At 36.7% G+C, this 65713-nt stretch overlaps 7 protein-coding genes across 12 annotated transcripts; 2 read left to right on the plus strand and 5 right to left on the minus strand.

Moving 5' to 3' along the window:
• The first annotated feature begins 4409 nt into the window (after positions 1-4409).
• Positions 4410-16187, plus strand: DIS2 (Arp2/3 complex, 34 kD subunit p34-Arc). Of its 2 annotated transcripts, XM_059579860.2 has the most exons (11): positions 4410-4583; positions 5550-5623; positions 5800-5866; positions 6099-6306; positions 9598-9767; positions 11011-11088; positions 11366-11498; positions 11578-11669; positions 12092-12148; positions 15610-15681; positions 15813-16187. In XM_059579860.2, the coding sequence occupies exons 4-11, from the start codon at positions 6105-6107 to the stop codon at positions 15846-15848; spliced, it is 840 nt and encodes a 279-aa protein (XP_059435843.1). In that variant the 5' UTR covers positions 4410-4583; positions 5550-5623; positions 5800-5866; positions 6099-6104; the 3' UTR covers positions 15849-16187. The 2 variants fall into 2 exon arrangements, with proteins under 2 accessions (XP_059435843.1, XP_059435842.2); XM_059579859.2 differs by lacking the exon at positions 5550-5623.
• A 600-nt stretch (positions 16188-16787) lies between these two features.
• LOC132168802 (Serine/Threonine-kinase, putative (DUF1639)) lies at positions 16788-21534 on the minus strand. 3 transcript variants are annotated; one of them, XM_059579857.2, is made up of 5 exons: positions 21206-21534; positions 19459-20094; positions 18111-18537; positions 17866-17943; positions 16788-17261 (listed from the first exon to the last, which is right to left on the minus strand). In XM_059579857.2, exons 1-5 carry the CDS (start codon positions 21214-21216, stop codon positions 17208-17210), a joined length of 1206 nt encoding a protein of 401 aa, XP_059435840.2. In that variant the 5' UTR covers positions 21217-21534; the 3' UTR covers positions 16788-17207. The 3 variants fall into 3 exon arrangements, with proteins under 3 accessions (XP_059435840.2, XP_059435841.2, XP_059435839.2); XM_059579858.2 differs by lacking the exon at positions 21206-21534 and adding an exon at positions 20902-21199 and having other exon boundaries at positions 17866-17930; XM_059579856.2 differs by lacking the exon at positions 21206-21534 and adding an exon at positions 20902-21198.
• Positions 21535-24048: 2514 nt separating this feature from the next.
• Positions 24049-28649, minus strand: TAF11 (TBP-associated factor 11). The gene is made up of 5 exons (XM_059584358.2): positions 28275-28649; positions 27451-27538; positions 27135-27234; positions 26677-26840; positions 24049-24362 (listed from the first exon to the last, which is right to left on the minus strand). Exons 1-4 carry the CDS (start codon positions 28586-28588, stop codon positions 26713-26715), a joined length of 630 nt encoding a protein of 209 aa, XP_059440341.1. The 5' UTR covers positions 28589-28649; the 3' UTR covers positions 24049-24362; positions 26677-26712.
• Positions 28650-34910: 6261 nt separating this feature from the next.
• Positions 34911-39363, plus strand: BAM3 (Leucine-rich receptor-like protein kinase family protein). Its single transcript, XM_059583498.2, has 2 exons — positions 34911-37765; positions 38601-39363. The coding sequence occupies exons 1-2, from the start codon at positions 35140-35142 to the stop codon at positions 38936-38938; spliced, it is 2964 nt and encodes a 987-aa protein (XP_059439481.1). The 5' UTR covers positions 34911-35139; the 3' UTR covers positions 38939-39363.
• Positions 39364-39867: 504 nt separating this feature from the next.
• Positions 39868-46570, minus strand: IMB1 (Transcription factor GTE6). 2 transcript variants are annotated; one of them, XM_059583739.2, is made up of 9 exons: positions 46434-46570; positions 45853-45978; positions 44230-44424; positions 43119-43196; positions 41710-41934; positions 41462-41560; positions 41044-41102; positions 40494-40644; positions 39868-40373 (listed from the first exon to the last, which is right to left on the minus strand). In XM_059583739.2, the coding sequence occupies exons 2-9, from the start codon at positions 45976-45978 to the stop codon at positions 40173-40175; spliced, it is 1134 nt and encodes a 377-aa protein (XP_059439722.2). In that variant the 5' UTR covers positions 46434-46570; the 3' UTR covers positions 39868-40172. The 2 variants fall into 2 exon arrangements, with proteins under 2 accessions (XP_059439722.2, XP_088369909.1); XM_088513783.1 differs by lacking the exons at positions 45853-45978; positions 46434-46570 and having other exon boundaries at positions 43119-44123; positions 44230-44320.
• Positions 46571-49530: 2960 nt separating this feature from the next.
• On the minus strand, positions 49531-51037 carry PCAP1 (plasma-membrane associated cation-binding protein 1). Of its 2 annotated transcripts, none has more exons than XM_059582627.2 (5): positions 50934-51037; positions 50596-50749; positions 50378-50467; positions 50210-50294; positions 49531-50088 (listed from the first exon to the last, which is right to left on the minus strand). In XM_059582627.2, the coding sequence occupies exons 2-5, from the start codon at positions 50701-50703 to the stop codon at positions 49784-49786; spliced, it is 588 nt and encodes a 195-aa protein (XP_059438610.2). In that variant the 5' UTR covers positions 50704-50749; positions 50934-51037; the 3' UTR covers positions 49531-49783. The 2 variants fall into 2 exon arrangements, with proteins under 2 accessions (XP_059438610.2, XP_059438611.2); XM_059582628.2 differs by lacking the exon at positions 50934-51037 and adding an exon at positions 50880-50913.
• A 2380-nt stretch (positions 51038-53417) lies between these two features.
• On the minus strand, positions 53418-59409 carry MCM6 (minichromosome maintenance (MCM2/3/5) family protein). Its single transcript, XM_059581578.2, has 18 exons — positions 59267-59409; positions 58999-59148; positions 58767-58892; positions 58483-58645; positions 58168-58361; positions 57880-58075; positions 57701-57778; positions 57084-57313; positions 56881-56995; positions 55904-55978; positions 55683-55823; positions 55292-55495; positions 55031-55192; positions 54890-54945; positions 54627-54790; positions 54402-54527; positions 53931-54061; positions 53418-53829 (listed from the first exon to the last, which is right to left on the minus strand). Exons 1-18 carry the CDS (start codon positions 59341-59343, stop codon positions 53689-53691), a joined length of 2529 nt encoding a protein of 842 aa, XP_059437561.2. The 5' UTR covers positions 59344-59409; the 3' UTR covers positions 53418-53688.
• Between the last annotated feature and the right edge of the window lie 6304 nt (positions 59410-65713).

Below are 65713 nucleotides of genomic sequence, written 5' to 3' on the forward strand. Positions count from 1 at the left end.
CTGTGCTAAAAGGGAACTAAGAGCTTCTGCACATAACAAAAACAAATAAGGTGAGATGGGATCCCCTTGACGGATACCCCTTGAGGGGGTAATCTTGCCTGTAGGGGATCCGTTCACAAGGACCTCATAGGTAACTAAGCTCACACACATCATAATCATGTTGATCCATCGCCTATCAAAGCCCATCCGACACATAACAGCCTCCAAAAAATCCCATTCCACCCTGTCATAGGCTTTGCTCATATCGAGCTTTACAGCCATATAACCCACTTTACCCCATATCCTCAAGTGCATCGTATGTAACGTCTCATAAGCGGCCAAAATGTTGTCCGTTATGAGTCGGCCCGGTATGAATGCACTTTGAGTATTGGAAATGATTTCAGGGAGCACCACTTTGAGTCTATTTGCAAGGGTTTTGGATATCAGCTTATAAAGTACATTGCATAGACTAATTGGCCGGAATTCGGTCACACAAGATGGGTTAGCATTTTTCGGAATTAAAGCAATATACGTCAAATTGAGTTCTTTATTCAGGCAACCATTATTTAAAAAATGGATTACATTTTGGCTAACCTCTCCTCCAATAGATGCCCAATTTTTTTGGAAAAAACTAGCTGAAAAACCATCCGGGCCAGGTGCTTTTAGGGGGTCCATTTGCATGAGTGCTCTCCCCACCTCTTCAGCCTTGAACTCCTGTAGAAGTGAGTCGTTCATGGCTGGTGTGACGCATGGTTCCATGGACGTTAGGACTAGCTCCAATTGTCTAGGTCCACTAGTGGTGAATAGCTCTTGAAAGTATCGGACAAAAGCATCACCAATGCTTGTTTGGGTGTCCCATCTACTTCCTTGAGTATCTGAAATCTCCAACAGCCTGCTTGATTGTTTCTTTTGACTTGCACAGGCGTGAAAGTACCTAGAGTTCTTGTCCCCAAATTTCAGCCAAGCTTCCTTTGCTTTTTGTCGCCAATAGAGGTCATCTTCAGATTGTGTCGCCGCCAATTTAGCTTTAAGTCTGAAAATTTTATGGCTGGCCGTGGCTTCTGAACTTGATTGGGCAGTAAGCAATTCTGCAGAGAGTTGCTTTATTTTCTGTTCCACATGCCTCCCATTCTTCCTCTGCCACTCCAACATACCCTGCTTGCTGGCATTTAATTTTCCTTTCACTGAATTCCAATTCCCTGGATGAGGAGTCTTGACCCGCCAAATTTTTTTGATGACTTCTTTGCACTCATTATTTTCTGCCCATTTTGCTTCATACCGGAATCTCCGCCTTCTTCTACAAAATTCTGTACCCCCATATATGTCGATAAAAAGTGGAAGATGATCTGAAAAAACAGCAACTTGAGTGGAAACTTCCACTTTAGGGAACCGGACCATCCATGCATGGTTAGCCACCACCCTATCGAGCTTCTCCATCGTGAAGCTTTCCGCATCTCGCCCATTATTCCATGTGCACAGTGGACCCTGTCTCTCAACCTTATGTAGAGCACAAAAATCCAGAGTGTCCCTAAACTTTTCCATAAGGTAATTGGGCCGTCGTTTCCCTCCTACCTTTTCGGAATGATCAAGGATTTCATTGAAATCCCCTGCGCACACCCAGGGTCCGGGTGCTAGGGACTTTAGGTGTCTCATTAGGCTCCAACCTTCACTCTTCTTATGCCACTCCGGGTGCCCGTAAAATCCAATGAACGTCCATGGTCCAATTATGGGTGTTGACACGATGGCATTAATATGCCTCTGACTATAGTTTTGGATTTCAACACCTAATCCTTCCTTCCAAAGCAACGCCAAACCTCCACTTCTTCCTACACTATCCACCGCTAGCAAATTTTCAAAACCAGCTCTTTGTTTGATCACCGCCATTTTATTATTACGGAGTTTGGTTTCCATGAGGAAAACCATATCGAGACACTTCTCTTTTACCTTCCGGCAAAGCTCCCGAACTGTCTCCGGGTTCCCAAGCCCGCGACAATTTTAACACAATATTTTCATTCTGGTCGGCGGGGCTGTGATCCAGACCCCGCCACTCCCGAACCATTAGAATGAACCTCCTTCTCATCGTATAACCCAAGAGCAGTAGCACTTTTGTTTTTCATTCGTCTATTTGAGCTCGAGAGAGCTTCATTATTGGCTCCCTCTTTAACCCCAAGTAATGTTCTCTTCCCATGCAAAGGTGATGTGTGAACCTCATTTGAGTTTAGGATACCAATCCTAGCACGTCTCTTCCAGGTTGGTTCCACGTGTGAATTTTTTCCACCTCCTGCCTGAATCAGCCCTCCACTCTTCTCCAATCCCATTCTGCCAGTTGCTTGACCAGGTGGCATATTTCCTGCCTTAGGAAAATTCCCTTCTTTGCATGTACCAGCTGTTCCATCATTAATGCTCACGTTGGAGAAAATTTGTTCGAATTTTCCTTTTAAAAATGCCACCTTCTCCGATTCCAGACTTGATTCTTTCCTTCCTTGATTAGCCTTCATCGCGGCATGCAAATTTCTGTTACCATCAACTTCCAACGAATCTGTGATTCCTGGCTCCTTCATTGCCGTTATGATTCGATCAGCATTTAACGTTCCTGAAATCTCACCCGTCATAATTCTTGGCTCATTATTGTGCACCTCCGTCGCCATCGGTGGAGCACCACCTTCCGTCCTGTTTCGCGGCCCCCCCGGAGGAGTTAAGTCTGCCGTCTGTGAGAGCGGCGTCTCGCCTCCACTGTTCTCGGAGGATCTACTGCCCCTTGTTCCACTTCCCCTCTCGCCCACCAAAGCCTTTTGACCCCGGCCCCTCTCGCCTTCCCTCCATTCTGGCTGATGAGAGTGTGAAAACTCTCTCCTCCAGCGTGGAGACGGGACACGCAGCCAAGGGCCATACCGCATCTCCTTCTCGTTGGCCCTATGTCCCCTTTTTACTTGACACCCCTCCCGACCATGCCAGATTTTACCACAATCATAGCAATGTTTGGGAAGTTTCTCGTATTGAAACGCAATCAAAGTCTGTTTGCCAAGAAGCTTGATGACTCTTCCTCTCGCCAGAGGCTTAGTGATATCAATTCGTATACGAACTCGTAGGAACTCTCCCCAACCCACTCCATTCTCGTCTGTGTCTACTTCCTCCACTGTTCCCACTGTTGCCCCTATTTGGAGACCGACCTCCTTTCCCATACAAACCAACGGAAGATTGCGCATTCTCACCCAGAAAACAGTGTGTTCAAAACCAATCTCAGATGGAGGCGATAAGCCGTCAAAATCTTCAATTGAGAAAAGGATTCCCTGAAAAATCCATGGCCTACCCTCCAATACTCTTATCTTGTCCCATTCATTCTCAAACTCAAGTAAAAAGAGATATTCTCCAAGAACTTTAAACGATAGATGACCCGAAGGACGCCACCCTTTGATCAAAGTTCTTTTGATCACCTCTTTGCCCACGTAACGCTCCGATAGCAGTTTGCCCACCAAACATAATTAGCCTCTGGAAACGGCCTCCTCCACCTTCTGCGGTTGGATCTCTAATTCCGTTGCTTCCCCTTCATCAAGGGATAATTTTCCCCATAGTTTTGCCAGGTCTTCCGCCATTACTTGAATAACTCCAACTCTCCAATACTATCTCACAATGCAGTACGCACCAATAGTACTACTCCACAATCTGAGAGACGTGGAAAATTTCACTTCTACTCTAGGTTGACCCAGAGAGAAAAAAAAAAAACCAAACGGGACCTAAGTTAACACTTTTAACTGAAGGAATAGAAGTTTTGGACACAAAATTGTAGTTCATAGGGGTCAGGTGGTACAGTTGATATTTCATGGGGGGAAGTGAAAATACATTGTAGTTAATAGGGGAAAAGGTAATTACCCTTTTATATTACAATTTACAAGTGTATTTAATTTAAAAATTAGATTAAACTCATCTAAAAATGCTCTTATATATATATAATTCAAAAGGGTAGTTCAAAAAAAAATAGGATTAGCCCTAGGAGCCCTCTGCCCCAAGCATCATAAAGTGGATCAGCCACCCCAATGACTATTGCGTGATTTTGCTCACCCCAATAGCCTTGGAGTGGTTTTGGCCACCCCGTTTTGCAAGTTGAGGTGGCCGAATCACTCCAAAGGCCACTTCTCAAATCGGTAAGGGTGGCTTTTCCAAAATTTTTTAATTATTTTAATTATAATTTATTTTTTAATTTCTAATTAGGTATTTAAGCGAATGCACCATCTTCGTTTTTCACCACTATCAAATTACCACGTGTGAAACTTGAGAGTTGAGAGACTACATGGGGCAAAAAAAAAAAAATTTAACCTGGAGAAAATTACTAAACACATTTCTTTGTGGGAGGGAACCAAAAAACGGAATAATTTTTGTGCGACAACTATAAATAATGAAATAAATGAAGGCAGAAGTGGCGAAAAGAAAAAATCTCTCTCCTCCCATTACCTCCCCAACACGACATTGTAGATCCCAAAGCTGAGGCAATAGTCAGCTCCCTCCGACTACGCATAGAGGGAGAGAGAAAGAAGAGTGGAATCGATGATACTGTTGCAATCTCACTCAAGATTTCTCCTTCAGACCTTGTTGAATCGGGTTCAGAAGTGCGTTCGCTCTCTCTCTCTCTCTCTCTCTCTCTCTCTCTCATCCACCTTATGTTTTCTCTCTGATGTTTTCGCATTTGCTACTATTGTATTGTTATCAACTATACGCATCTTTATCGTGGTAAATTTACAATTGAAGTTCATTTCTGTATTCTGAATCTCTCTGCCTGTAATTCTTGAATTTATTCTTTAGGAAGTTTTGTCTATACAATCACTTTTGTGGATATTGTCAGCTCACTCTGGTGTTTGTTACTAGGGTTCTTAGTTTGTTCATCAGTCCAAGTTCACCAACTTTTTCTTAAAATTTTTTATCTGGAATATATGTGTGTGTACACACACATATTTCGTTTAGTGCTTTCATGAAATTTTGTTTCTTCCTCTAAAATGTAATCCTGATCGACGGAGAGAAGTGGGAAACATGGAAACTTGTGCACCCAACAATTTTAAGAGCTTCGGAAAATATTTGGCGGATCACACAGTATTTTCCTTTTCTCAATACATGTATAATTATACATGGGATTGGAAGTGTTGTTGGAACTTTTACTGCTGTAATTGTTAACTTGTTCCTGCAAATTTGTCACTATAGTGCTTTGTATTCAGACCTTGTATCTTGTCATACCATGTGGAGGGGTGTGTCAGGCAATGCAACCTTATCTTTCCATTTTTTTCCTAATTGAGCGGCTTATTTATATATTTGAATGAGTCTATTTCATGTTTCTTATTACTCAAGTTTCTTTTATGATGAAAAGGAGTAGTTGTCAGAGGTTCAATAGAAAAATAATAGTCATTTGCTTAAAATCATTACATTCTAACCAATAGGGATATAGTCACCAATAATTAAAATCACAAAAAGCTTTGCAACCTCAGCTACTAGCATGCTCGTTAGCTTTCAGGAGAACAAGAAATTAATGCCTTAGCCCTCCTATTTTATTTTCTGACAAATCTACCCCACTACAACGTGGACAGATTCTTATGGGGCATACTTGGATTTTGTTTATACGATAATGCTAGTTCATACTCCCCAAATGGACTGCTAATAGGTAATCTTCTTCATTTTTATGATGATGCTGATGCTATTCCAGTGCTCAATCATCTTTTAGCTTCTTATCACTAGGTTACTGACCAAAAAAATACAACAGAACGTAAACTCGATTTTGTTACTGTAATGACCATGCACAGTATGCTGACATGTGACCTTTTTTTTTTTATTCTGCAGCCTTGAAAAGGGAGTTGAATTGGATTATCACTGGGTTGAGTTTGACGATGTTCGTTACCATATTCAGGTGATTTGATTGATGAGCTTTTTAGTTCAACATATATGTGGAAAGAAGAGAATCGTAATGAGTAAACTTGTAACTAAGGATCTTTTTTTTTTTTTTTTTTTTTTTTTCGATAAGAAATTGAAATTTATCAAGAGTGAAGGATCTTAACAATCAATTCTGTTTGTTATCATAATTATTATTTAAATGTGGTAGCTTTGGATTTGCTCATCTGAGTGGCGAGTGTATCTTGTAGGTGTCAATGAAGAATTCACATGTCTTGTTGCTATCAATGTCGTTACCCACCCCTCCTCCAGAAGCCATTTTCTTTGGTGGACTTCCGTTTGGAGCGATAGAAGCTATAAAAGCTGCATATGGTGTGCTTGTACAAATTCTTGATCCTCCAAGGGATGGCTTTAATCTCACATTGAAACTGAATCTGTCAAAACTTCCTCCAGATGAAGGTTCAACGAGTTCCTTTTCTAAGGTCATTGTTAGCTTGCCATGGATATGCTGAAACATGTAGGAACAGTTGTTAAACATGTCCATCTTTACATTCTAATTTCTAAGATTGTGCCCTAAAATATTTGTTTCACATCCCAAAATAGGTTTCCTTTAACAACTTGATACCATTTATACATTAGATGGGCAGAGTTTGTGTCAAGGATCAATTCCAGTGAACTAATAAGTGCAATGTTTAGGAGTTGTAACTGAAATTGTGTACCATGTTGAAAGGAGTTAAAAATGTTTTGAACTGTAAAGATTTCTCATTTAATTGCATATATTTTCCAGTCCTATATGTTGAACTGCACTGATTGCAATATTTATGTAGTCCAACAAAATCAATCGTCTGTAGTTTGATCGTATATGTTTTATAGAACTTAAGCCTCTTGTATTATTTCAATTGAGGTTGAAAGTTATATTATTTAATTATTATGGCTGAAATGATTCTGGATTGTGCTTGTCTTAAGGCCTCATTAAATGTTTACATTTTGATTGTTCAAGTGCTGCTTACGCTAACATATCTTGAAAAATGTTAGCTCCCTTCCTAATAGATATTGCCTCTAGACCTGGGGCGAAGGTGGTATGCAAAGCCAATAGAAGTTTTTAAATCATTATGCAATCAATAGCTTCCTCAAGCAGAAGCACTGGAAGAAATCAATAACCAAGGGTTTGCCCTCAAACTTTCTTGACCTATTGAAATTTTCGTCTAGACCTCTAGGAATGGATGTATTTGCTGTGGTTTCCCCTTATCATATTCAGGACTTATGCCTCAAGTGGATGCTGTGTAGACTATTATGCTCTCATCCAAATTTAAGGTGCAACCAACTTAAGACCAGGTGGATGTGCATGAGTTGGGGATAAACTGTGATTTATTTTTTGGCTGTCTTGCATTGGCAAGTGATTATTTAAACAACCCTTTCCATTTGGTTTGGGAATCCAGGTGGTGTAGAATTTTTTTTACATCAACTCCTGTCATCTATGATGTCTATTCTTATGTTCTGAAGCGGTTTTGAGGTTGAAGATTAATTGGCTAAATCAGAGCTAGTTCCTTTTGGCAATGTGGGTGATGTAGAAGGTTTGGCTCGTATTCTTAGTTGTAGAGTAGCATCTTTGCAAATGAAGTACTTGAGTCTTTCTTTGGGAGCTTCGTACAAGGCTAATTCTATTTGGAAGTGCATTTCACAAGCCTCCAGCCTTGGATCGCCATCTACATCCTTCTTTTCCTCCTATCTCACAAACTTCCCTTCCTATTTCTGTTGTCTTTGTCTTTGACCCTCTAGTGGTGGCACGTGGAGGCGCATCACGCTAGGTTATAGCTTCGGCCCATCGAGTGAGCTCTGGGATGTAGCTTTCAGCAATCTTTTTCTTCGTTTTCTCCATAATAGGGTTTTTTTTTTTTTTTTAATTAATTTATTTCTTATGTTCTAGGATTGCACCCTTTTGCGTTTTTCTAATGAGATTGAATTACTTATAATAAAAAAAAGAATTGTTTTATAATGGTAAGTGATTGTGCCTGCCCTCCTGGTTCGGGCCAGTTTCATAGGTACAAATGTATGCTTTAGGCAAGATCTCAAGTGCTCATTAGAATTTTCCTCCCCTTGGTGCTAATTTTTTATAAGGTACAAACTCTCTCTCTCTCTCAATAGGAAATGGAAATGTCACGAAAGGAAGAGGAGTACCATGTAGAACGTAAGCCTTTCTCAAAGTAGATACTAGGAGATATTCTTTCTTAATACACTGGTTTTTCCCTATACACTAGATTTGAGGTCAATGATGGCTCCAAAATGAGATTAGGGTATGACGTGTGTTGTAGGGATCAAGCCCTCAAGGCAACTTTTTTGGACCTGTTCAGTTTGACCCATAATAAGGATGCTTTAGTGGCAAATTATTTAGAGTTTTCTAGTGACTCATCAGTAGAATGTTAACTTTTTCAGAGCGGCTCACAACTGAGAGGTAGATCTCTTTATCTCATTCTTCAATTTGTTGTACTCTTTCAGATTGAGACGAGGTGGCAAATACAAGCTTTGTCGGATACCTTCCAAGCGAGGCTTGTTTGATGTTAAATCAGGGTACAATGTCCTTATTCCCCATGATAGCACTCCTTTCCCTTAGAGCGAGTATTTGGCAGAATAAGGCTCCCTTGAGAGTTGTTTTTTTTTTGCTTGGTTGGCTACCTTAGGAAATATTTTAACCTTGTAGGATTGGCGTGGGTTTCGAGTTGTAGATCTTTCTGCTTGCTGGGAAGGGTATTTCTGCAGGCTTCGGAATGCTATTATGTGGAAGATAGTTCTGTCCCGCCTTAGGTGGCATCTTTGGGGAGAGAAATCATCGGAGTTTTGAAGAGACCATGAATGGGCAGTGGCAAATCTAAAGGATTTTTTTTCAAGACTCTTTGTCACTGGACAGCTGCCTTTAACTTAAATATTTCTGGTTTTCATGTTTTCTTGATCTTTCTTATTCTGCTAGCTAAGTGTTTTTCTTGTATACTTCCGGTATACTTGGGTTGTGCCTATGGTACATTTCTATAAATTGTGTTTACTTATAAAAAAAATAGCATTTCTTTTGGTCAAGATATTAGATCCATTTGGGCTCTTAAGAAGCTATTTTGGCTAGCTTGCTGGATAAATTGGCACATCTCCAGGGCCTTTGCTCATTGGACATTGCTAAAAGTTTAAAGATCCTATGTCAGATGTGCAAATGTACTTACGGTCAAAGTTATAGATTTGAAGCTTTATGGTAAACTTTGAGTGACTGGTTGCTGTACCTACTGTTTTGAAGCCCTATAGGTCTGGGTCATTCTTCCCCTTTCTCTACCCGACTTTTTTGGTTGCACCTACTGTTCTGAAGCCTATTGGTTGGATCATTATTCCCATTTTATACCCTGCAATATAGGGGTCCTGTGCAGGCAGGAATACTCAACAATGCTATGCAAAATGCATCATGATCTTAACATAAGTCATTATGTTAACAATTCTAGTGTGCTTTCGCCTTACAAATAAAGCTTAGAACAGTTAATTTGACATAAATGTAGTGAATTCTATCTTTGTTTAAGATTGTTTTCAGCTGTATAGTATTAAAAGATACTTTCATGTATTCACTTATCTATTCGTATTAATCTATTTTGTGGCTGAGTTACTTATCAAAAAAGTTTTGTGGATGAATTACTTATCAAAAAAGTTTTGTGGCTGAGTTACTTCTATTTTTGTTTTTGTTGATGTTCTTTGAAACTTTTTCTTGTTGATGTTGTGCAGAGCACAGACATGCTCTTTTGGTAAAGATTGCATCTGTTAGGGAAGTGGTACTTGGTGCTCCATTGAGAGTAATTCTAAAACAACTTGCTTCAAGGACTGTTGCTCCTAATATGGATCGGCTTGTTGCAATTGTGCACCGGCCGAACGAGTCTTTTTTCCTTGTTCCTCAGGTAAAAAAAAATATCATCTTAACATGTTTACCTATTTTTAGTTGCAATTTTTTCCTTCCTTGAGCTTTAGTATAATAATCATGGGCTTATTTGTAGAGAGTAATAGTATTCGCTAAAAAAGTGTTCTTCTCCGATATAGTTTTTCATTTAGCACACACTCTCCTCATTCCCCCTTAAAATATTTTTTCGACTTCACCTAATTTCGTGTTTAGTTTATCTCTGATGCAACAAGAAGTAACAAACAAATTCTAGTGAATATCAGAGACAGAATAACTCCTGCTGAAATTATCAATAAAGTGAGTAGGAAAGCAATAAGATAGGTTAAAGTCTTACATTGTTCTCGTATATATCTAAATAGCTTTTGTCATAACCAAGTAAAGCGCTAGTCATATATGTGCTATACTTCAAAAGGAGTCAAAGTTACAATTGGAGTTCCCAAGTCACTTATATATTCCAGTCTCGCCTAGTCAGAAATTAATGTGGTATTTAGCACCAATGCAACATAGTTACACTCCACTCATTTAATGTGAGACTTAACTTTTTGGGGTGTTACAATCTCGCTCGCTCAAATCTCCGACGTCCTTGTTAGGATTCACATCATGCTACAACATCACATGGTATTACTAGGTTGATTATGATACTATTTGTCATGACTCAAGAAAAGTGCTATACTCCAAAGGACTCTATATTCCAAATGGACTAGTCAAAGTTATAAGTGGAGCTTTTTACAATTACTTATATAGCTCCATCTCCCCTAGTAAGGAGCCAATTTGGGACTTAGCAACCATGTAACACTACAATTCACCCACCAATATGGGATCTAACATTCCGGGATATCACAACTAAAAATCCTGAAATTGAATTTCCCCACTAGTTGCCTTCATTTTTATTAGAAAATAATTTTGGACTTCCTTAAATACCCTATAGTAACTATCTAAAACCCTCTTTATTAAATAAAGCCAAAAGACCTGTGAAAATAATAATAATAAAAAAAGTTAAAACAATCTAGATCATGTGGGCCTTGTCTTATTCAGACAGTGATACACTTCAAGTGCAGGCTGATCTTCTAGTTGCATAAATCTCATACTTTTTAGTGGATATTTATGAAATTTAACTAATATGTCTTTTCATTACAAGGCATGCCGTAACCTCGGTACTCATTTTTGTTTGTTTAATCACATCCACTATATAGGGGACCATACTTGAAATTTCGCTGACACAATATTGTAATTGTTTCTGACAGGTAGGGAAGGTGACGGTTGTGTTTCCTATGAGATTTAAGGACTCCATAGATATTGTTCTTGCGACTTCCTTCCTGCAGGTACCATAAGTATATAATCTATTTTTTTAATGATTTAAGGATAAGTCTCAAATAAAATGCAAACACGTACTTTAGTTTGGGAAAGATCCAAAAGTGGACTGTCTTGTTTTGCTAATGGTCCTAGAAGGCCTTGCACATGTGGAAATCATTACTATTGGCATATATGTGTGGTGATTCTGCTGCTGACACTTCCAAGCATACCTTTCTGTTGTGTTTCACTTAATCTGCCCCTGGGTTATTTCTAGTTTCTCACTTTCAAGGTCTGTTTAACATTTAGGAGTTTGTGGAAGCAAGACGCACGGCTGGACTTAATAACGTCCCTTCTTGTTTGTGGTCTTCTTCTCCTCCTCTAGAGCTGAAGGGAGCTCCTGGTGAAGCACTATTGGCAAATGCAGGATTTGTTACATTTGGTAATGTAGAAAAATGGATAGAGTTGGCTTTTCCCTTCACTTTCTCACCGTAACAAATAGCAATCTTCAATTGATGCAGTTATCTTCCCCCGTCATGTAGAAGGCAAAAAGTTGGACCGTACAGTTTGGAGTTTATCAACTTTTCACGCTTATGTTAGTTATCATGTCAAAGTGAGATTTCTTTCTTCTAATTTAGGCGAATTCCTGCTTCGTTTGTCTTGAATGCTTTTATGTACTTGGCAATTGTGAAATACATAAAGGATTAAAAATAATACATGTGTATGATAGTTAATCATGTATAAGTACGCTATGATCTCAATTGAATATATAACTCGTTGAAATTTGGAGAGACTTGTAAGCATGAAAGCTACAAAAGATTGATAACATTCCCTCATTTATCTTATTCATAAAAAATAAATAAAATAAAATTCCTTCATATATCTTGACATCTGTTGTTTTGTTATCCATTTCAAAATCATAAAGGTACAGGAGCATATTATGGAAAGTCTTTTTTTGTTTTAGTATGCTTTCTTCATCTTCTAACTTTGTTGATATATTTCATTTCAACCACTTCCGTGCACATTCCTCAACAGTGCTCAGAGGGTTTCATGCATACAAGGATGCGGCGTCGTGTGGAGTCTTTGATTCAGGTACTATTTCCTCTTTGATGAGTCTCTATTTCTTTAGTTCTTAAAGTATCCCGCTTAGTTTGATTATGCATTAGTGTGATATATTATGCTTGATTTAGCTGAAAAATACTTCTGAGGAGAAAAATGTGAATATCTTGATCTGAGATAGAGCAAAGTTCTCTATCATAAGAAAGAAATTTAAATGCATTTCTTCTTTAGTTGGAGTTAATGTCTAGTTTGGCAAAGCATCCTATTTTTAGATTCCACCTTTCCAGCAGCTTGTGCAACATGAACACGCCCTGTTAAGGCTGAGTTCAGCTGGGTCGAGTGGATCCTATAAAAGAAAGTTCCTAATGAAGAGAGGTGTATTGTGGCCATTGAGACATGAGGGGCCAAATTGTTCTTGCTCCTCTTCTTTTTTCCTTTTGTCCCAGATAGAAAGCAATCCACATGCTAAGATTATTGACCTTCTGAGGCTCTTGTTGACCCCATACAGTGCCACCTTATCAGGATGTGTTGAAGGATAAGATTTGTGGATACCTTGATGATGAAGAGTTGGAAATCTGACTTGGCATTTGCTAATTGAATTTTGTTAAAATATTTGGCATCTCAAATATCTAATTGGTTGAGAGGACCTAGATGATAGTGGTGGTGTTTTGGAGCCTTTGTATGCCCAAAGGGCCCACTTTAAGCCCTTACCATATGGTGTGTGCTTGACCGACTTAAACTTCTGCCTAGGTCCTTCTCTATCCGGGTCCTCACTAGCCATTGGAACTCCTGCATGTTATAGATGGGGAACTATTCAAGCTACTCCTTTCGTTTGGTTGAGGCAGAAAGTTGTTTTAGGGGGCCTCTTTCTGCGTACCCTACATTGCAAGCTATCTGAGCTAAATAACAACAGGCTGTTCAAGCTTGGTTCAGCCGGAAAATAAAATGTTCAAACTTGGCTTGAGCAGGGACAACATTTTTGAAGTTTGGCTCAGCTGCTGCTAAGCTAGCTCAGGAGCCACTTTAAGCTTGGTTCAGTGCACTTGATGAGTATCAAGCTGTTATCTTGAGTTTAAGATGTCCAATTTCTTAGGCAAAAAAGGCAATGGTGATGCGATGGACCTGATGGGTAGTATTCAATTGCATCAGCAAGTGCTTAAATTATGGATAGTTCTTTATATTTCCTTTTATTTGGAATATTCAATAACAACTTTAGCTGACAATAATTGACTAGAAATTGACCAACATTCACAAGAGCCAACCGAATTTTATAACAGCCATAACCCCTCTATTCAAAAAGGCTTGAGCTTGTTGATTATTATTTTTTAATAGATGAGATGAACAGTACAACAAGAAAATTATTGAAACCAAACAAGAAGAAAATTACCAAAGCCAAATACATAAAAGACCAATAAAAGAACGTTATCCTAAATAGTGATCCAAAAAGGGTCATTTCCAAAGATCTACTGCAGAAGACCAAAAGGGGCATCGGCTTCTGCAGCCCACGCGTGGGAGCGGGGACCGGCCACGGGTAGAGTGGGGAACAACAGGGGTGGAGGAGGGGCGCATGCATGGTGGAGGTGGGGGGAGTGCAAAAGAGATGGGAGAAAACAAAAAGAAGATGAAGGGCAGGAGATCGTTAGGGTGGGGGAGAGGGACTCTTCCCTCCGTAGTTGAGATCTGGAGGGTGAAGTTTTTGCAGAGGTGGAGAGCTTTTTAGGAAAGAGAGAGAGAGAGAGAGAGAGCATCCCATGATCCCACGAACGTTTGAGCTTGTTGATTGCTTGAATAATCATGTTCAAAACACTCATTACTGAGTGAATCTTGTAAATTTGCTGCTTTTCAAAATGCTCATTTTTCCTTGAGTTATTCTAGTTGCTACGGTTCAACACCTGTACCAAAATGGCAATTCATATAGCCTGTGGTTGGTATAGCAGTAGGAATTCGCTGTGTGCTGACTACCACAAAAATGGCTACATCTGTCAGCTAACATAGGGAATCTTACCCAAAAAAACTTAGAAGTCATTATTATTCTCTAGTTTTAGCATCATTACATGTAACGGATAGATATGTTGGTAGATCTCTCCATGTGACACCTGCTTTTCTTCTCTTTTTTTTGGGGGGGGGGAGGAGGTCATTACTTCCTTCTAAGTCAATAGTACAGTTGATGGCATCTGGGAGAGGCATACAACAATATTAGGATGAAGTTTTTTAAGTAGCTTCTCTTCTGGCTTTCAATCATACTCCTTGTGTGGCCATTTATAGCTCTTTGCTCGAACGTATGGATATCTTGACTTGTAGGGCTCAGTGTTTGTTGCTTTTTTCTAATTTCTTTTTCTTTTGGTACTTATCTTGTATACCTTCCGTTCCATGTACTAGGGTTGTGATTTTCTAATTGGGCCTTGAAGTTGTGTTTCCCTGATATGGCTGTACATCTGAAGTTTATGGTAGAGGTTGGGCCATTTCAGGCTTTTTGACAGCATGGTGCAACTGCGTTTACTGCTGTTGTAGGCCTGGATTTCCCCATACTGGGGCTTTGGTGACACCTTACTGGGAATGATTCGAAGCCACTTAAATGTACAGAAATGGTTTGAGTAGGCCTGACAATGTCCAACCGGGGCTTGTGAAGTGCAAATGGTTAACAGTGTGTTTGGATTGAAGTGGTGGGAAATGGATGGAAGAGAAGTGAAATGGGTTAAAATCAGAAGTTGTTCCGATGTTTGGATGTATGAACGTATTTACCACCTTTTCTGTTGGTCCTTAATGGGTTAAAATCAATACAAAAATCAGTGTCCTTTTACAATAACCAAACTATAGAAGTTATCTCACCACCTCTTCTCTCATCTCCTCTTTTCACGACTCCATTTCTTATCTTCCTAAATTCCCAGACATAGTGAAAAATTAATTTCAGTTCGAAGTTGGTTCAAATAGAATCTATTTGACTGGAAGCAACGTGTGTTTATGCTTTGATTACTAGTTTTGGTTAGGCATCCCTCACCAAGCTCGGTTCAACTAATGTTAATGATTGATCATATTTTTGTGTGTGATTATACTGCTAACTTTAAATAATTATTTGAATGTGATTGTCAAAATCATTACCCAATGTTGGTCCATTGAAGTGTGATCTGTGGTGGGGAAATTTGAAGGTGGATGAGTTTTTTTCCTTTTTTATTTTTAACCTCCAATAACATTTTCCTAGTGGGTTATATATTGCATTTGTATGTTACCCTCTGTTAAGAGTATCTTGCACCTGTATTCTTGTTTAATTTTTTACATGACAGAATTCTTGTTATTTCCAGTTTTCACTTAATAAAATGTGATCCAATTGCAAGATGAAAAATACAATATGCACACACACACACTTATTATAAAGAAGACATACACATGAATGCAGACACACACACACAGAGACATGCATTACTTGTATAAGTAGAAAAAAATACACCGCATTCTCAGTGTAGGCTCATAACATGCTTACATTTATTACTCTGTAGGCCCTAGATCGTGCCAAGCCGGAGTTGGAGAATTCGAAGAAAACAGTGCAAAGCAGATCCTTCAAACGACTGGTTTGTCATAATGATACTTTCATGTTTTAACAATTTAGTTATGATATTGCTTTTAAATGCTTTTTTCTCCCTATTAAATTTTTCCATGTGCTGCACTTATCAAACAAAAAATTCCATCCACTGGATTGCAGAGCCTCAATGATGCAAGGACCAATTCGAAGTCATAAAGATTTACAGGGTAGAAGAGGGATGCTCCTGTTTGAATCCCAAGAAGCCCATCATCCGAGGCATTGTTTACGATGTGCTGGAAAGACGACTCCTAGTGCTTGTATTTTATTCTCAAAAAAAAAAAAAAAAAAAAAATTGATTCAGTTGCTAGTATGTTACAACTTTGTCTATAGTTGCTTTCATCTGAACAAGAAAGTTTCATTTTGTTTAGGTCAATTTTGGGATCCATTTTAGTATTTCCTTTCCTGGTATAAAGCATTAATTTAATTATGCCCACATAAATTTATGGCTACATGGAACCGAGTTATTTGGGTGATATGCTATCCTGCTTTGATCAAGGTGAGAAACTTGTGCTCATTGTAGCTTTATTTTTATTTGAAAGTTCTGAAAAATCAAGCCCACAATGATATGATTCCTGAGATCTTTACAGAGCCCGACCAAGGCAAAAGAGATCAGGGGAAATGCTTCAATCTTCCTGATAATAAATTGACTTCTCTAGAGTTCAAAATAGAAAGTTCTTGTCTAGTTCACTCAAAAGATGCCAGCCCAACAGTCTCGTAATTATCAAATAAAATGTTCAATTATTGATATGCTGTTGATTCTGTTTTAATTTGATTAATAATTCACACACACACACACACACACACACACACACACATATATATATATATATATTTGAAAGGATCCGTCACCCTCTCAAGTTGCAATAATTTTCAGAAAATAGATTAATATGTCTTGTCTTGTATAATATAAATATTTTATATTATACAATTTTTGGTAATTAATTATGTAAGATAAGGTGATTAAACGAGGCCACAAGGGAGTCAGAAGTATCTCAGATAATTTTAGGTGGTTGGTTGTCACACCCCTTTGAGGAGCGGCATTCATAAAGTAGTAAGGACATACAACGTCTAATCAAGGGGGTACAAAGTATAGCGTGTGCAATAGCTCTTTGTCATTGATTGGGAAAAAGAAGAAAGTAAATTATACACGAGATGAGCATGAAAAGAGGAAGGAATTTCACGCAAAATAAATGACAAACAAAATGAGTTAGCTGGCTGGTTTGTGTGTGCTCTCAGCGGACAAAGGCAGGCAGGCAGGCTGCTGGGCCTCAAACCTTGGTTTTCACAGTCACCCGGTGGTCGGTCTGCCTCCTCTGTCCCATTGAGCGCAGGAGGCATCATCATAATCATACTATGATTTTCTCCTGGGGCCTCATCTCATCCCTCAACAGTAACTCCTCTGATGCATAAAAGGAATTGCAATTCGCTGGACCCTACCACCCCACCCACCTGCTATAAAAACCAACAAAACAGCTTCGTAGGTCCCTTTCACCTTTTTCCTCAACGCTACAATAGCTACTCCGAATCACTCTCCAAGCTCTCCATTCCCTTCAAACCCCTTCGCTTTTGCTGCATTTTCCATTCAAAACAACAACATAATTTTAGTCCATATTATGATCGGACATCACAAATTGCTCTTTTCCATAAATGAATAAAATACAATCCGATCCGACAACTGACATCCATTCCAACTCTTCCACACAAAAGCCCGTTTCTTTTTTTTTTTTTTTTTTTTTGGCGAGTAAAGATGAAGAAGGGTTGAACTTGTATTCTCCATCAAGAAAAGTAGATGGAAACAGCCAAAGTCACGCACATGATTGTGGAGAATGACCCAATAATCAAAGAAAAAAACGAAAAAGAAAAAAGAAAAAGCAAATGATTGTGGAGAATAGGTCAACGAAATACGATGACCCCATAGACGGTTGAATGGGTATCTAGTACTTGTACTACCCTCCCTCTTAGCCTGAATGAGTCCATGAAGCAGCTTGTGCAGTAATTGCATAGGCTATATATGCTAGTGCTTTTGAAGTTTGCAACCTTTTTTTATTATTATTATTATTTTGGTAAATATGTGTGCACCGCACCTAGTTAATTACTGCCTCTCTCTCTTTCTCCCAATCTTATCATAATAAAAAGCAAAGAAGAGTAGTGAACCGAGAAAAAGCATCAATACCTTCTTCACACATTTCTTCTCCCGGACCTCATATCGATTCCTTGTCAAGTCAGAAAGCCACATCCCTGGAAAACAATACTGCCAAAACACACGGTTTAACCTACAATGTTATTTTCTCATCTGCGTGGGAACATTTTGGAATGGTCAACAAAAAAAAAAAAAAAGAAACATATATAATCATTTATTATTATTAATATTATTAATATTATTAATATTAATGTGTAGTAGTTGTAGTAGTAGTATACCTGCAGAGCTTTATCAATGTTCTTGGCTCTCTTCTTGGGTCTCTGAGAGAGCTTTGTACCTTTCATTGCAAGGAAATCATCTTCTTTCTCCTTTCGTGAGAGGGCAATGAAAATTCTGGGCCACTCAGTCAGTTCAACATTCAACTTTTCTCCTCCTCCTCCAGCCAATGGAGCCGCAGTGTTAGTGGGCCCGGCTTCCTGCTCCGAGTGTGCTTGATTCCCAGAATCAACATGGTTGGTTCGATCAGAGGATCCATTTGCCTTCTCATCTTTTACTGACCCAGAACAAGTGATCATCTTTCTATCCACTTTTTCTGGTGGAGGGGATCTTTTCCCTGCCGTAGATCTAGACACCACCCGGCTGCCGTTGCCACCGTTTCTCGATGGTGACCCACTTCCTCCAGAACCAGATCGCTCGTCTAAATTCCTGGGCATGATTGATGGCCAAGAAAACTAAAACTTTTACAAGACCAAATAAATCAAAAAAGACACGGTTTTTAATCCCAACCCAAAACAAGGAAATGCATATAGCATACTAATTATCTCTACTTTTTTTTTTCTTTCTACTACGTATTATATATATAGTAATAATTGTCTTGAAGAAAGAAAGGAGGAAATTAAAAATACACGTTTATTTATTATATATGTAAACACTACAAATTCCAACAGGTAAAAAGCTACTAAGGAAAACGATTTCCTAGTCTCGAGATCGGGACAAAGAGACCATGACGGGTGGCTCAAAGGAGGCAGAACGTAAGGGATGATGATGTGATACCCTCTATTCTAATAACCACAATCAAACAATTTTTTTTTTTTGTCAAAAGAGAACATGGAAAACAAAGGAAAACTACAGGGGAAGGAGAAATTCTTGGATACCCACTAAAGAAAGAAAGCTGATTTTTTTAGATCTTAGAGATTTCCTAAGCCCATCTTTTGAGGGGTACAAAAGTAAATTACTTGAAAATGTGCTGTTTTCAACTACTCGATTGATATTTATTTATTTATTTATATTTTTTTCTGGGCAACTAGTTTGAATAGAATAGAAGAAGAATCTAAAATGAACAACTGAAGCAAATAAACGATTCGATCCATATAAAGGGAAATCTTTTCGTAATCCTAATTAATCTAGAGACCCAAGAAATTAAATTAAACAACAAAAAGTCCTAGACAAAATCATGACATGAATATGGAAAATTATTCAAAAATAAAATATAACAAACTGTAAAGATGACGAAATATTAACAATAAAGATGAATATTATTATATATATATACGCATTAAATAAGAAAATATTCGGCAGAGGAAAAAAGGAAAAAAGAAAGGGGTGTGGGCAAGCAAAGGTTGATACCTGTGAGAAAGAAAGGCAGAAGCTTCCCTTCTGGGTCTGGTGGTGGCATTGGAAGTAGAAGTATAAGTGCAAGGATTGGGGAGTGGCGGAGGCGGTGGGGGTGGCGGTGGCATCGTTGAGGCGGCTGGGGCGAGTCTCCTCTGGGCCTTGATAGCCACAGAGGATGATGATGATGATGAGTCATCAGTAAGCGCACGGATCTCGGACCTGGAGACCCTTGCCCTCTTTCTCTGACCCCACTGCAATAGCATGTCACCACTTCCGCCTCCACCACCACCAACACGGCTGGGGCTGGGGCTGGGACTCGCGCTGGCACTGGGGCTCGGACTCCTGTCGTGCCGGTGGTTCTTTGCTGCTGCTGGTGGTGGTGGTGGTGGAGGAGGAGGTGGAGGGGAATCATGGTGGTGGTTCTCAGAGTGGGGAGAAGCGGGTGCAGCCTCAAGGTTATTTTGGTCGTGGGTTATAGATGGGGATCTGAATCTGAAGCCTTTGCCTTCCAAAGTAGAACACCCGGTGCCACTCACATTTGTTCTTGCACCTGGTATATTCGTCGTGGTGTGGAGAATTCTGCCATTGATGTTGGACTTTTTTCCACTGCTCAAAGGAACACAATCTGGGCTACTTACTCTCTGATATCTGTGAAACACGCATTCGCTACCATTAGCACCCGAATCAGAGATATTACACAAATGTGTAGCACTTTTAACTCTTTTAGCTCAAGGAAGGGGAAAAACAAAGGAATGAGAGGCCGATATGTTTGTTTTGTTTATTATAACAAGATCTGATGGAATTCGGCATCACATGAACAAGAATCAGGCAGGAACCATGAAAATTCAACATTCAAAACCAATATTCAGCAGAAGAAAGCAATCAACACTAAATTTGCAGCATTAAAGACTTCGGTGAAACATAACAAAAGTAACATCTTTTTTAAGGTTGGAAACTCGTATTCAGAAGCTAAGGCCACAACTGCGTCCTCCACTAACAAAAACAACAGGAGGCAAGCAGAGATCAAAGGGGAACTCATTCCCCTGATAAAGCTAAGAAGCTCAGCGAATCACCAGATGAAATCAGAGGAAAGGAGAATTTTTAGCAACTTAGGAGACCAAAACCTGGTCTTGATGCTTTTCCGACCACATCAACTCATGCAATTCCACGAACATCAATCGCTGTACGTAGAGAAGCAATAACCCCAAGACTATAATCATCCTCTGAGATTTGTAGCCAAAGTAGGATGTAGAGGCTAGGCTCCCCACGGCCGAATCTCAAGAAAGATGATAATCGGTCGGAATTCAACACAACAAACCTGCGAATCTCAATCTCAATCTGATGAACATCTCGATCAGTCCACACTCACGCGGAAAGAGACAGAGAGAGTCCCCAGCAAAATATTTTCATTGATTCGAGAAAAACAACAGAAAAAGAATCAAATTGAATTCCGACCCAGAATAAGAAGGCTCCGTCTCCATTGAAACTGAGGCATTGCTGCTTCGCTAACGAATCCCACCAAAACAGGCTGATCTCAGAAAACACTCGGAACAAAGAAAAAAGAAAAACAAACAAAACACATGTCAATCAATTATCAGCAACAAATGGATCCACGAACCCATTTCACCATCAGCTAAAAGCTACAAAAGGGGAGGAGAAAGAAGTTCATCTCAAGGACTCAAGGAATGTCCATATATTCAGGTTTTTCGTAATCTTAACAGAGATAGACAGAGAGAAGAAGGGATAAATGGAGGCAGACCTCATCGACATATATTCCGAAGGATGGATACTGTTGAAACAAATTCTGATTTGATCTCCCTGAATCACCGACTCAACCAGCTTTTCTGTGACATACTATGGGTATTGCGGCTAAAGAAAATCATCTATCAAAATGAATTCTTTGTTTTCATAAATTTACCGACAATGAATGGAATACAGAGAGAACCAGAAGGAGAAACAGAAAAATAGATAAGGACGGAGGAGGTGGAGGAGGAAGAAGACGAAGAAGAAGAAGAAGAAGAAGAGAGAAAGCTACAGAAGATGGGCGAGGAAACGATATAATATGGTAGTAGCGATGCGAGCAGTGGGACTATGCGAGGTTTTTCTTCCTTTATTGTGCGATTTCTCTAAAACACCCCCTATTATCGTGCTTATCTCCCACTCTGCCACTACGGCTCCTTCTTCCATCTTAGTACGACTTCCCTATCAATGGTCACCGGCTCACTAGGGTTGGAAGCTGCCGGCCCAATCCTTACCCCAACCCAAACGCATCCGATTCTTCGCTTTTTTTTAACAAAATAAAAAAAATAATAAAAAATAAAAGCAAGTAGAACTGTAGAAGGAAGAACAGAAGAAGGAGAAGGAAAGAGTACATTTAAAATAATAATAATAATAAATAAACATAAAAGATGAGTGTAACAACCTAACAACAATTCAGTATAATTAATACAATGCATAAAAAACTTAAATACTACTGAAAATTGGCTATAAAAATCGTTTAGCCCAATGAATTCTACTTGTTTACACAATTTCTTTTCTTTTTTGGCTTAGGCTTTGTTTGTTTTGGTATTTGGCTTGTATGAAAAATCTACGACCACAATGGCGATGGCCAGCAACATGTGACAACGAGAAACGAATGATTACTTTTGTCATTCTCTAGCGGCAGCAACTTTGGCGATATTCAATGGTGGCTCCGGCAACTTTTGGCTACCTCATGTGGCAGCAAAAGGCAGCCGACAGCACTCTGACAATCTTCGGTAACAACGAAGATTAAATTGCAAGAGAGAGTGCGTGAGAGAATAAGAAGCTCAAATTTTTTTATTTTTTTATTTTTTAAAAAAAGTTTATGAATTAAAAAAAAAAAAAAAAAAAAAAAAACTATTTACGAAGATTAAATAAAGTTTTTCTGATCTACTGAAAATGTTAGTTTGATTGATACCATAATTTTTCATTAGTTGAAAATCCCTAACAATATGTAAAACAAAAACATAAGTTTAGGTCTATAGTCGATTGTATATTGTGTCAAGGGTGGCTGTGCAATTATCCCATCTATTATGATAAGGGATGGTTGTATCGCCTATGTATTGTCTCAAGGGTGGTTGTGCAATTATCTCCATCTAATGTGGTAAGGGATGACTGCATGACCACTCATTCACACAACATATGAGTGGTTGCGCAACCATCCCTCCCAAAGTAGAGCGATAACTGCTACCACCCATCCAAGACTCTTAACAATAGAGGAGGGAATGGTAGTCCTACCACCATAGCATTAGTGTCCCCCGAGCAATTTCACAATGAAAGTATATTAATAACTTCAAAATAACTAAGATGCATATGCTAGTTATATAGGGTGTTTTTCATCCAAAATATTAGCTAAATTTGACTCGAGGTTATAGGTCCAAGTTGCAATGAGTTGTAAATTTCTTTCAAACCACAACACCTTCGAAAAGAAATTACCAAACAATTTGTATCTATAGACCCAACATAAAATATTTTCTAAATGTGAATTCAACACTAAAACACTTTTCAACTTTCTATTGCATCGAAAACCACTTTTATTTATTTATTTATTTATTTTTAGATGAAACCTTTATTATACATTTTATACTTTATTTCTATTTTGTTAGACAACCAAAAAAGCTCAACTATTCCAAGAGATTGCCTCCGATCATCAATTTCTTTTCTTCCTAAAACTTAATGGAATTCTTCTCTTATCCATAGAGAGGCTGCTCTTCTCTTCAATGCATAAAAAGTTGCTCCATATTCAGGACATGCACCCTCAAACCTAATATTTTTCTGTAAGTTGCCATTTTCAACAGCCATAAAAGCTTCTTATTTAGGTTGCATTTGTTTCGGCCTAAAATGGTTCACAAGGGAAAATATTTTCAGTCGAAATATTTTTGAAGAAAATCATTGATTTTCCATTATTTGGTTGGTATGGGAAATATTTGCCTTATTCAAAATTATTAAACAATGCCAAACACTAATATTATCAATTCCAAAAAAACAAAAAAACCCCACAAAAACCGACAGATGAAGAGAGGAATTGTGATGACGGAAGGAGATTTTTTTTTTTTTTTTTTTTTTTTTTTTTTTTTTTTTGCAATGCAGGGAGACGAGGGCAATCGTAAGGGGTTGCGGAGTTACGACGGACTAGAGAGGATGGCGAGCGATAGTTGTAAAAGGGTGGCAATGGAGGAAGACAAAAACTTGCAGAGGAAATTTGGGACAGAGTAGGGGGAATGATAACTGAGAGGCGGAGCGGGTGGCACTGGGGGGAAGGGCAACTGAGTTCTTCTTCAAGGGTGGGAGGAAAATTGTAGGGTAGGGGAATGGCGACTGAGAAGCAAAGGGAGGTGACAACTTTACTGCTAACTTGGAAATCATTTTCAATTCACTAGTATCTTTTGCCTGCACTAAATATCGAAAAATGAAAAAGAAAGTATAAAAGTAGAATTGTTATATTAAAAGTACACAGGAAACAGAGTAGGGAAAATGCTATGAACTTGCCTTTCAGTTGCCAGCAAAAAATATAGGGCTTCAATGGCACAATTACATCCACCCGGCCAAAAAAGAAAACCATAAAAAGAAAAGAAAGAGACATGGCACAATGAAATCCACCGGCATTGTGGCATAGATGGGCACATAAACAGTAAAAGCTAATCAAGGATCGTGACTTCCAAGCACCAAAAGTAAAATAAATACAGACCCAATACTAGATTCACCTCTACTATCACAAAATGGCAGTGTAGCCTTTGTACCAAAGCCTTTTAATACAACAATGAAATATGAGAATTTCAACATTGATAAGGACATGACATGCTGTTCCTGGTATGCACTTCGCGATGGGAGATGCCCCCAAGCGTGGATGAAGTGCAGGTTCAGGCATCTGACGAGTACTCTACTGCATCTCAACTCTGCAGCAAATTGACCGAATAGTAAATTGCAAAAGATATATTAAACAAACAAACAAACAAAAAAGTAACATAAAAAGCAGTATATGAAAGTGTTTAAGTATATACTATCATCTTAGCATCATGAAGATTAAAACACTTGTGAAAGCAATGTGCCACCAAATCTTTTAGTGCCAAAAAGGAGAAGAGAAGAGACGAGCTTCAGAGTCATAGCAAAACTAGAATCTACAAGTAGAAAGAGCCTTCTAATTCAAAAAAAAAGAGAAAAGAGAAAGAAAGAGACGAGCTTCAGAATCTGTACACTTTTATTTTTAATCAATACAAAGGAAATATCAATGACCTGTCTGGATGATTGCCCCCAGAGGATTAAATTATTATCCTCCCACAAGGCCCGATGGAAAAGAGTCCTACCACAAATACAGGGGTGTTAACTTTATTTTGTTTATTATTTTATTCTCTCTTGACATCATCAATTTACACCTCACAGCATTGCATTTGTGGGCAGAAAGCTAGGAAGATAATTAAACTTCCCAACAAGTTTACAATGCATAAACAGAAAGTAGAAACTGTTATATTCCATGATTTAACATCCCCATCAAGCCTCAACTAATTCCAATCATTTTAATTTGCCAAGCTATTGGACTTAAGCTGCTAATACTAATTAGGTTTCCAATCTAGCTAATTCCAATCATTTCAACTTGCCACACTTATGGACTAACTGTCATAAAGGTCAACGTAACCAAGCATTGAAGGTGACACAGGACTAACTCCAATCATTTCAATTTACCAAACTTTCAAGGACTTATCATCACAAAGATCAACCTAGCCTAGCATTGAAGGTGACACAGGATGCAAGAGGCTCAAGAAAAACTAAGCTAAGAGAAGAAACCTTGCAATTTAGTTAAATTTATGTGAAGCCTAGACCTCCATAGGCTATTCTTGTGGAGTCTTAATTTTTATGTCTTTCCATTAGGAAGTTAGTTTTTAAGACTTCCTTGGGTCTAGGCTTTCCATCGATGGTGGTGGTCTTGTGGAGACTTTCTTGTTTTTAGGTGGTCTTTATAGTTTTTAGTTTTTGTATTTATATAAGCAGCCCAGGTTCTTCGGAACTACTAGCATTAGAAAGTCTGTATATTGATGTAACTCTTACAAGTAGGGAACTTTGAATAATGAAAATTTCAGAAATTTTTGCTTTCTTTTCAGGGTGAGACTGAACTCAATATTCTTCTTGGTGAGACACCTAGAAGGTCTTGGTAAAACTGAAATGTTTCCATAATTTCTAAAGTATTCCTTCTTAACCAAAGCAACCTAATATCTAGAATCTTTTGGAGCATATATATTAATCGTCGAAAACCCTAATCTTCAAGCTAAAGGCCCATCCTACATCAGAAGGCCACCTATGATTTTACACCTTCAAAAAGGACCAAGTGGGTCATACTCAAGAGCCTTGCGAAGTTGAAAAAGAGAAGGTAGTCGTAAAACTTATAGGAGTTGTAATAATCTTGAAAAAGTAAAACTATTTGTGGTGGAATAATGATACCTTTCACACCCAATTCACACCGGTTGACATGACGTGTTTTATGTCAACCACTTAAAACACGGCACGTCAACCGGTATAAAATTGGTGTGAAGAGTCAGATTATCTTTGTGGTGTCAGCACAAACCAATTCTTGAAAAACTGACAAGAGAGGGAAACTTTACTTGATTAACATGTTCAATACATTATATGCCACCTTTTCGTTTAAAAGATTAAAAACAAAAAGTCACAAAATAGTCAAATAATAAAACTAACTAAGAAGCTATGAGAGAGAAATTAAAAAGATAAAAAATCAATATCTTTCCCACCGTAGCTGGGAGTATCCATATTGGATATGGCTTCTGCAACTATAGAATTCTAGATTCCCCAGACAATCAACCCATGCTTTCATATCAGTTTCAATGGTTAATATAGATATTAATCCAAGAAACTGTCAATATTAAAAGTCCAAACCAAAAGTAGCTGCCTGCCCATAGGCCATAACAGGTCTTGCAGCCCCAGCAGTATCCAGATTCCTCTGCATATGGAAAGATAAAGGGATTGAGCCCAGCTTAGCAACTGTTCATACAGGTGAGGTAAAAGGCCAGCCTATCAGCTAGGCTTCCTTCTCAAATTAAAGTAAGCCAAAAAAAAAATGTAGGCTTTCTGCTCTAAACTTATACTTTTTGCTGGGTTTTTGTCCTTAATCTATCAGCCTAACATATTAAGGACAAGAATAGTATGATAAATGTGAAATACAAGATTAAAATACTATCCAAGAACAAGATTGATTTTGAAAACCTGTGCAGTCAGCACCAAAAACTGTATCTGGTCAATCTACCGAAAGAGCCTCGGAACTGATTTCTTAGGTACTTTGCCTTCAAGCTTTAATCTTCTATATGATTCTCTGATGTGGCAAGGCCTGATTGGCCCAGATTCTCTCCTTTCTGTCATAACCATTCTAGCTGGAAAGTAAAGAGCCTCATTACTGAATATTTAGCGATCCAAAATTTCAACAGACAGAACTTTGCTCTTAGTCATGCATGATAATTTAACTTTGTACAAAGGATTAAAGTAAATGTGATTGAAAAAGCATCTCCTGAAATCTTATATGTCTTTCAGTGTTCACTCCTTTTTTTTTTTAATATATTTGTAAAACGTATTGTTCTACTTCTCTTTCTATAACTAACCAAAGGTGAACAACTGTCATCCCTGAAATGAGATCTCAGCATAAATTCAAAATTGGACGGTATGCATACCTGTTTCAACAAGTTCACCAACAAACATTTTTGCTATCCCTGACACTACAATTGTCATTGGCACAGAAATTTTCTGGGTTCCGGTGATGCTTGCTAGCAACTGCATTCACACCATAGGATATACATGCAACCAGTTACGAATTTTGATGCAAATGCAAAAATGAATATGACACATCTTGACAAGTACGCACCAAATGGGAACCGGCCAATTTATTAGAATTGGAACACTTCAACACTCAATATGTACAACCAAAAGATAAAGGCCCAGTGACAAGGGAAGAAGAAGATAAGGGGAAAAATAAAACGAGAAGCATACCTTTTTCATATTGGATTTCTGAAATCCAGCTCTCCTAAAGGACTCATACCTACTCATTTGTTCCTCTGTGAATTGTGATAAAATAGCCCTGGAGAAGTCATCAAGATGTAAAAGTTTAGCGGAAATGTCTAGTTGTATATTTCATCATATGAGGTACAGGTGCAGATTACAGTAGGTTCAAGAAAAGGCCAGTGAAAAGATTTGTCCTTGCTCCCATAACCCATTCCCGCCGTCAAACAGAAAATGATTAAAAGAAATAAAATTAAGAAAGAAATAAGGTTAGTTTGATGCAGGACTTACTTGGTTCAAGTCTAGTTACAACAGAGTCATATATTACAACAGACAAGAAAAAAGCAAGCTTTAAACTGAATAATTTCAGAAACATGAACCATATGATGTGTGGAATATAAAAAAGAAAAAAGAAAAAAAAAGAAACGCTAGTTCGTACACCCAAAACGGAATTTCGGAAATAGATGCTATTATTGATGAAAACAGACTACGCGATCTCATTCTCTTTAAACATACCGAAACCTGCGTGTAACCAACCTTTGAGATATTTTTCTGTCATAAATTGCTATCTGAAGCCTTCAAAAGCTTATCTTACACACGAATTAACACAATTAACAGGTTTCTCCATATACAACTCTTGTTTTTTTTTTTTTTTTTTTGGGTTTTTGTCAGCTATAATTTTATTTCCCAATTGCCAGAGAGAAACGCTATATAATTCACGCGCAAACGGAAAATGGGTTGTAAAAATTACTTTTTTTCGGACATAAGGATAGTGGGCAGAGGTGAAATAATAAAGAGGAAGAAGAAGAACATACTGCATCTTGGCCATTTTAGCCGGGTCGGCAGCGGAGGGTAACTTGGAGAGCTCAACATCCATGTTCTCCTCCTCTTCCTCCTCCTGATCATCGTCTTTGCTCTTCGCATTGGATTTGGCGACAGAGACTGGTGCTATTGGGGCTGTTGATGTGGAAGTCGAGGTTGAAGGGCCAGCAGCAGAGGAAGGAATAGCAACCTCAATGCCATCGTAGTCGTCGTCAACGTCGTCTTGTTGACCAGCAACAGCAACTGCGGGGGAATCCTCTTGTTCCTCAAACGCCGCTTCGAATGGGTCCTTCGATACCTGCTTCATTCTCTCGTCTCCCTCTCTCACACGCACACGCACACGCACAGAGGGCCACTGACAGGGAAATCATCATCAATTATTACTGTTACTCATTATTACTTCTACCTAATTGAGTTTCACACAAGGGAAACAGCAGTACTTGTCGCTTGTAATGAATGTGTACGGTATGTCGTTTTGACGTACTGAAAATGATAACAAACGGCATGTGGTAGATTTCCAGCCGCACGCAAGTTCTTCTCAACGAACAAAGACCCAAGAGGCCCATGAGATCCTTTGTTAAAATTTTGTTCTCTTTAGGAGACACTAGCCCAATCCTCCCGTTCGCCTGCATTACAAGTGGATGGCCCAGCCTGGAACACAGTCTGGTGGTTGGCTCGTCTGATTCTGTTTATTAAATGAGTTACAGGGTCGGGTCGAGTCATGTTGGCCTGTTTATTAAAATGGTAAAGCGTTTCATAATGAGTTACCCACTTATTTAAATGGATCATGCCAAAGTTAAGAGATCTGACTCATTTAATTAAACGGGTAGTTTCATGGTTGACTCTTAATAGGTTGGCAGGTCAGTCGACCCAACACAAATCTGACACGTCAACTTGAACTGCCCTGTCTAGGCAGTGTATACCCCTAGTACTTCTATTTCTTTTTCTTTTTTCAAAATAAAAATATTAACAACAATTCAAACACAAAACATTCTTAAATGTACAAAAATAAAACTTTTTTAAATAAAAAATAAAAAACACTTCCTAAAACATTTAAACAAATATAACTATCGTCTTAAGTAATATTTTGGTTTAAGTAATAACTTGAAGACAAATTTTCCATATATAAGCAAGAGTGTAGACTTTTTAATTAGCAAAGTAACGTCCATTATGGCTATATATCCTAATCAATCGAATAGGCAAGCACCCAAAAACTAAACGAGTGATCAGCCATGTTCCACGTGTGGACCCTAAGAAGATACGAAGTTGTCTCCTCCATCTCTTTCGGATGACAAGTCACAACTTCGGTTGAGCCGGCAATGTAGCTTAAGCTTTGAGCAAAGTGCCGCCACCCACCATTAACAGTCTCTGGGTCTCAAATGAATTCTTAATTAATTTGATTAATTACTGCTTCATTTCTCCTCTCTGCTTTACGAGGATTATGATCAAGAAGAGATCATCGTATAAAACAAATTAACGGACATGTGGGCCCCTAAAGATATGAAGCTGCCATCCCATGATATCTCTAGTGACCGACAGGTTTTGGTTGGTAAGAGAAAAGAGAAGGTTGAGATTGGAGCAAATTAAGTGACATGGATGATCTCAGTTGGGTAGTTTGTATAAAGTGGAGGTTCCACAGATGTTGAGGGGCTTGAGAATCCATTAATTGGAGATTCATTTAGGCATGCACATATATCAATTGCAAACCACACCCCAGCTGCCTTGGATCGATGAGCATCTTGTACGTCTCACACTTGCACTTTAAAGATACCACTACATTGGTTTATAAATTAAAGTAGAACAAATGTCAAAGCCACTTTAATAAAGACGTTAATGATTCATGGAAAATCTGGTGATGCAATATCAGATCAGATCAGATCAGATACAATTTTGTTTGTCCTCTTCCTTTGATCAATTACTAGTGCACACCCCAACTTCCACAACAACATGTTTTCTAACAAATTAAGTAAAAGAAAACATATATATATGTCATGCTCTTCATCTGTGACGAAATTGACGTGTTAAAAGTTCCCTAATAATTATCTTAACAAGTCAGAAGATACAACTTGTCTGTATTCTTACTCTGATCTCCTTATCCAACAAAAAAGAAACTATTTGACTCCTCATTACAAGAATCTAGCAAGCCTTATTGTGTCATGGATACGATTTTCTAAAATCAAAGTCTTGCTAATTGTGTTCCCTTATATTTATTTACTTTTCCTATTTTGCATTCATCTTTTTGGATGAATCAGCATGCATGCATGCACGCATATGCATGCCTTTATCATGTCATAGTTCTTATTATGCATTGCATGCACATGATTCTGTAGGTAAAATAAGTGTGAAGCAGAATCCATTTATTACATCCCCCTTTTGGCCATTGGCATTTGGCAGCAGCACTCGATCAAAACTCTTCCGTATATTCTTGCTTTCTGCATGTTTCTTCCACAGTACGCCTCAGCTTAATTGATGCCTTTAATTTCAATTGCTTTCCTAAATTACCCACCATATACATTATCAACACTTATTTCTGGGCCTGCACTTTAATTTGCACGATTGGCACTGCTCCTTAATGTCGTTTCTGAAATCGAAAAAGAAATTATGATTCGATTGATTAGAATTGCCTTAATTAGTGCTGAAGGAGCAATAAGAAGAGTTTAACTTCAATGCGGATGGGCTGCAAAAGACCACTTTTGCAGCCCTCAGTAGGAGATTGACACATAGGAAAAATGCACAACTATCATACAGCCTAAAACACTAGATTTTTCCTTATTTCTTCTCTTCTTCTTTCCATTTCTTCTTCTCTTCCAATTCTTCCTTCCAGCCGACAACTCAGCTCCCATTTCTTCTTCTTTCTTCTTCTTCCTTCTACTGAAACGTTGGTCGTGACCAACGGATGGGTCACGGCAGCAGCTTGAGGGTGATCTCTTTAGGATAATAAAATTCCTAAAGGGTTAACCTTCCCCTCTAAGATTTAGTTTTGAATCAAAAAATAAGTTTTAAGGCATTATAATCAATTTTTGAGACATTAGAATCGTCTTTTGAGGCATTAGAATTGATTTTTGAGGCATTAAAATCGATTTTTGAGGTTGGTTTTATGTTTTCCAGTTGTTTTTCGGTGGGTCTCACCAAACCCACGCCGTGGGTCTGCTGGGTTCGGCGGGCAGGGGTAGTGTTGGTATTTTTTCTCTTTGATTTGCTGTGTTTGTTCTCATTTTGGTTTTTTGCAATTTTCTTAAATGGATGAAGTGTCACAAGGTAGTAAGATGCTGCAAAACACCACTTTTGTAGCCCATCTGCATGGTAGGGGCTCTTCTTATAGGGGCTCTTCAATAAGAAATGCATAAGTGGATCACACAAACCCATTAAATTAAGCTTTTGGAATAGAGTGGTGTCCAAATATATACATTAATATGATTTTTTGGGTTCCTTTAAAGTTCCATCAAAGGGTGGTGCTCATTATTTTCTAGCATTTATTAAAAAAAAACTGTGGGTTATTTTTCGAAGAAGAAAAGTGAAGTGTTCATCACTTTCATGCAATAGAGCTTTCTAAGAAGAAAAGTGATGTGCTCGTCACTTTGGAGTCCCTCTTAGGTTCCATCAAACACTCATGATGTGTCCCGAAAACGAAAGTGTTGAAATCTATGCTCTTGTTACTTCAGATTATATTTTTGGAGTTTTTTTACTAAATGTACCAACTTTTTATTTGGCACAGTTTTTTAGCAACTAAAAGTACTTTTTAAGCTCGCTTGTACAATCTCAAATAAGCTCTAAAGCTCACCTCCATACTTGGAAAAATCTCATTCCCTCCCGTAAGTGACTAGTCCCCCATCTGCGAAATGCTGGCTTTTTGAAGGTAAATTTCGATGAGGTACTTCAATTCGTCCTCTTTTTTGTGTTGCTACAATTGTTCTTAGTTATCATTTGAGAAATATCATGGCTGCGGCTCAAGCTGCTCTACTTGCATTTGCAGCCCATTTTTCTTTTAGAGTGAGATTCTCTACTAACCATTTTGGCCATCAAACAAAGGCACCTATTCGCAGTTGGAATTGTGTCCCCATCATCATTCACATATATCAACAGCTGCTACTCTTTGAGAAGTGATTTACATTAAGATTTTAAGATGTGCAAATTTTGGAGCACACCAAATTGCAAAATGAGTCGTTTCCATTTGGCGTTTGGAAACATTCCCAAGAATACCCCTTTTTTTTTTCTTTATTAGAATTAGGAGTGAGAAAGACCCCCTCTTTATACTCATTTTCCCATTTATTGAGTTGAAAACAAAAATTAAGAATCAAACTGTGAAGAAAGTTAAATTGTAACACCTCAGACTCGAGAGGGCCCGATTTGTTAACTTTAAAGCCTTAGACGCGCAAAAGTTACCTATTATGAACCTATAGAGAACTCATAAACCACTACTATGGATGTCATGAAAAAATATTTATGGAAGCATAAGGTCAATCATGAGGTTGTGTGATCCAACCTTCGAGAACCTAGCAGCACCTGTGACCGCATGTGTCATGACCAGCTGATTAACTTCTAAATACACTTAGTATGACAAACTTAGTAATAATCACACATTCACGTAATTGTAACTTCACTGTGGTGCACTCTAAGTCTTGCATCGTGCTACTAACTTTCTTTTAGGCCGATCGAGCATCTTAAAATTTTTTTCTTAAAAATATGGTTCCACCTCAACCTCACACATGTTCTTTTTTTTTTTTTTTTTTTAATTTTTAATAAAATAGAATTAATATGTTTAAAGATGTACCATTAATTTCTTTACATAAGACTTCTTTTTTCTTTTTCTTTTTTTTGGAAAAATATGAAAACAACACTTTTTATTTTGATCCTTTTGGAAATTGAGTCCAAGATTTTCAGTTTCTAATTTTACTATTAGGTGCTTAGGCACATTTGTATTGCAAGAGCTCCATCCTATTATTAGACAAGTTGATAACGGAAGTATATAAAGTTACAATCATACCCTTAACATTGATGTTTTAAAAAATAAAATAAAAAATAATAATTCAAACCATGGTGATATTTAACTTTTTTTTTTCTTTTGACATTTTCATGAGTCAAACAATGGTGATTTTTCCCAAGTGGAGAATTGGCCGTTATTGAATGAAATGATCCAGATGAAATATTGGGTAAAAAGATGAGGGAAGATTCCATGGAGTGATGACATTGATGATGATGACCATCCTCCCTCCCATAAGACAACATCATCAAATGTTTAGAGGTATGGAAACAGTCTGCCCTACAAGGAGCTCAAAAGGCAGTATTTTGTGGAAGATGAATGAGTGCTTATGTTTTATAATTTCATGCAAGCATTTTGGTTGATATGATCATTTCACCTCTTTAATTGTATTAATTGCTCAAAGGCTCCATCATCCATGGCAGCGTGCTCCATTATTATTATACTCCCTTCAAAGGAAAAAAGCACTCTTCTGAAAACACAACAGTAGACGTCTCCAACATGGAGCCCCTTGTTATACTCATTCATTTGCTTCCCAACTGAACTAGTCTAAGTCATTCATTCACCCAAAAACAAAGAAAAAAGAAAAGAGATTCACACAGAAGAGGGAGAAAGAAAGAAAGAAAGAAAGAAAAAGAGTGATGAATCCCAACATGCATGCTCCAAAGTCCAAACCAAGCAATCTAGCTTTTTCTTTTTCCAGTGCCTTCTAAGCTCTAAAGTGAGAGAGGGGCGTTGATCCTACGTTAGCACTAGTTCTTGGTCTTATTCCTACGCAAATAACAAAGGAACCAAGATGGACCCGGAGACCCAGGGTGTCAACTTTCCACCTCAAAAGACACAGAATAATGGAAGTTTATCTTCTTCCCCTAATTTAACTCTTGTCATAATTCCTCTCCAAATCTAAAGAGCCCATAAAGTAAAAGTTATTTCTTTCATTCACAGCATTACGTTTGGTTTTAGGTGGATGTTATATTCTAAAAATCAAGTAAGCCTAGGACTAGAAGAACACCATGCATTTCCTTAATTGATTACCCATCACTTAATGAATTAAATGCATTCTTGTAGAGCATTATGAATGTGTACGAGGCTGATTAGGCTGCTACTCTTAACGCAAATGATACATTGTAAGCCATAATGATGATTAGGGTGTGATTCAAACTGGTGATCCAAGCTATTATGATGAACATTGGCAAACAAAATAATAATAATAATAATAATAATAAAACGAGAAAAATAATAATGGAAGGAAGTGGAACGCCGCAAGTCCTCTACATTATAATAAACCAACTCTTGTATGCATTAATTATAATGCAGAAGAAAGTATATCAAATAGTGGTTTCGTGCTTATGATTTTCCTTTACATTCTCATTTGGGTCAAAGACCTCTAGTATTGAATATTCATTATTCAAATAAAAAATCTGACTTCTTCGTCCCTCTCGATTCAATAGTTAAGAAAGGAAAGCAGGGCCTTCTTTGTAATTTGCTTGAAAAGCAACGGAATTTTTTTTTTCTGGATATTAGTATTGATCAAACGGTCTGCTGTTATATCCATCTTTATGCAAACATTGCTTTTGCTTTTTCTTTTTGTAAAGTGAAAGATGAAAACTTAAAAATACCACCACCGTGTCTGAGTGAGGGAGAGAAGGACCTTGGATGCTGCTAATATACCACTTTGCCCTGCATTTCATTAGCTCGTCTTTCATGGCTTCACTTCATTAGCTCCTCTGTCTTGTTTCTGTCCATCAGTCCATGGCTGTGCTCCTGTAAGCTCAATACAACTCTATGAAATGTGGTCTTTCTGTTCTTCAATCTGATTAAAAAAAAAAAAAAAGGAGCTTGTTTCTCTGGAACTCACTTCCTGTAAAATAGAGTTTCTCATGGCTGCTTCTGATATGATGAGGTCTGTCTTCCTCTCTTTTCTAATTCTTGCGTTTCTTACATCTTTTCATCCTGTTTCTTCACATAACCCATCTCTAAAAAGGCAAGCTGCAATCCTGGTTTCTCTCAAACAAGATTTTGAGTCCTTCAATCCTTCTCTAAATAGCTGGAATGCATCAAACTACTTATCCCTCTGTTCTTGGACTGGCGTCCTCTGCGACAGCATGAACAGAGTAGTAGTTTCACTAGACATATCCAATTCCAACATCTCTGGCTCTCTGTCACCTGCACTCACGGAACTAAGAGCCCTTGTTAATCTTTCAGTTGCTGGTAACAGTTTCTCAGGTTCATTCCCACCAGATATTCACAAGCTAGAAAGACTTCAATTCCTCAACATCTCCAACAATATGTTCAGTGGCGATTTGAACTGGGAATTCTCTCAGTTGAAAGAGCTTGCAGTGCTAGACGCTTATAATAACAATTTCAATGCCTCACTTCCTTTGGGTGTCACTCAACTTCCCGAGCTGCAGCGTTTGGACTTTGGCGGGAACTTCTTCACTGGGATAATCCCTCCAAGCTATGGAGATATGAAGCAGCTCAATTATCTTTCACTTGCAGGAAACTCACTGGGTGGTGTCATACCCAGTGAACTTGGGAATCTCACTAATATCAACTATCTTCTCTTGGGCTATTACAACGACTTCGACGGCGGAATCCCACCAGAGTTGGGCAAGCTGATCAATCTGCTTCATCTAGACCTTGCAAGTTGTGGCTTGGAGGGTCCAATTCCTCCAGAGTTGGGCAATCTAAACATGTTAGACACCATGTTCTTGCAAATAAATCAGCTAAGTGGTCGGATTCCTCCCCAACTGGGGAATTTGAGCAGCCTGAAAACTCTTGATCTTTCAAATAATGCACTGACAGGAGCTATCCCAGCAGAGTTCTCAGGCCTCCGTGAGCTTACCCTCTTGAACTTATTCATCAATAAATTTCTTGGGGAGATCCCTCATGCCATTGCAGAACTACCCAAGTTAGAAGTCCTAAAAATGTGGCAGAATAACTTTACTGGAGCCATTCCTTCAAAGCTTGGTCAGAATGGTAGACTAATTGAGCTTGATTTGTCAACCAATAAGCTCACTGGATTGGTCCCTAAAACTCTATGCTTTGGAAGGAAGTTGACTATCTTGATTCTACAACACAATTTTCTGTTTGGTCCTTTGCCTGATGATCTTGGTCAATGTGACACGCTCCAAAGAGTTCGAATTGGACATAATTATTTGAGTGGGTCAATACCAAAAGGATTTCTTCACTTGCCAGAGCTATCACTCATGGAGTTATTTAACAACTATCTTAGTGGGCCACTTCCTCAAGACACCAGCAAGGTACCTTCAAAACTTGTCCAGCTAAATCTTTCCAATAATCGCTTGTCTGGGTCTCTTCCTGCTTCCATTGGGAATTTCCCCAGCTTGCAGATTCTTCGACTAAACGGAAACCGACTCACAGGAGAAATCCCATCTGACATAGGCCGGTTGAAGAAAGTCCTAAATTTGGATATGAGTAGAAACAACTTTTCAGGTAGAGTTCCACCTGAAATTGGTAATTGTCTGTTGTTGACTTCTTTAGATTTGAGCCAAAACCAACTCTCAGGCCCAATCCCAGTTCAAATTGCTCAAATTCACATATTAAATTATCTCAATGTCTCATGGAACCACCTTAACCAGAGCCTCCCCAAGGAAATTGGGTCCATGAAGAGCTTAACTACTGCAGATTTCTCCTATAACAACTTCTCTGGTCCAATACCTGAAACAGGGCAATATTTAGTCTTCAACTCCACATCCTTTACTAGCAACCCTCAGCTCTGTGGTTCTTACTTGATCCCGTGCAACTATTTCTCAAGCTCACCATTACAATCTCACAACCATGGTGGCACCAGGCCTCAAGTTCCCGGAAAATATAAACTTATTTTTGTTCTGGGGCTCTTTCTATGCTCATTGGTATTTGTTACTCTAGCAATCATCAAGACCAGAAAGGTAAGAAATTCAAATTTGTGGAAGCTGACGGCATTCCAGAAGCTGGAATTTGGAAGTGAAGAAATACTAGAATGCATAAAGGACAACAATGTTATAGGAAGAGGTGGAGCTGGGATTGTATACAGAGGAATTATGCCGAATGGGGAGCAAGTAGCTGTGAAGAAGCTGTTGGGAATAAGCAGAGGCTCTTCCCATGATAATGGTCTCTCAGCAGAAGTCCGTACACTAGGTAAAATCCGTCACAGGAATATTGTGCGGTTGCTGGCATTTTGTTCAAATAAAGAGACCAATTTGCTTGTTTATGAGTACATGCCAAATGGAAGTCTAGGTGAAGTTCTGCATGGGAAGAGAGGTGGGTATCTCAAGTGGGAAACTAGAGTGAAAATAGCCATTGAAGCAGCAAGGGGGCTTTGTTACTTGCACCATGATTGTTCTCCTCTAATTCTCCATCGAGATGTCAAGTCCAACAACATTTTACTTGACTCCGATTTTGAAGCTCATGTAGCAGATTTTGGACTCGCCAAGTTCTTACAAGACACTGGAAACTCTGAGTGCATGTCTGCAATTGCCGGCTCTTACGGCTATATTGCTCCAGGTATGAGACATTAATATTCATGGCTTTAGCTTCATCAGATCAAATCTCTTACACCCTTTTAGATTAAGCAGTTAAAAATTGAGTCTTTGACTTGGTGAAATGAGTCGGCCACCGTGGGCCGGGGGTCCCGGAAAAGAGGTTGCTTTCATTCATATTCTAAGAATTGTAGTAGGACCAAAAATAACAAGTAGATCAATAGGATATACTTCTCCCGCCACTCTGCATAAAAATGTAGCATATACTTTTCTTGGGACCGAAGTAGAAAGCAGAGTACTGTGCAGTCCGAGAAGGGTAAAGGCTCCACTAACACAAAGGAAAATTCTGCCTTTTGCTTTTTCTTTTGCCCGCAGTCTCACAGTAATGCGCTATGAGCTTTGCATGTCTTGAAAGTTGAAACCATAATCCCATGTTCGTTCAACTTCAAGCCAATTACTACCAACCTTTTTGACCAAAACCCATAACTAAAAACATAACAAAATGCACAGATATCCAAAGAATACTCCCTTAAGAATCCAGATTGGGATCTAAGCTTTACTTTCCCTAAACCCCAGAAAGACAAACATGTGTAGAGATTACAGACGTAGACCACATAATATCTTTTCCTTTTCACATTCGAGTTAGTAACTTTACTAGGGAGATGAGCTGAATCTGTTTCTTTCCCTGTAAAAGAACAGTGGGGGGTGAGTCATGAAATTCCACTCAAACTTCACGACATTGAACAGACCCATTTACCCTTCTTTCTAGTGTATGCTAAAATGGCTTCCAAGTATTTTTCTTTCCTCCCTTCTAAATATTATATTTGTCCTTTTTTCTTTTTCTGTGTCTCCTGTAACAGAGTACGCTTACACATTGAAAGTTGATGAAAAGAGTGACGTGTACAGCTTCGGGGTGGTACTGCTGGAGCTCATAACAGGAAGAAGGCCAGTTGGTAATTTTGGGGAAGATGGAATAGACATTGTTCAATGGACAAAGATGCAAACCAACTCAAGCAAAGAAGGAGTGGTGAAAATCCTGGATGGACGATTGGGTAACATTCCAATAGATGAAGCAGAGCAAGTCTTCTTCGTGGCAATGTTATGTGTTCAAGAGCGCAGCATTGAGCGCCCCACCATGAGAGAAGTTGTTCAAATGCTTGCACAAGCAAAACAACCAAATACATTCCATATGCAATGACTTCCATCGGCCAAACTCTAGCCATTCATGCAACATCTTGCTTGATCATCCACAAAGTTTGTCAAACTGTTGATATGGTGGTGGGAGAATAGGTGGATCTGCTTAATTAAGCACTAGGCCAGAGATAAAACAGCAACCAGTCTAATAGTATACATGCCATAAGTGGAGATGCTTTTTTTTTTTTTTTTTGGGTTTTTTTAATTTTAAATTTTTGGGTTGAATAGCGTATATGCCTAATGTTGTTGGCTCATGTCCTGTAAGATTTGAGGGGTGTTCTAGTCAATCGAGTGCAAGTAAGCTTGAACATGAAGGTACTGAAAAGCTGTTGGTATAGTTGGCTGTATTATTGTGTCATTATTCAGATGCTATCACCAAATGATTTGAGGTTGCTTTTCATAATGAAGAATCTGTACTTACTTCAGTTATATGCAAAGGATGCTCGATGCATGAGACAAATCGGGCAGTACACAATTCTGAGGCCTGACCTGACCAAAACATTGGATGAAAATGAGGGAAAGGGAGCAGTATTTCCTTCCCTTTTCCCCACCTTCTCATTCCCATCAATTCATGGAATGAGTCTTAATCAATATCTTAGAGAACCAACGGTTAGATCTCATATGTTTGATTGATTTTTGAAGCTGGCACTTTGGCTATTTTCAGCACCATGGTAAGGCTTTTGTCACATTCCGCATCGGAACGATAAGCATGCGGCTGAACAATCCATTTTGTTTTTACTACTAGTAAATTCAACTCACCTATTCATTTAACAAGTTTAAAAGAAAAAATAAAATAAAATCAGGGTGATATAGGATTATCTATTTATCTCCATTCACTTCCACTGGAAAAGCCACCTATTCATTGCGCTCTAAACATTGTAAACTTCTAATTCTCACTTGAAAAGTCGCCTATTCATTTCACTGCAAAAGACATATCTAAGACACATTTCTGCAGGCATTAATAAGTATGTTGCTTCTTAAACAAAGTCAAGGCTAAGAAATATAATGAGAATATTATATATGTATCCCGGCCATCCCTAACCAATATGTGGCCTAAGCAAGAAGACTTGCTCACAAGAATAAAGCCTAGACCAAAGCAAATAATACATTTTCCCATCTGCCTAATAAACCTGTACAGACTGGTAAAGAAAGAGCTCAGCAACAAGAGGATCTACCTAAGAAAATTCACATGGAGTGCAACAAAAAAGAGAAACTGAGGTACATGCTGTAATGGCGGATCACAAATTAGAGAGCTTTTTAGTCCTTTTAACAGCAGTTTTCGCAAGAGCATCACAGATCTCTCTTCTTCTTTTGGAGTTGTTCTTGTTGTTGTTCTCATTTTTATCTTTATTGTTGCCACTGATACCTTCAGAACTCCTTCCATGGACTTTTAGGTTATCTTTCACAAAAACCTTCAACCTACGTAATGTATATTCACTCTGCATAGGGAAAAAGGCGGAAAGAAAGGAGAGATAAAGAACGATCACATATTTGAGCAACTAGAGCAATAAATGATAATCCAACCACAAAAATGAACAAATAAATAAATAAATGATGACCTGAGCATCCATGTCGAGGTCCACCTCTTGGGCAGAGGCTTGGAAGCTTGGGTTAGTCTCGGCAACAATCTCCAATGCCCTGCTCAGATCTTCAGGAGTCAATTGCGTAAGAGCTGTCCCAAGGTTTCTTTTCTCTTCAGTCGACATTTTCCTAAGATAATGGATCCCCCAATCAGCATAATAACTAAAGGATGCTCCCCCCCCCCCCCCCCCCCCCCCCCAAAAAAAAGGAGAAAGAACTGACATGCAAACTCCAATTAGATAACCCAATACAAATCTATACAAACGCACGCACCAAACTGTCAGAAGAATATTTGGCTTCACATTGCCTATCCAAGATTTTTGGATTCACTCCTTTTCGATATATTTTTTATGTCAAGGAGCACCAGCTATTGCATTCTTGACCTCAATTGCAAGGTTTCTTAAGAATTTGAATAAGGAAAAGAAAACCACACTAGTGATGAATAAACACTTAACAAATCTATGCAACACATATGAACCCAGAACAGGTTTAATATATACTGAAGTAGAGAAGGATTCTAAAACACACCTGAACTTCTGAACAACCATTTCTCTGAGATTCTTCAAGTGCATATCAAACTCATATAGCTGAAAAAGGTTTCAAATTAGGTAGGTTCAAAGAATGTACCATATAATATCAAACTACTAACTCTACTTTTATATGTCAAGAGTAATGCTAAATGTCACCCCCATGTCCTCCTCGTGTCTTTTCAAAACTGATGTGACTTTTAAAATTATCATTGGATCAAAATTTAATAGTAATGTATCACAAATCTAATGGTAATTTTAAGAGCCACATCAATTTTGGGAAGACACAAAGGAGACATGGGTCTTCCTTATAGCAACTCGTCATTTAAACCTTCTAATAAAAAGTTTGAAAGAGCTTAAAAAGTTTCCTCTCAATTATATATTTCACTTAATAAAGAGGCTAAGAAATTTCGACAAACCTCATTGCTTAAATCCTTAGCCTTGTTGGAATAAGCAACCTCCTGAGCGACCTGCATACTTAATCTTGCCTCTGCATCCTCCTCTGCTCGTCTCTTTTCCTGAAATTATGTAGGTAGGGAAGTAACCATAAAGCAGGATTACTAGGTATCTCCACAATTAAAAGATAGACAATCCAGAAGCCATAGAAAAAAGTACTGTCAAAAGACTTATAATATCCTATGTAAATGTACTCATACTGGGAATTCACCTCTTCAGCAACTTTAGGCAAAAGCAGCAGCCATTTTTCCTCGAACTTTTCCAGCAAAGTTTTTGCCATCACATGGACATCATCTTTTTCATCATTATATTTCATTGCATTCTTAAAAACCAACCTCACATCAGCATAGATCTCCCGCACATTCTTATACCCAGCAACATCCTTAGCCTCCATTTTCTTTTCTATTGTACTGAAGTCCATGGGCTTCTCAATAACCTGGTATGCAAAACCCAAAACAATTTTTTGAAGGCATAAGATGGACATAAATAAATAAAATACAAATATCCAATACAAAAACCATGACCAAGCCAAATTCAACAAGATCGGCAGATGCAAAACAATTATTATCATATCATCCTTATCAACATTTTAAAAGTTTGACTTTTTTCAAAAAAAAAAAAAAAAATTATAATAGAGTTAATAAGTACCAAACTTCTATACATTAAGAAACAAGCTGATGTAGGACAAAAGGTTGAAGGAAACTAGGGTTGTTTGGGTCAGGGTTTCATGGTGGAAAAAGCTGAAAAAATAATTAGGGATTAAATTAGGGGAGGGGAAGGATTTGGTTTGAAGATGAAACTCAGGGTTTGGGTTGTAGTTCCAGGGCTGTGAAGGGTAACCTGGGATGGTATTTGGGTCTTCTTGAGTTGATTGGAAGCTATTTGATCATTGCGCGATTTGGGTTTCATGCAGTATGGATTATAGAAAATGAATCAAAGCAAAAACAGGTCAGATAATTTACAGAAGAACTGCTGGAAGTTAAAAGAAAAAAGAAGAAGACAATATTCTCTAAAAAACACAGAAAGATCCTAATCATCACATTTAAAGTTTCTTCTGCATCACACAAACCACGAGCATAATTGCTATTATTCTTTTGCTAGAATACATAAAAGCCTTTTTATAGCTATTCCCAATCACTCCCCTATAAAGGCTAGGTTTACAGAATAAAACAGAAAAATAATTAAAATAACTTCTAAACCAAGTAGAAAACTACTAAAACAAAACAAAATAAAATCCACAAATAAATAGATGATTAATACCTAATACTAATAGAAGACTAATAGCTAATTATAATAGGACTTAGATTTAAAAGGTTTTGACTAATAAGCCCATACTAGTAACTAATAAAACCAAGAAATTAAATCCCAAAATGAGACTAAATAGACCAAAAGTACAGCACATGACCAAAAATATAAGGTAAAAAAAATTACCCTTGACTTCTAAAACTAAATTATAATAAAAACTGGCTTCTCATTGCCTGCATCACAAGCACTTCACATCTTTTAAAGAGAGAAATAATAAGTGAATGTAAAGAAGAAAGTAGAACATACGATATGTACACAAATTAATAACCATATCAATATACCATCAGAAAGTTTTGATAGATAAAGAAGCTTCACCTCATAATAGTCATGCAAACCAAGGCCTTCAACATCTACAGGTTTCATAAAGGGCCAAGCCCACTTGTGCTGAGTGATCTGACATGTGACAAGTAAATCAAAATAACTAGTAATTACCCCTAAGAAATCCTTGACATAACTGTTTGAGCCCCAAAGCATCCAATCAAAAAGTTCCCACAGGCAATACATTCAATTGTAAGAAAAACCATGTAGAGATTTAAGAAACTGAGAAAAAAGCAAGCTATAAATTTCACAATTTCAATAGGTTGCTTTGTTTGCATTAATTTAGGCATTTAGCCCTAATGTCAAGTATATGAAGTCCATTTTTCATCCCTTAAAAGAGCTATGTTGTCCTCCTTGTGTTTGCATTTTGAAAAATATCATCCACTTCAAAGTTCACTTATAACAAACGGTTCATCACTAAGAGCATATTATTTAGTAAATGTAACATTTCCAACAAATATCATTCAATTTCTTCTAGTATAAGAAGCCGATTATTCATAAATCATATGCAACTCATCTAAAACCTAAACTCGAAGTAACAGCTCAGACAATTCATAATCATCTGATCATAAAAGTATATCTTTTTGCCATTAAAAAAATGTGGATTTTTATAGAAACTTTCTGGTGTTGATTCATATTTCTCAAACAATGTTAAAGCAAGGAGATCAAAAATTCATGTAGGTTGCATTAATTTATTAAACCACAAAAGCTAGGCAAAAGGATGGTTGGTCTTTCATTTGATTGCATGAACCATTCTCTCATAATCTACAAAAGAACAAGATACTTCAATTTGAAATCCTTCTTCTAACTTCTTTAATGAGGCCAAGCATCAAAGATTTGGTAGAGGCCTTTGCACAATATTAAATGTGATATCACATTAATAATGGAGTAAAAGTCTAAACTGTATCAATTATGACAATGATTACAGTGAGAAAAATGCAAGATCATTCATAAGTAGGACCTTATAGATACACAATTGTCTGTAGTCATAGTATTCTATCCCTGAAAAGAAATTGACAACTGCTGTTAAATAAAAATTTCACTGATATCTTAATGATTTACATGAGTTTTTACAACATAGATAAATGCAACAAGAATTGGTGCTTGCCTGACGCAATATTGTGGCAAATTGGCGCATAAGCTCTTGCATTCTCTTTGAAGCAGGTGCTTCCCTACATGATGTATCTTGCTGCTGCTGCTTCTTAACACTAGTCAAATGTTTGTCACTGTCTTTGTCCTTCATGATTGAGCTATTATCATTTGCCAAGTAGAATTGTTCCACCTCATTTACTTGTTTCTCAAGCTACAAGTATAACAATGAAACTTATCAATTTATTTGCAAGTTAGAAATGTCTGAAAACTTAGTAATTATTCAAATTACAGAAGCAGGTCACTTAAACGAAATAAAAACAAATAAGAATCATGGTACAGAATTTAAAAAAGAAAAAAGTGGAGAACTAAATAAGCTTGAATCTTGTAAAACGTAAGAATTTAGTTCCTGTATTTCCGATTCAAAGTATCAGAAACATGGATGATATGGTAATTAATAATCTGTTTGTGTGCAAAAGTCATCAGAAACTTCATTTTTACCCAGAATTGCCAAAGTTGATGGTAGACTGGTGGTGGTGTAGTGTGGCAGGATGCAGAAGTAAGAAGCTGGATATTGCAAAGCTGATGGAAATAGTGATAATGATGGTGGTAGCAACAGTTACCAAAGGTGGCGGTGATACAACAATTGCGGGATTGTACAATCCATAGCATCTAATTATGTGGATCCCAGATGGAATTGATATGAGAACCATGTAAACTTCACATTAATGGACAGTTCATATTTTCACATTACATGAAGTTTCCAAACTGATAATGTAAAGAATCTGCTCCCACCGCAATATTGACAGCAACAATGGTGCCAAAGGTGATAACACGGTGCCAGTAGCTTCTGCTCACAAGTTGTAGGAGTTGGTCGTTGTAATGGAGATGACAGGTTGCCATTAACTGTCAAGGCAGAGGTGGTGAAGGGCTATCACAACCAATGGGCCATGGCAATGTTGATATGGTGACTGTGTAGGTGATTGTAATAACTATATTGTCAAAACTGGGAATGGTGAAGGGGCTGAAGGTTGCGTATTTTCTTTCATGTGGTGGTAGAGATGTTCCTGGCTCTAAAAGATAGAATCTTCAAACTTCTATTTATGTATCACAACTTGAGATACAGGGCTTCCAGTGGTAATTTAAGTTTAAACGGCACTTCTGTATTATTTATAGCATAACGGGTCCTCTTGTACAAAGATAGCTATACTGGTATCTCAAACTGTCAAGCACATCTCTGACACTTATTACCAACCAAACAAACCATAGACATGTATGTTTGTGTGACAGTCTCCAAGTAGTGCCAGAGAATTGCTAATATCAAACACGCCTATGAGGATAGGGCACATTTGTGCTATTATCTGTGCTTCTAATGTGTCGAACGATCAGCATATAATGAGTATACTATAAATTTTTACTCTTTTGGAACTTGAGAAGAGCAATGGTAACCAGACCAAGACCTGGGCATAAGCCAGCCCCACCTCATTTCCAATTAAAGCAAGCATAGGGCAGTCAATCTCTTAGAATGAATGGGAAAAAAAAGGGAAAAGAAAAACTGACAAGTATATAAGAACAAACAGATGAAATGACGAATTTCAAATTCTTAAACATAGTTAGAAATAATATGTTAGATAAACCTCACCGTATTAACCTTTGTGAATATTTCATCAACTTGAAGCCAAAGACCCTCCACTTCTTCGGGATTACCTTCAGTCCAACCTGCTCCAACATTTTTTACATCTGGGTTTGATGCATTCATCCGATCCATCTGATAGGAAAAAAGCAATCTTCATAATGAGATGCCTATTGTAGCAAAAACAGCAACAGGGCCTCGGAAAACTATTGCTAATAAACAAAAATCTACATGCTCTGAAATGGTTACATATCATATGATATGATTACAACGTTAAAGATTCTACCTTTTAAAGGAGAGGATAATATAGATTGCTAAACTGGACGAATTCGCAATTTCTAATTAAGTGAATTTCATTAATTATGTAACCCATTTGCTTCTCCCAAAGAGAGAAAGAAAGAAAAAACAAAATAGAAGCTTTAAAGGGGGAAAAAATGATTTTTTTCGTTCTTATCTGCAGGAACCAAAAGATACAAAGAAATGAAAGACAAAAAACTGAAAAAAAAAAAAAAATGAAACAGACCCTCTGGGACAAAAAGATTTCAAACAAAGAAATTGAACAAGAATCACAGAGTTTGAAGCCTCTTTACCAGCAGAGATGGAGACGCATAAATTTCTGGTGGCAGCGGAGTAGTAGAATCCCTCCGGCGACACTACCCCAGGTCCGAACTTCTCTACTGCAGAGGAAGATCCCCCTGGAGAGTTCGAGGACTTGGGACCTTTGGACTATATATACTTTTTGTTATATTTCTTTTAATTTTCATTTTGTTGGTTGGTGTCCGTCTTAATTTCCTTTGCTAAGAAAAAAGATTTGGATGTCTTTCTAAATCTCTTCAATTTCTAAATTTCTCACTTTAATCCCATAAATTTTTAATTATTTTTAATTTAAATTTCCGTCAAATTTAGCCATTAAAAATATATATATAAAAAAAAAACTAAAATATCCATAATTTTCATTTTTTTTAAATAAAAAAAATAAGTTTTGAAATTTTATAAAAAAATAAATGATATAAACGTCATTTAACGTTTAAAATTTGACGGAGTGCTCTAAATTAATTACAATTGAAATTTTAAGGGACTAAATTAAGAGATTTTGAAGTTTGAAGAACTTGTCAAATCAAATGAAAGTTTATGAGTCTTCAGTGAAATCACCCAAAAAGAAATAATTATATTGATATGCCTAAGACAAATTGAGATGAAAAAAAAAGAAAAAAAAGAGAGAGAGAGAGAGAGAGAGAGAGAAAATAATATTATAGTGATTTTATAAATGGTTGCATTTTTTCATTCACCACAATACAGAATTCATTAAATTTTTTAAAGAAATTTAGTGAAAAAAAATTGATTGTTGTATAATTATTTTTTAGATAAAATGCATTTTTATCCATGTGGTTTGAGATTTTGATAAATAGCTTATTGAGTTTTAAAAAGCTATTAATCACTCTATGGGTAAGCAAAAAAGAAATTAGTCTCTATGTTTATAAAAGTTCACATAATTCATTCATGTGTCAATGTGTCATATAACACTGATTAGAATGTGACATGTGTCATTTGTAATAATAAAAAATTATTTGAAAATATTTTAAACAAAATCTAAAAATATATATAGAAAAAAGAATGGAACAAAAAATACAAAAGTGGTCGGGTCATCCTCTTTGACCAAATAAAGGCTGCTAAACCACCCCAAGGCCATAAGAGTGGTCTGGCCACCTCCTCTATCATGGAAATGTCCTACTACCTGGGGTAGAAATAGGGTAGGAGTAAAAGAGGAAGGGAATTATCAAGTCAATTTAACGCTCCAATTTGGGTGATAAGTTGCTTGATGTCTTCTTGAGGAGGGATTATGGGAGAGGAAAAAAAACACATGGAAGAAGAGTCTAGGGTTCAAGCCTTCAAGGGAAGGAGAAATATAAATTTCTCAGCGAAGCTATACGAGAGAGCATTTTCCCCTATAAGTAGACTTTCTTTTTATTATTTTATATAATGAAATATTATCTTGCTTAAAAAAAATTGTAAATTATCGAATAGACCATGACCCCTTAACCATATATATAGCTTTTTAATTGATAATTAAATGACTAGTTGACATGTTTGTGGTGTGGAATTGTTGTTACTTAGGCATCAAGTAAATATTTAAAAGCAAGTAATTATATACATCACCTTATTATCCTCGTCGCATCTTTTTAAACTAAATCTCTCAACCCAAAAAACTAATTAGGAAAAAATACATTTTATCTCCAAAACCATTCACTCATTTGCACTTGTAACCCCAATATTTAAAAAGTGACATTTTATCTCTCCAAACTTCTAAATTGTTGCAATTCAACTATTCTGACCTTTTTTTTTTTTTTTTTTTTTCCTAAAATGCTACCATCACAAGTTAAAAAAAATAAATAAATAAAAAAATTAAATTAATGGATGGCCTGCCACCCCAGTTGAGCATGGGGGGTGGCCAAACCGGCCACCTCTTAATTTTTAATTTTTATTATTATTTTTTTTTTAACATGGGATGGGGGCATTTTGGAAAAAAAATATATATATCAAAATGGTCGAATTGCAACAATTTAAAAGTTTAGGCGGAAGTAAATTGTCACTTTTTAAACATTAGAGTTAAAAGTGCAAATGAGTTAATAGTTTCGAGGGTAAAGTGTATTTTTCCCAACTAATTATCATACACCAAAAGCTATAAGAGACTAAGCCACACCAACTTTAAAAAAATAAAAGGGGGATAATTGGATGAAGTATAGCATTACTCTTTAAAAACAATACTAATAAGAAAAGTGAATTTGACGGATACGCATCCGCTACAATTAGCATGTTCAAATGTTACAGAAGTTTGGGTAGTTTAAAAGAACAGGTTGTGGGGCCCACCTAACCTGGACATCCTATAATATTCAGCCCACTTGCTCAAAATAATTGGGTTCCACTGCCCACCCATCTTTCTTAAGTTTTGTCCAAATTTCATAAAAAATTTAGGCAGCCTAATTTTAAATTTATTCTTTAAAAAAAATCTAACGATTGATAAGAAATTATTTAATGATTATTATGTTAAATCACAACTTGTTCCAAAAGTTAAGTTGAGATTAATTTAATCCTTTAATTGAGTAATGATATAAGGAAAATTAGAATTCTTTTAAAAATGATGTGGCATTCAAAATCACCGTTAGATCAAAATTCAATATTAATGATCATTTCAAATTTAATGATGATTTTAAATGTCATATCACATTCACAGATAGTACTCCTTATATCATTACTCTATTTAATTTATATTTTAACACGCCCCCTCAGATGCGAGCTCAAACTCTTTCATAATAAGTAAGGTCCAACATATTAAATATTTAATTAAATTTGAAGGTGATTGACGGAGAAATGATCAGAACTCAAGACCTCTTATTTGATATTATGTTAAATTAGTAATTATCTAAAAAATGAGATGAATTTAACCGCATCCTATCATATGTTGGACATCTTACGCACTGATTTTTTTTTGTGTTTAATAATTAATAAATGGTGCTAAAAGTAGGATTACTCAATAAAAAAATGTTGATTGAACAATCAATTATTATTATTATTATTATTATTTTGGCTTTTACGCTATTTGACTCCTTAACGTACACACGGAGAGAGAGAGAGAGAGAGAGAGAGAGAGAGAGTAAATCAAAACAAAGAGAAAACTCCTCATCGATCGGAGCTAGCATTCATGAGTTTTCATTCATTTGTAATTAAATAGTACATACTAATTGATCACAAAGATTATACACTTAATTAAACATCAAGCTTAAAAAAAAAAAAAAAATCCATGAAAACAAATCCATGAGAGATATTACAAGAACAAAAGGATGGAGATCGATCAAAGAATAACAAATCATTGTTTTTCTTTTTATAAATTTCTACACAAAAGCTCACTTCTAAATATTGATGATGATGATGATGATGATGATCAAGGCTTTGGTGCTTCGGCTGCCTCCACCTTTGCAGCCTCGGTTGTATAAGCAGCTGGTTCAGTCTCCGCCGCTTTCTCAGGCGCCTCCGCTGCCACCTCTTCTATCTTCTCTTCCTCTTTCTTCTCTTCTTCAGCAGCTACTATGATCTCCTTCTCTTTCCCACTTGCTTCTTTCACCTCAACTTTCTCTTCTGTAACGATAAACGTCGACACCTTTTCAAAAACAAACAACACTGGGCCTGGAACCAACGCTGGCCCATACTTTGAAGATGCTTCAGATACTGTTTTCGATCCCGGAAACTCTGTATCAAGACAACCCTTTATTTATCTGTTCTTAAAATAAAGTAAAAACTATATATATATATATATATATATATATATATATATATATATATATATATATATATATATAATCATACGTACCAATTGCCACGAGCTCCTCTATGAACTTGTGAACGGCAACAGAGTGCTTCTTCAGTCCTGCCTCCTTGGGTTCCTTAACAAAAGTCTGTATATATATATAAAAGGTGAAAATTTGATGTTAGTTTGCTCTTTTCCCACCATATTCTATTCATTTTAACTTGATCTAACCTTGATTTCTGCTGAAGATGCCTCATATATTTCAACTACTTTAGGTTGAAGCTCAGTCTTCTTCTCTTCAAACTCCTTATTGATTTGCTCCTAATAATTAATCAAACACAGATATATCAACATAAAATAATTTAGATATGCATGTATGAGCGTATTTGGGACGTTATAATGTTTGGAGAAAGAAGAAACGTATATAATATATGTATATTGTAAGAAACCTTGGAGTCGTCGAAGGACTTGCAAGCCTCAGCAGCAGCCTTCTTGTTACCATTCTTGTCGAAAACCTTCTTGATCTTAGGGAGAACCTTTGATTTCCAGTAACCCATCTTGTTTCTTTAATTAATTATTCAACTATATATATATTTTACTAGCCTAACAAAAAGAAAAATCAAAAGTATAAGATCAAGGATTCCATAAGAATCTCTTTAAGCAATGAAACAGACAAGAGAAAAAAAAAAAGAGAAGAAAAATCTCAGCTAAAACATCTAAAGATCATCCATACAAGAAGAAGTTGATGAAGCCAAGAGAATCAGCTGCCTCTCTCTTTCTCACTTACTTGTAACTCCTTGTGTCTCTGTCGTGGCAACTGTGGTCTACAATTGAAGTCCACCTCAACGCAACTGTTCCACCCAACTGTCCCTCTCCAAATTAAGGCACATTGAGCTAAACATATAGACATACTTCCTGCCACAAAACCCCCCTGTTCCAATTTAATTACGAAATAACCCACCTAACTGGGGGGGTATTGTAGGGAAGAAGGGTGGTGGTGGGCGGAGATGACAGCTGGCAAACACCTCATAGTGATTAGAAGAGGTGGCAAACATCATGCGTGGGGTCCCTAATAGGTGCCTATCTGTAACAAAAATGTTTGGTATATATTGAGAAGTGCTGGAACCGTCTCACGTGGCTTCGCTGGTATATACTACCAATCACGCCGTCAATGAGTTTGAAGCATATCTGGAGGGAGGGATTGACGTATATGTGGACAAAAATGGATGCCGTTGAATGGTGTCCCATGGGAGGGCATATGCCAGTTTCGAGGGAATGTAATAATTTATTATTCATGCAAAATCATATGAAGCAAGCTTGCATCTTGCATTCACATGGCCCTTCACTATATGATTATGGAGCGTTGGATTTATTACAGTTGGATTTGTGGTAGACGACGACAGTAGTTTCATGCATGCATTGTTTTTTCTGACTATGTAAGTTAAAATATCATCAATGTGTACGTTAGAGGAGATAGAAGAAGACTTGTATTTACTATATTATAAAGAATGATGATGTTTATAGCTAGAGGAATTAATTAAAGAGTGTGGAACAAGAAAATCTAAACTAATTAAGGAAGGAGCTAGCTATAGCTTAATCGTTAACGTGCAAGGAAAATAAATTATAAATAATATGGAAATTAATTATTCTAACATTGATCATGCGTCTAACCAGCTAGCCTGACTGATTATTGCATAGAGCTACCTAGATTTAATCATTCAATATAAACTACTGATTATTAATTGCATATATATAGAGCTAGCTAGATTTATTAATCTATTGCCGATCGAGATTAAGAAAAAGATCGATATATAGAAGTTAATTTTGAAGAACATTCATAGGAACAATGGAGAAAAAAAAGTTGGGTGCTCATCATGAGTTTTGGTCCACCGTCACTTGTGACAACAACTGGTTCATGTGGTGGCTCTATCAATTATTAGATGTCAATTTTTTTTTTTTCTAAGCAAATGATTATTATTATTATTTTTAAAAGAATATTATGAATATTCATTATCTCAAAAGATCCGTGAACAGATCACACAAGTAGAAAGGAAAGTTCCCTCAGTACAATATCACAGTCATAATATTTTCTAAGCAAATGATTAGATGTAATATTTTGATTATACCCCTACCAACCTTCATATATATAAAGAGAGTTGTTCTGATTGGGTGTTTAGTGTTTAATTTACTAACTCAAATCAGATTCTAATAATCCTAATTAATTACGACCTGATCATCAGCCTATATATACAGGAGTTGTTACAAGTTTGACCTACCTAGCTCCCATGCCAGTCAACCTGGAAATATACAAAAGTTAATCTTATAAATTAATTTTACAGTAATAATTATCTCAACTACTTCCAACATCGATCCTCTTTGGCTCAAAACTCTTGATCTCCACTTCTTGTCCTCTCAAAAGCCAAATAAACAAGTCAAACACGGCTAAAGCTTCCCTCAAATATTGTCTAATTAGAATTTTTTTTAAAAAAAAACACTATACATCACAAAATTTAAAAAAGAATATTAGAGCTAGCAGGTCATTAATTAATTTGTGAATTAGTCCAAGTTATTCCAAGATATCATCTCATGTGGCGGAGAGCACCCTTTTGTCAGATGAAAGGGAATAGACGCTGTGATTACTGTTGATATATTTGCTAGCGTGTGAGCACAAGACATGTTCTACATCGTTCCCAACTGCAACTTGATGAGGTTGTGGCTTGTTGGTGACATTATACGGAGGAAAAGTCTGCGTCGTCAGTGAAGGCTAGCTTATCAAGATTCTTCTTCTTTTTTTATAATTTTTTTTTGTGTTTGTTAATTATTTTGGTAAATCAAACACGCACTAATTAATCAATCAAAGATTCAGCAAGAAACAAACACATGACGTAGTAATAGAGTTTGAGTGCAGAACTCCTCCGACAAGGACTGGTTATTAATGGAGTCATTGTCATGTTGAAAACGAAAGTGATTAATATTGCCAAATATTGTAAAGATAATCCCCCTTCATATTCTCTTATTCCTATCCAATTTTGACATTCTCGTAAGCATCTATCTTTTGTTTTATCTCCCTATCACTATGGCTATGGATATACAGTATGTGGAGTAGGCAGGACCAACAAAATTTTAATTTATTAGTAATAAATTTCTTTTTGATAAGTAAAATCCTAGTAGTCCATATTAAATTACAGTTGTACCAAAAGACTGAATCAAATATTTCATTTAACAGCTTCTAAAATCAGCACATTCACAATGAATTTAAAGCTTCAAAAAAAAAAAATGCATTACAACATAGGTTACAGCAAATTAATAGAAAAATCTATCTCTTGCAGTAGCAGCAGCAATCAGCTGAAATACTACTATTTTGGATAACATCGAATAATTGGGCAATCAGGCAACCGTGCTTCCTGGCACCTTGATTTCAGCTCTAATGAATCCCACTATCATATATAACGCCAAACTTGCGGCCTACACATGGCTAAGTTATACTTGGAGCTTATGGGCGATAGGTGAGGCGATCACTTAGTTTTAAAAGCTTTTCCACCTCAATCTACGACATAATTTGGAGCAACAACTAAAATTCTGTCATTCCTAGATACAGATGATGACTGCCCTGGACCTTCACCCTCTGCTGCTTGCCTACCATCATCTACCACTATCAAATGGCCTTCCCTTCGTACCAAACTCTGTTATCACAAGCATTTGTCATGTAAAAGAAACAGATACCACATTTTAATTAATAAGAGCCTGTAATACTAGGTGGGATGCAAGATTATAGTTGATTTACCTCGATGATGGCTTTGATTTTGGAAACTTCATTTGCTGCCTCCTCCATGGAGTTGTAGTTATTTTTCTCATTCTGCTGAGCCACATACCATTGGATCAAGTCTCTCTGCCTCATTCCAGCCAAACCAGTCCCTGCAAAAACATAACCCACAAAATGTTTCAAGACAATGAATTACAATGATGAAGAATAAATCATGAACTAAATTTATAGCAACATAAGTTCGTTCTTAGAAAGAGCCAGAGCTTCCAAATCTGCATATATGGTATGGCCCAATATCAAAAATTATGTGTCCAAGTATTCAAAGTTTATATATATATGTCACTTTTCACATTTATATTGAACTTGGAAATGGCAATATCCAGGCTCTAGAAACTCAAGTAAAACTTTATGGGCAAATCAATTTCAAATTTCAAGAGATATTCATGGCTACATATATTAAAACAATGAATGGCAAAGGGGCATGTGATTTACCTTCGTGCATTACAGCTTCTTCGTGCTGTCTAAGGCGCATTACTAGTGCTTGGGTGACCCTCTGAAAATACTCATCAGTAATCACAAGCTTTTTCCCTTGTCGATTTGCCAAACCTGCTCCACTTTCTGTGCCATCATAAACCAGTTAATATGAACACATGAGTTGTCTATGTAAAAGTTCAAACAAAGAATAATTTTGTAGTAGCGTTGGTGATATGATCTCACCAACATTTCCAGAAGCTGGCTCAGCTGTAGAGTTGCTTGGTTGAGCATCATCTTGACCAGTGCCTTCTTTGCCATCACCACCGCCATTTCCGTCATCACCGCCATTGCCATCATCACGATTTTCTTCTTGAAACTCTGAAAGATCAATATCGCTAGACTCCACACTGCATAGCAAAAGAAAGTAAACAGTATGGCCATAAAAAACTAATATGGGAGGGAAAGAGAAAGAGAGGTTCTTCAAGATATATTTATTATTTTCTTGCCTGATTATGGATGTTTTTAGCAATCTTACTGCCACACGAACATGACGTGGTTGTACCTGAAAAATATAATATCTTAAGTCTAATGCACAAATGAGTAACAATGACAATGCACATGGCTAAGTTACCAAAAATCTAAAATACCTGAGTTTCCAAATAACTTCGAGCAATGCCTTCTGACAGTCTTATTAGGGCCTCCAGCTGCCTAACTGTCATGCGATAAGCAACTCTACTCCCAGGAGCTGTATCACCTCTACGGAGAGCAACATAGGATTCCACCAACAGTTTCCTGGCTTCTACGCTTAGCTGCATTAGTTTAAAAAATTTCAGGAGGCAAACTTTAAAAAAAAAAAAATTCATGACAAGAAACTGCATGATGATTAGAAAAAGGCGAAATAATAAAACCTTGGGCTTCAGAGTTTTTGCATATGCAATATAACGTTTCAGCTCCACAATTGTGAAGGCAGGACTGAGTGCCGCTTCACGCTTCTGATGCACTCTCACAATGTGATGGGCAATGTGGTAGTCAGTTTGATCGTCTGGGTCATCGATCATAACATACACCAAATCAAATCTCGAAAGAATAGCAGGAGGAAGAGCCACATTATACTGTAAAAAATGAAAATCAAAGAAATGAGTTTCCATTAACAAAAACCTTGAATTTGATCAGTCACACCACAGTAAAGACTAGGACGTCATCTTTCTCTAGAAACAATAGAAAACAAGGGTGAGAAAAACCCATGCACTATCAGAAACACTCACATGGTGCCCATATCAATTGCAATAATATTCTTACCTTGAGTGGCTTAGACTTGTCATACCGCCCCCCTGTGGGGTTGGCAGCAGCGAGAATTGAGGTCCTTGCATTTAGTGTTGCTTGTATTCCTGCTTTTGTAATGCTTATTGTCTGTTGTTCCATGGCTTCATGAATTGCCACCTTCAAGTCCATTTACAAATCAGATGTCTGACTATGCATAATATGGCAAGTTGATTTAAATAAACCAATATGATAAGTACCTGATCTCTAATGTCCATCTTGTCAAATTCATCAATGCAACAAATGCCATTGTCAGCAAGCATCAGTGCACCTGCCTGGATAAAGATCAGACGAGTATATCAGACAATCAAAGGCATGGGGCTGATATGCTAGAGGATTAGATGCAAACGAAAAGGTTAAAGGAAGAATTCAAAAAGAAAGCGTTCTCTCCTTGTAGATGTTTCTTTTGTGTGCTCCAACATGATTCACACTTGTATTCATATATCCCAAAAACTAAAAGAAAATTATAGCACATTAAACATGAAATGTTTTAAGATTTTTATTTTCCCTGATGGATGTTGAGCCCAAAAAATTACTTTCCAGATTAAGCCTGTCAGTAGCTTTTCCATGTCATCAAAAGCAGTATAAACATACTGTTCTTTAATTAATGCCAGGGCGTGCAAGTCCCAATAAAGGTCTTCCTAGTGCAGCAAATTTAGCACTTCCCCATTGAACAAAAATAGTGCCTTAAGTTAGAAATCTTTCTATAACAGAATATTATGTTTCCCATAAAAGGTTTGAAACGCAAGATAATTGAAAAATGAATTGCAATTTTACAAGCATCACCGCCATCTGTGTTGTTAAGGGGCAAACAAAAATTGAAGTCTTACAATGCTTGGACTACTTGCATATGACTCAAATTTATATTTTAGCAAAGAGTAGAATAATGTGCACTACTAGTGCAAGTTTTTTGATTGTTGAGTAAGTAGAGATGGCTAATGGAATTTGTATCAGGAGAAAATGATGGCATAAAATCTGCGGTCTATGAACTTACGGTTCAAATTATGCAGTTTTAAGAATCTTATCATTGCATTATGAAATCTCTAATATGGTGGTTATAAGTTTAATAAATTTGTCTTCTAGCCTCTAGTACTCCAATACAGGCGCTGTGACTAATAGCATTAGAGTCCATGGATTTTTCATATTTACAAAAGGAGCAAAATTAAGTAAATGCTACCTCAATACAGAATTCTCCAGTTTCTGGTTCTTTGGCCACAGTTGCAGTCAATCCAGCTGCCGAGGAGGATTTTCCAGATGTGTAAACAGATCTTGGAACTATGCCTGCAGCATACCTTGAATTCATATACCAGCATATGTAAGTGGTTGAATTTGTATAAACTGCAATAGTTGAAACAAACAAAACCAGAAATTGTGGCATACTTGAGGAACTGAGACTTTGCGCAGCTGGGATCTCCAACAATACAGACATTAATGTCACCTCTCAGGTTGATGCCTTCATGAGTAATCTTGTGCACACCACTCAGGAGCATAAGCAGGATTGCTCGCTTGATATCTTGGTGACCAAACACAGTTGGGGCAATGCTATCAACAAGCTTATTGAAGAAATCAGGAGTATTTCTCATTCTTTGAATATCATCTAGTTCTTCTGCCTGCCAAATAAACAAAATAACCATAATGGTGGGATGGTTTCCCAAATGCGTGTGAGAAATGTAATAGAACATAGTGTAGTAAAACCAAGAGGAATTGATTATTATCAAAATTAAGTCATTCTGAGAAGAATTTAAATTGCTAATTTAGATCCTTTCAAGAGGCATGCTGCATGTTACATAGGAAACTGAGAAGTAGATTCCATTTGCAATGAACTCAACTAGTAAAAGAAAAAATAATTTAATATCAGGAACTAAATAACCAGCATTGTATTATTGGAGATTATGCCGCAACATAAACTAATTACAAAATAGATACATTAAAAGAACTACATCTGAGGCAAACAGGGAACTGTAGAAAACTAGTAGGAAAGAGAGTGAAGAACTAACTGTGAACTGCTGGTTGTCGCCTTCATCACCATCCTTCTTTCTATTCCTGACATCAGAGTTCCTTCTACCATCAGAAACCTGAATAAAAGAGGCAATTATGACACACAGATCATATAAAGGCACGTTCCATGTAATTGTACTAACAGGGGTAGCTGATAACAAGCCAATCAATGACCAACCTGAACTGAATTGGCAATGAAGGCAAGGCGATAGGATAGGTCTCTCACTCCCAATGCTCGAAGGCCTCTCACACCCTCATTTGCACCCGAAGAGTTCTTCCGCTGCGATGCATCACGACGACATTCTGCTCTCTCACCAGGGGATGCTAATGCCATTATATCCGGTATCACAACCACAGTGCCAGTGAAAATGACCCTGTAAAACATAAGAGGATGAAGCTAATTTATAGCTTATAGATTATTGTATCCACCAAAAGAACGACATCAGGAAAGTGAAATTTATCTTACGTGTCGCCAGCCCTGGCTTGTTCCACAATCTCATGGCGAAGAATAACATCCAGTGATCTGGGAAGGGAGCCAGCAGGTATCTCTTTAGAAGTCTCCTGCACTCTTACCCTCTGCCAGTCCGCAAATTTGCTCTCTTGCCGAAGCAATGCCCACCTTGTTCTATTCATACAGGTGGCACTCACACATGTTGTTGGCTGCAACCCCAAAACCGACACACAAAACAAGGGTCATATAACGTTTAAGACCCACCAATGTTCTCAGATAGCACAACATCGGACCATGATAGTTAGTTCAAAGAAGCAACAAAATTGTTACCTCAGTGTACTTAAACTGTTGCTCAACGTTTTTGATGATGTTTCCGCATTCCAAGCACTTGAAAGTCCCTTGGAGAAGCTCTGGCCGTACCTCACTTGTGCGAGTCACCACTCCACTTACCGATACTAGTTTTCCGATTTCTGCTGTAGCTAATTCTCTCAACCTGAAAATGATGGATTTTTGAAACAAATATGGAATAAAACTGAGTAAGCGACCCATAAGAGTTGCATCTGGGATTGGAGATTGGAAATTTAAGAAACGAGAAGAGAGAGAGAGAGAGGTACCTCTTGGTGAGAGGAAGGTTGAAGAAGGCAACATTGATGTCCTTATTAGGGTTATCATCGGCTATGAAAGTAGGCTTCTGCTCCATCACGAACCTCTTGCAGGCGTTCCTCAGATACGGCTCAAACCTGTCAACCAATCAAAAATATTTCCCTCTTAGAAATTGGGAATTAGGGTTTTGAAAATCCTCACAGAATTCTTTATACTTTTATTTGCTTCAATAAGAATAAGAACCTCAAGTACTCTTCGGCAATGGCCTTCTGGAGGAGATTGTTGAAAAGCATTACGTGAGAGAAGTCGATGAACATGGTGGTAGACTCGCTGGCTTTCATTGCTTCGATCTCCGCCTCGTAATAGGGCTCCGCCGAATTCCCAAATCTAAAGCTGATACAACCCACTCATCCGATTCATTCCATTATCAACAACTCATTCACCCGATCCATTCCATTATCAACAAAAACAAACCACAAACAAACAAATTCTCGGGGGAATAAGAACAAACCTCTTGAGGAAGTCCAGGAAAATGGTCTCCACGCGCACCGCTTTCTCATCCATGAAGTAACCACCCAAGCCCTCCATTCTTCTTCGTCTCTATCACAGTAACCTACAACTCTCTCTCTCTCTCTCTCTCTCTCTCTCTCCCCTCCCTTTCTCTCAGGTCTAACTCTTGCTCTCTCTGGCGGGAAAATAAGGGAAGTGTTTCCCGCCAAAAACACCACACGAGCCGAGCTTCCTTCTATCTCTTTACGGGCTGGGCCATGCTCCCAACAACAACACCCTGCAACTGCAAGTGACCTCCTCCAAACAATGTCCGGCCCAACCAACCTGACCTTATGTAATCCATGTAAGATTGGGCTGACAATTTTTATACGATCCACAAACTCAACAAAAAATTATAGGGTTATAGTTGATAAGTCTGTCCCGTTTAATTAAATGAGTCAAGTTAGGGTTGACTTATATAGCCTTATACTCGATAAGCAAGATTTAGAGCTAGCGATTTTTTACATAACCTGTGTACCCAACACGAACTCGACATAAAATTAACAGGTTAAGATTGATGAGTCTTACTCATTTAATTAAATTGATCGAATTATAGTCATAGACATAAGTTGTTACACTAGATATGCAAATAACTAAATCCACTTGCTGTTTTATATATAGTACTTCATGGCATTCATATGCTACTAGATAATTCACTTTTTTATTTTATTTGAAGGCAAAGTACTTGCTTTTATCCACATTAATATCTTAAAAGTGATCTTCCTTTTAGGCAAGTTGGGCTAAGAATGATGTAATTATCTAAAACAAAACTATCAGCCAACTCTTGGTCTGAATTGCCTTCTTTATACATTATGATGATTGCGTAACCAAGAGTTGTAGTTGCCAAATTCTTCTTCATTTTTGTTAATGATTTGAAGAGCAGGCGCATAGATAATGGCCAACATTAAAGATGAAGATAAGGTAATTATGAGAAATGCTAGAACATCTATTTCCGTCATTTTCTCATCCTTCTTCATTTTTTATTTTTTTTAAAAAATCAACCATTGGATTTGTAATATCTACACCTTCACTTAGGTGGGTCATACAAATCTAATGCTTGATTTTAGAAAGAAACAAACAAAAAAAAAATTATGGAGAAGGATGGGAGAAGATCCGGAATAGATGCTCTAACATTTCTCAAATGAATATTGCAATACTCTCTCTAGCTAATTGAACTAATTTTGGGGATAAAAAGTCGGCATTCAAAACATGATGAGTTCACTCCCTAACATTCACGCCCCTCTCTCTCCTTCTCATCTCCCCCAGCTCTTATAATTTCGAGTAATGTTATAAAGAAGATCCATGGTTTTTTTTTTGTTTTTTTTATTTTTTAATTTTAAAATTGATGTGGCTTTTAAAATCGTCATTAAATTTGTGATTGATAATTGTTGAATTTTGATATAATTATAATTTTAAAAGCCACATTATTTTCAGAAGAACACAAGAAAGACATCCCTTCTACCATTACTCTTACATCCAAAATTTATTTTCAAATATGAACCAAAAAGAACATAGAGTGAGAAAGACTTTTAAGGTACTTAACAAAAGTCAGCAAGTTTTTCTTGCTTGATCATCTTATTCTGAGCCACGCCACTTTTTTATATACTTTGTATATTGGTTTGTATATTGGTTGACGTAATACGTTTTAAGTAACTTCACTTTTTTATATACTTTGTATATTGGTTGACCTAATACGTTTTAAATAACTTTTTATGTCAACCACCATCTAGATCATCTATATCTGTTCTTTTCACATCCTTTTTCATCTTTTTTTAAAAAAATTAAAAAATTAAAAAAATCTACCATTTGATCTATAGTATCCACATAATCTATACCTTCACTTAGGTGGATCATAGTAATTTAATGGTTGAGTAAAAACAAATTTATGGAGAAAGACTGAAGTAGATGTTCTAGTATTTCTCGAAATGAATATTGCAATACTCTCTCTAGCTAACTGCACTAAATTTGGGGAGAAAAAGTCGCAATTCAAAACACGATGAGTTCCCTCCCTAACAAGTAACAATCACCACTCTCTCTCCTTCTCATCTCCTCGGCCTCTACAATTTAGAGTAATGCTATAAGGAAGATTTATATATATATAATCTCAAAATTGATGTGACTTTTAAAATCACCATTAAATTTATGATTGATAATTATTGAATTTTGATCTAATTATAATTTTAAAAACCTTATTAGCTAGTTTTGGAAGAACATGAGAAAGACATGAATCCCCCTTCTAGCATTACTCTTACAACCAAAATTTATTTTTCAAATATGAACCAAAAAGAACATAGAGACTCAGAGAGACTTTTAAGGTACTTAACAAAAGTCAGCAAGTTTTTTCTGCTTGATCATCTTATTCTAAGGGGAAAAATACAAAATCAATCACGGTGGTTTACCTGATTTACAATTAACTCTTTGTGGTATCAAAATGAACTCAAAGGTCCTTAAAGTATATCATAAAAACAATTTAGTCCCTACAGTCAAATTTTGTTCACTAACTTAACAGATTCTGATAGCGTGAAAATTCAAAGCCAATAAAATTATGATACATATCCTATTTAAATCAGTGTCACATGACTCACATTAACGAAATATGTTAAATTAGTGGACGAAATTTGATTGTCTGTACTAAATTATTTTTTTAAGCATACCTCAAGGATCTTTGAGTTCATTTTGATACCACATGAACCTAATTGTAAACCAGGTAAACCACGAGGACTAATTTTATATTTTTTCCTATTATGAGCCATGCCACTTTTTATATTCTTTGTATATTGACTGACGTAATGCGTTTTAAGAAACCTTATTATGTCAGTATCATTTAAAAATACAAAATTATCAACTACTTAAAACATTTCAATCAATCAATGCATGTAAAACAAATTTTAATAAATAGATTCAAAAAGTAGGATTTTTTTTTTAATTAATGAATAAAAGTAGGATTATATGTGTGACTTTTGTATTAGGACATACATTTAATATTGTTACACATACATCGCTTGTGCCTGTCGTCCATCAACAATATTTTAATATAACCTATCTTTTTCCATATTACTGCTTATGTAGTAGAACCTACTTGGCACTAATCAATCAATATTTGATTCTTCCTAAAATCTAAAAAGAAAGGTCAATTTGTTGAACTTAGCTAAGTGCAGTATACTCTTTACAATGACAATAAAAATTACAATTTAATTCAACTTATGGCATGCATTTAAGAATAAACACTTGGAAGCGGCGTTTTTTGAAATTTATAATAGAGCATGGACCGACCGGGATTGAGATTCTCTTGGATTATTTAAAATATGAAATTCTCATAATTTAAAATTGGGTAAAGTCCACTTAACACACTCAAACTACCACCACAATGACAATCTACCCCCCAAACTATCAATTGCAACAATTTACCCCCTCAAACTATTAAGACAATGACAATGTACCTTAAATTTTAACAAAATGACAAAATTACCCTTACTAAAATAAAAACAAAAATGCTAAAATTTATTTATTTTTAAAAATTTTTAAGGGCATTTTTGTCTTATTAAAAATTTTATAGGGGTAATTTCGTCATTTTTATACGACCCATGAACTAAACAAAAAATTATCGGGTTATAGTTGATTGCTCTGACCCGTTTAATTAAATGAGTCGAATTATGGTTGACTTATATAGCCTTATACCCGATAAACGAGATTTAGAGCTAGCGATTTTTTATACAATCTGTGTACCCGACACGAACCCAACATAAAATTAGCAGGTTAAGATTGAAGAGTTTTACTCATTTAATTAAATTGATCAATTATAGTTGATATATATAATCTAATACCCATGCTTCAACATGATCTAAATTTGACACACATACACAAATTGTTACATTAGATATGCAAATAACCATATCCACTTGCTGTTTTGTAGTACTTCATGGCATTCGTATGCTACTAGATAATTCACTTTTTTATTTTATTTGAAGGCAAATTACTTGCTTTTATCCACATTAATATCTTAAAAGTGATCTTCCTTTTAGGCAAGTTGGGCTAAGAATGATGTAATTATATAAAACTAATAATGAAACAAAAGTATCAGCCAACTCTTCCTCTGAATTGTCTTCGAATTGTCTTCTTTATACATTATGATGATTGCGTAACCAAGAGTTGTAGTTGCCAAATAAATTCTTCTTCATTTTTGTTAATGATTTGAAGAGCAAACGCATAGATAAGGACCAACATTAAAGATGAAGATAAGGTAATTAAGAAATGAGAAATGCTAGAACATCTATTTCCGTCATTTTCTCATCCTTCTTCATTTAAAAAAAAAAAAAAAAAAAAATCAACCATTGAATTTGTAATATCTATACCTTCACCTAGGTAGGTCATACAAATCTAATGCTTGATTTTAGAAAGAAAGAAACAAACAAAAAATTATGGAGAAGGATGGGAGAAGAACCGGAATAGATGCTCTAACATTTCTCAAATAAATATTGCAATACTCTCTCTAGCTAACTGAACTAATTTTGGGATAAAAAGTCGGCATTCAAAACATGATGAGTTCACTCCCTAACATTCACGCCCCTCTCTCTCCTTCTCATCTCCCACAGCTCTTACAATTTCAAGTAATGCTATAAGGAAGATCCATGTTTATGTTTTTTTTTTTTTTTTTTTGTATAATCTTAAAATTGAGGTGGCTTTTAAAATTGTCATTAAATTTGTAATTGATAATTATTGAATTTTGATATAATTATAATTTTAAAAGCCACATTATTTTTATGAGAACACAAGAAAGATATAAATCTCCCTTCTAGCATCACTCTTACATCCAAAATTTATTTTCAAATATGAACCAAAAAGAACAATAGAGAGTGAGAAAGACTTTTAAGGTAGTCAGCAAGTTTTTCTGCTAGATCAGCTTATTCTAAGCCATGCCACTTTTTATATTCTTTGTATATTGGCTGACGTAATACGTTTTAAGTAACTTTTTATGTCGACCACCATCTACATCTGTTCTTTTCACATCCTTTTTCATCTTTTTTTTTTTTAAAAAAAAATCAAAAATCAAAAAAATCAACCATTTGTTCTATAGTATCCACATATTCTATACCTTCACTTGGGTGGATCATAGTAATTTAATGGTTGATTAAAAAAATAAATAAATAATGGAGAAAGACTAAAGTAGATGTTCTAGTATTTCTCAAAAATGAATATTGCAATACTCTCTCTAGCTAACTGCACTAATTTTGAGGAGAAAAAGTCGCAATTCAAAACAAGATGAGTTCACTCCCTAACAAGTAACAATCATGACTCTCTCTCCTTCTCTTCTCCCTCGGCCTCTACAATTTGGAGTAATGTTATAAGGAAGATTTATAGTTTGGTTTTTTTTTTTTTTTTTTTTTTTTTTTTAATCTCAAAATTGATGTGATTTTTAAAATCACCATTAAATTTGTAATTAATAATTATTAAATTTTGATATAATTATAATTTTAAAAACCTTATTAGCTAGTTTTGGAAGAGCACGAGAAAGACATGAATCCCCCTTCTAGCACAACTCTTACATCCAAAATTTATTTTTCAAATATGAACCAAAAAGAACATAGAGACTGAGAGAGACTTTTAAGGTACTTAACAAAAGTCAGCAAGTTTTTTCTGCTTGATCATCTTATTCTGAAGGGAAAAAATACAAAATCAGTCCAAACGGTTTATTTGATTTGCAATTAACTTATTGTAGTATCAAAATGAACTCAAAGGTCCTTGAAGTATACCAAAAAAATAATTTAATTCCTACAGTCAAATTTTGTTCATTGACTTAACAAATTTTGATTGCGTGAAAATTCAAAACCAATAAAATTGTGATACATGTCCTATTTAAATCAGTGTCACATTAACGAAATATATTAAATTAGTGGACGGAATTTGACTGTATGTACTAAATTATTTTTTTAGCATACCTTAAAGACATTTGAGTTCATTTTAATATCACATGAAGCTATTTGTAAATCAGGTAAACTATAAGAACTAATTTTATATTTTTTCCTATTCTAAGCCATGCCACTTTTTATATTATTTGTATATTGATTGACGTAATGCGTTTTAAGAAACTTTTTTATGTCAGTATCACTTAAAAATACAAAATTATTAACCACTTAAAACATTTCAATCAATCAATGCATGTAAAACAAATTCTAATAAATGGATTCAAAAAGTAGGATTTTTTTTTTTTTTAATTAATGAATAAAAGTAGGATTATATGTGTGACGTTTGTTACACACACGTCGCTTGTGCCTGTCGTCCATCAACTGTATTTTAATATAACCTATCTTTTTCCATGTTACTGCTTATTTAGTAGAACCTACTTGACGGATCAATCAATATTTGATTCTTCCTAAAATCTTAAAAAGAAAGGTCAATTTGTTGAACTTAG

This window comes from Corylus avellana, chromosome 1 (genome assembly GCF_965113065.1).
Source record: "Corylus avellana chromosome 1, dhCorAvel1.hap1.2, whole genome shotgun sequence".
Lineage (NCBI taxonomy): Eukaryota > Viridiplantae > Streptophyta > Magnoliopsida > Fagales > Betulaceae > Corylus > Corylus avellana.

Bases quoted from the DNA above. Each gene is read 5' to 3' on its own strand.
- DIS2 (XM_059579859.2), top strand. From the start codon at position 4,522: ATGATACTGTTGCAATCTCACTCAAGATTTCTCCTTCAGACCTTGTTG. The intron at 4,584-5,799 runs GTGCGTTCGCTC...TTTATTCTGCAG, and splicing joins TTGTTGAATCGGGTTCAGAA to CCTTGAAAAGGGAGTTGAAT. The intron at 11,499-11,577 runs GTAATGTAGAAA...CAATTGATGCAG, and splicing joins TGCAGGATTTGTTACATTTG to TTATCTTCCCCCGTCATGTA.
- LOC132168802 (XM_059579856.2), bottom strand. From the start codon at position 20,927: ATGGAGACGGAGCCTTCTTATTCTGG. The intron at 18,538-19,458 runs GTATCAACCTTT...AATCATGCCCAG, and splicing joins TCTGCCTTTCTTTCTCACAG to GAATTTAGACGAGCGATCTG. The intron at 17,944-18,110 runs GTATACTACTAC...GTGTTTTGGCAG, and splicing joins ACATTGATAAAGCTCTGCAG to TATTGTTTTCCAGGGATGTG.
- TAF11 (XM_059584358.2), bottom strand. From the start codon at position 28,588: ATGAAGCAGGTATCGAAGGACCCATTCGAAGCGGCGTTTGAGGAACAA. The intron at 27,539-28,274 runs GTATGTTCTTCT...TGACTTCTCCAG, and splicing joins GCTAAAATGGCCAAGATGCA to GGCTATTTTATCACAATTCA. The intron at 27,235-27,450 runs GTATGCTTCTCG...GTGTGAATGCAG, and splicing joins AGAAATCCAATATGAAAAAG to TTGCTAGCAAGCATCACCGG.
- BAM3 (XM_059583498.2), top strand. From the start codon at position 35,140: ATGGCTGCTTCTGATATGATGAGGTCTGTCTTCCTCTCTTTTCTAATT. The intron at 37,766-38,600 runs GTATGAGACATT...CTCCTGTAACAG, and splicing joins TTACGGCTATATTGCTCCAG to AGTACGCTTACACATTGAAA.
- IMB1 (XM_059583739.2), bottom strand. From the start codon at position 45,978: ATGGATCGGATGAATGCATCAAACCCAGATGTAAAAAATGTTGGAGCA. The intron at 44,425-45,852 runs GTGAGGTTTATC...TTATACTTGTAG, and splicing joins TATTCACAAAGGTTAATACG to CTTGAGAAACAAGTAAATGA. The intron at 41,561-41,709 runs GTGAATTCCCAG...ACATAATTTCAG, and splicing joins TGCCTAAAGTTGCTGAAGAG to GAAAAGAGACGAGCAGAGGA.
- PCAP1 (XM_059582627.2), bottom strand. From the start codon at position 50,703: ATGGGTTACTGGAAATCAAAGGTTCTCCCTAAGATCAAGAAGGTTTTC. The intron at 50,295-50,377 runs GTTAGATCAAGT...ATATATATACAG, and splicing joins CATCTTCAGCAGAAATCAAG to ACTTTTGTTAAGGAACCCAA. The intron at 50,089-50,209 runs GTACGTATGATT...GTCTTGATACAG, and splicing joins AGAGGAGCTCGTGGCAATTG to AGTTTCCGGGATCGAAAACA.
- MCM6 (XM_059581578.2), bottom strand. From the start codon at position 59,343: ATGGAGGGCTTGGGTGGTTACTTCATGGATGAGAAAGCGGTGCGCGTG. The intron at 55,979-56,880 runs GTAGCATTTACT...ATCTTTATCCAG, and splicing joins CTGGAGAATTCTGTATTGAG to GCAGGTGCACTGATGCTTGC. The intron at 54,946-55,030 runs GTATTTTAGATT...TATATTTTTCAG, and splicing joins GAAGTTATTTGGAAACTCAG to GTACAACCACGTCATGTTCG.